The sequence below is a fragment of the Limanda limanda genome, chromosome 11 (assembly GCF_963576545.1).
Source record: "Limanda limanda chromosome 11, fLimLim1.1, whole genome shotgun sequence".
NCBI classification, from domain to species: Eukaryota; Metazoa; Chordata; class Actinopteri; order Pleuronectiformes; family Pleuronectidae; genus Limanda; species Limanda limanda.
In genome coordinates this window covers 20254863-20326951 of record NC_083646.1, presented here as the reverse complement: position 1 = coordinate 20326951, position 72089 = coordinate 20254863, and the positions used below count along the sequence as shown (strand labels likewise).

General features: G+C 41.7%; 4 protein-coding genes across 4 annotated transcripts in view; all 4 read right to left on the bottom strand.

The window, feature by feature from the left end:
- Positions 1–2522, bottom strand: part of lyplal1 (lysophospholipase like 1) — an 8233-nt gene extending 5711 nt beyond the window's left edge. The window contains exons 1-3 of the mRNA XM_061081074.1: positions 2426–2522; positions 1327–1426; positions 698–867 (exon numbers count right to left, since the gene is read on the bottom strand). Coding sequence (XP_060937057.1) covers positions 698–867; positions 1327–1426; positions 2426–2510 — 355 coding nt within the window. The 5' untranslated portion in view covers positions 2511–2522. The remainder of the gene's footprint in view (positions 1–697; positions 868–1326; positions 1427–2425) is intronic.
- Positions 2523–19188: 16666 nt separating this feature from the next.
- Positions 19189–48156, bottom strand: tgfb2 (transforming growth factor, beta 2). The gene is made up of 7 exons (XM_061081917.1): positions 47377–48156; positions 27944–28107; positions 25159–25291; positions 24950–25060; positions 23509–23683; positions 22502–22655; positions 19189–22396 (listed from the first exon to the last, which is right to left on the bottom strand). Exons 1-7 carry the CDS (start codon positions 47720–47722, stop codon positions 22238–22240), a joined length of 1242 nt encoding a protein of 413 aa, XP_060937900.1. The 5' UTR covers positions 47723–48156; the 3' UTR covers positions 19189–22237.
- Positions 48157–50353: 2197 nt separating this feature from the next.
- On the bottom strand, positions 50354–53393 carry rrp15 (ribosomal RNA processing 15 homolog). Its single transcript, XM_061081236.1, has 5 exons — positions 53331–53393; positions 52192–52547; positions 51476–51573; positions 51207–51393; positions 50354–50841 (listed from the first exon to the last, which is right to left on the bottom strand). Exons 1-5 carry the CDS (start codon positions 53368–53370, stop codon positions 50728–50730), a joined length of 795 nt encoding a protein of 264 aa, XP_060937219.1. The 5' UTR covers positions 53371–53393; the 3' UTR covers positions 50354–50727.
- A 2080-nt stretch (positions 53394–55473) lies between these two features.
- On the bottom strand, positions 55474–59732 carry LOC133014118 (serine/threonine-protein kinase/endoribonuclease IRE1-like). Its single transcript, XM_061081263.1, has 7 exons — positions 59518–59732; positions 58284–59036; positions 58005–58168; positions 57696–57919; positions 57170–57299; positions 56935–57038; positions 55474–56481 (listed from the first exon to the last, which is right to left on the bottom strand). The coding sequence occupies exons 2-7, from the start codon at positions 59017–59019 to the stop codon at positions 56334–56336; spliced, it is 1506 nt and encodes a 501-aa protein (XP_060937246.1). The 5' UTR covers positions 59020–59036; positions 59518–59732; the 3' UTR covers positions 55474–56333.
- Positions 59733–72089: the final 12357 nt, after the last annotated feature.

Sequence of the window (72089 nt, the reverse complement as noted above, 5' to 3'; positions counted from 1 at the left end):
TTATTTATATGTGAATTTGATAAGCAGAATATTTGAGACTAAAAGCTTTTGAGGACCTTAGAATTCCTACTGAAAATCCTTCTTTATTCTCTGTTGGCAGCATATGAAAGGACACTGTAACCTGATGAGAGAGATGCATTCTTCATTTTATATCATGACAGAGGGAGTAAGGAACAGCCAGGCTCAGATCGGCTGAGCGTGTATGTGTGTGTGTGTGTGTGTGTAAAAGAAGTGGGAGAATACCGAGGAAAAAGGATTCAGTAAGAGTGAAGGGGTGTGAGAAAACAGAGACAGTGAGGGAGTAAAAGGCTGACAGATGGCATCCTCACTATTCTCTGGTGCACATGCAGTACAGTTAGTCATTGTTGTCCACCACTGATTCAGTGGATATTTTGCATTTATTGTGAAATAACTGTACCGCACCACACTCCTGTGAGGTCATAATAAACAGGCTGGGGGGGGGGGGGACAGGCAGCCTGATAACATGACTACATTTAAATCAAAACGTTGAGTAAAAAAGCTGTTTTCAACGTCGACCGTCATTTTGTGTGTTTCTTTTAAAGATAAATGTACTGGTTCTGGCACCGTTTAGGCACTGGCTCCATTTTTAAAGTATTAAATTAGCATCAGTATCGGAACAAAAAAAAACTACACCCAAACATGCATACCACACATGAAGTGAAAACTAGATCCATACCAATGACCACCCTGTCTTTGTGGATCCCGGCTTTGACCTCGCCCTCGATGATGGACCCTAAGGTGCTGCACATGTCGTCTATGGACTCAAGGTCCTCTGGGCAGTCCCGCGAGATCTTGAGACGGTCAAACCAGACAGTGGTAATAGCCCCTCTCATCGGTGTGTACGGCCTGATGGCATCAACATGAAGGTCAGATGTCAGCCACATTGCTACATCTTCATTTCAGGCTAACTTGACGGGTATATACACCGTCAGGAACTGTGGCAGTAGGCTGTTGCTCGGGAGATATAGACCATAAGGTCAGTGGTTATATACTCCTACAGTCTGCACAGGTCAACAGGGTGTGATAGTGAAATCTAATTTGATTTTGTGCTATGAATGTTTGAAACATACAGAAAGTCAATTTACCATTACATTACAGAAGTGTTCTTACTACTTGGGCTTTCTCCAGAAAAAAACTGAAAAAAATACAACTCATTCATAGCAAAGAGCAATGAAGAAAATTAAATCTGTGTTACAGGTCAGTGACACGGTTTATCCACCTTATCTACAGCTTCTGAGGTTAATGGCAACACAATTGCCCCTCCAACATTTGCTTTACTCAAATGTGGCCCAGCTGAAGACTTACCTAGCTGGGGCTGTGGGGTAAATAACTTTGATGTGGCTGAAGGCCAGATCTGGCTGCATTACATCCCGAACCCAGGCTCTCAGTCCCCTCCCAGTGTCACCTAGACAAGGAGAAAAAACTCAATCAGTAGACTACAAAAAGAAGCAGACAAGGTGCACCACCAGGAATTTGATGATTACATTGGCCATGAATCAAGGATAATGACATAAGCTGTTTTCAGACATGACCTCCGGGGGTGATCCTCTGCTCAAGGTCACAACAACACAGAAACCTCCAGAGCGTTCAGGTGAGGGGGGGGTGCAGCAGGCAGAGGTAGGATAATGTATTTATTCTGCTGCTGAGATCACATGTTTTTGTTTACAGCACATCGCAGGGAATCTTGCAAAGGATCTCATGCTTTGTTCTTACTTAGCAGAGAAACTTTGCAGAAAGCCCAGAGTTCAGTGCCTGTCCTAAAACAGCTATAATAAATCAGACTGTATCATTTGTCCGCATGTTTGACACAAATGTTTGTATTCCAGTTTTAAGGACATAGCCAGGTTTCATGCACCTACAAATTAAAATACAAATATTTAGGATACCGTTTAAGGTTTACATTTCTTGTAGGAAGAGTGGAAATGCTGTGTTGAACAACACATTCAAATAAATAACAGCAGAATAGTGGTAGGAATAACATAATAACAATATCAGTCGATTGGTTGATCATTATCCTGAATGCAGCAAACATTCATTAACCACTTCCACTGGAGTGAACTCTAGTGTCCTTAGAAGTCTGGTCATGTAAACATTTCCCTGCTGGTCTTCCTTCTCTGTGAATAAACAACTAAGGTGCATTTAAAGTATCTGATGCTTTTCGTGGTAAGTAAGATTTCACCCAGATCTCTTCACAATGAGCTGCAGTGTTTCAGCTTATCCCTGAATCTGGCAGAGCTGCACGTCCAGTGTCCACCATAACAAACACACAGTCAGTCGAGTCTGTCAGCTTTAACCACGTTGAACTCTGCCTGAGAGAACAGGTCAGTTTCCCCAGCGGAGTCAACGAGGAGCAGGTCGTCCCTCCGCCATGTTGTGAGTCACAGTAACAACACACTGTCAGCACCTGAGCCGTGCAGGAAGATGACCGAGGCGGAGTGTTTCCCAGCCGGAGAAACCGCACATGTTTTAAGCCTCCGAGCAGCAGCCATGACGGATGGAGAAGATCTCGCCGAAAGAAGGAAACATCGCGAGATTTCTGAAACGCGTTTGTGTGTGTGTGTGTGTATGCGTGTACTTGCACAGGAACCTTTGTGAGGACCATAGTTAGTATAATCATTAAAATAAATACGAATAAAGCTATTTTGGGGAAGTTAGGACATTTTGACCGGTTCCCACTATCTGACACACTGTCAAAAGGCTGTTTGAGGGTTTTTGATTTTAGGATCAGAATTAGGGTTAGGGTACTAGGCATTTAGATGTGATGAATAGAGTTACAGAATCAGAATTATTTTATTTGCCAAGTATATCTGCACATACAGGAAATTGCCTTGGTGTGGTTGGTGCACTGTACATAAAACAAGTCAGGGGCTTGAGAGAAAAAAAATGAAAAACAGATCTCTCAGGATGAAAAAGCAGTGCCATGCACAAAGAAGACAGAGACGTGGGTTTCAAGAGAGCTTCTGATGTTAAAGGTCCATGCCAGTGTCAATGTGCTGTAAACACAAACAATTGATCTCCACAGCAGAATTTAAACATCACTTCCTGCTTTTGCTACTGCACCACCCCTCATTCGAACGCTCTGGGATTCAGAGGTTAACTTCCCGATAGCCGATCAAAACCTGTCAACAGCCCAACTGACAAATTAGATCACTGGAAAACCTGAGTCATCGATCTACAGGACCCTGAGGGCAATAAAATACTTTTTAATAAGGAGAACAATAATAAAGAGCAACTGTTCCCATTATAAATAAGTGAATTTGTTTGACTGTTCCGGGCTTCATATGTCAGCACTGGCTTAAACACAAATAAGAGTTTCACTATGAGTAAGAATACAACAACTAATATAATTCAGACAGGATTCCTGACAGTGTCTGTGCTTTGACTTTTGTTCTATCACTGCAGCACAAAACAATAAAGCTAAAGCTTCTTATGTCTTTATTATTTCTGCCAGTCTGGGCTCACACATACTTCTGTCTTTACTTCATTCTTTTGTCTGGATTAATGTTTATAATAATTTGTTGATCATCAGAAAAAAAGGCTGAATAAATTACTATGCATGTTTACAGCTTGATTGAAGGATTGATAATCATTTCTTATGTTTTTTTCAGTTCTGTAATAATCATTTAAATTTCACGCTGTCAAATTCCCCCTCTGTCTGTCGCTAAAACTGAATTAACTGTCATATGTCATTTTTATACTTAATGCTGACAATGTTGACAGTTTACTTACTTATAGGTAAGTACAGGTTATCATGACGGCCAATGATAGGATCAGTGAAGCCAGATCACTAAACATTATCCTGGTTAGAATGAACTTTCTTTAATTACAGGTCCTTGTCCCAGATGACAGAATTCATGAATACGTGTTGTCCTTTGAGTCTGCTGCCGAAGTAAAAGGTTTCATTCATTCCAGTCAGACAGGATACATGTTCCAAAAGACAGTGTAATACAGGAGCTTCTATTACAACATTGAATGGATATAGAAAAACACAACCCAGTAATCCAGAGCGTGGTGTATTTAAGTGTGTACAGGCATTGGTTGTAAAGCTATACACTCATGAGACGACAAAATAGATGTATGAGCGACTGGGTGACACTAAAAACCAACAAAGACATCTAAACTAAACACTATTTTGCTGCACTTGTGCAAAGACTGTTGGTGTTATCTTAACTTAAGCCTGTTTTCCAGCACTGTTTCATACACAATGAGGTGATATAATGGAATGTCTGGATGTGCATATCAGCTTAAACACATTTGTTGGTTTTATCTTGTATAAACCTTGGCCTCTTTAACTGGGATTCTGGTCATTCTCTTCAGTCTCACACTCAAAGAACAACATGAACAGTGTCCCTGCCCTGAACTCTGCTAATGATGCTGAGATTGGAGTGAGGGAAGTTTGGCTTAATGAGGCCTGAACCAAGTCTAGTTACTGTTGTAATGGCACATGCATTATGTGAAGAGGACTTAGGTCCTGTCTTCAAGAGCTAAAATTCAGTCACAAGTTGATCCCAGGGCAAACATTAACCATTAGAAATGTAATTTTAGTAAACGGTCATATTCTCAACATCAATTAGAAATGTTTTAATTTTGTTATTTCCCCTTATTTCTAATCCATGTCACTTTCCACAGTAACCTATGGGTCCCTAGTGTTATAACTATGGGTAAGACGGCAGACAGAGACTGAAAATCTCAGTTAACACAAAGTCAGAGGGCATCTTTTATGCTCAAGCAGTAAATGAAAAAGTCAATGCAAACAAAAATTGCCTCTAACATTCATTTGACAGAATCTATTCAAAGCAGCTTTTCATTATCCCTTATCAACAACCAAGAGTGTATCAGTGCCACACTGAAGGTTTTTGTTTTAGGAAATGAGACAGGAGAAAGTTCCAGGTTCATGCAGTGTCTTGGTGGAGTGTGCAAAGGTGGTTTACAGGCTTCTCTGAATATGTGTAGTGATGCTGTCTTCATTCATTGGGAGTTCATACCACTCTGGGACCAGAACAGGGATAAAAGAAGGACAAATAGAGTCGAGTGGAGCAGAGCAAGAGTATAGGACTCAACTTTCTTTCTTGCCAGAGTCTTGAAGTGGTTACAAGATTCAACCATGAGCCTGAGCAGTGAAAGTACTGCAAATTAATTCTGACCCCATTAGCTCTTGCGAAAGGTCTTAAGCATCGGCTATTTTAACTTATCGAAGGAAAAGCACAGGGTTTTGATAACATAAGCATTCACTTTTATTTAGTTTCTGTTACATGTCAAAATATCAGAGGCATGTTGAAATGGCAACTTGGCTTCTTTTAATGCATACACTTCATGCTTCACATTTGAAGATCTTACTTGCCTGTTTCTTCCTCCAATACCTTTTCACTCTCGGTGTTTTCCCTGCTTTTTGATCAGCGGTACCTTCACCCTGTTAAACAGTGTATCACCATTGACCTCAGTATCCTGCTTCAGCCTACACTGCAGTATGCAGCCTTGGCTGCTCTCTTCAAGCTTTTATGGCCTCACATCAAAGCCCACAGAACCACATAACTCAACCAACATGAAAGTGCGGCAGAGTGTACATTTTTTCGTGGAGAGAAAAACTATAAACATGCTGAACCTTTAACAGATATGGGGTGACTGTGGCTCAGGAAGTAGAGCGGGTCGTCCACTTACCAGAAGTGGTTTGATCCCCGGCAGCTCCAGTCCGTGTGCCAAAGTGTCTTTGGGATAGACACTGAGCCCCAAATTGCCCATGCCGCAGGTCCGCCAGTGTGTTAGTGAAGGGTGAATGTGTGAATGGCAAAACTGTGCTGTAAAGCATATAAATACAGACTATTTACCATAACAGAGGGGCTGCACCGATGCTGTTAGCCCAATGTGGCAATATGCACTCAGCTGCTTGTTGCTTTACTTTTAACCCTGCTCACTGTATTCTGTATGTAATCTGTGATTTCCTTTACATACAGCATGGGAGCAGAAGTTTTGGATTTGCAGGAATGTTCACAGGAGGCCAAGGAATTTTTATGGCAACACTGTATTATTCTCATGTTTGACTTTGATGTGGATTGATGTAGTCTTCATTATTTCTTCCACAGGGAAAATGTAGAGGCATACATGTCAGCACAGAGGTCAATAGGGAAACGGTTTGATATAGTGCAGTTTCACTTAACAAAATTGGTCTAATGAAACTACTTAATCTGTCCCAAAAGCATGATTGAGAAATAAATGATCCTGTTTATGACCTTGCTTTGGCCACAAGCTGTCTCTTGCCCGCTCTCCAAACTTCTCAGTAATCCCCATGCCTCCGTTCCCTCCCCATGCCTCCCCTCATGAACAGGGCTGCCACTGTGGAAGTCGACGTGCTGCGGGTGCATGGGCGTGGAGGTGGCTTTCACCTCGCAAAACTATTCCAGGGAAGCTTTGGCCCCTCTAGTTCGTGCTGTTGAGGTCAGATCTGGGGTAAATAGAGCTGATCTTAGACCAGCACTCAGGGGGAAATGTGTCTCCTATGGGTGTTGGGGAAGCACCTGCTCAGGCCTTGGATTCAACCCTAACACAGAGCTTCTATAGTGAGCCTGACTTCACATTAGTTTCCATTACATAGTGCAGAAAAGGGAACGCAGTGTTTTCTCAGCTGTGTGCCTCTCCTTCCAACTTCCAATAGTGTCTTCTGGAAAATAAAGGGTGATGGGAGTCCTTCTGCTGCTCTGCACGGTACAGGCTCTGCTCAGGTGGATTTTGGATGGACGCCCTCTGGGATGGATCTTTGCCTTTTGTTTTTTGATGAATCTGTCACAGACAATAACTAGAGGACAGGAACTTGGAAAAGTAGGAAATTTAAAGGAACGGGAATAGGAAAATTTGTTTTTTTATCTGAGAATTGACGATTCTCCGAGTTAATCAACCAATCAACAACTCCAAAGCTTACTGATAAACACATTGTATATCCTTTAGTTGCAAAGTAACAGAAATGTAAACTTCGTTGTTAATCTTGCTTCAATAATATTTTCCATCTGTGAAAGGTGTATATTTTATATATTATATCTGTGTTTCAAGTGAAATGTTACAGGTCAGAAACAGTTAAACTGACATGCAACATGTTGTATTAAGGTGTCTAATTAAAAGGATTTCTAAAAGGCTTTAGAGTTGTTGGTATGTGTGTTTATGACCTCAAATACACAACGAGTTTCATACAGCTTAAGGTTGCTTGTGATATAGTTTGGTGATTGCAACTCTGTGCAAGAATGTCAAACAGTATCACTAATCTAAAGCTTCATTTGCACACATGGAAAAGAATTTGTCCTCTATCGCTTGTTTAAGGAAACTGATATGGAGCTGAGACCTAGTTACAAACGCAGCACACCTAAACAGGCTGGGATCAGAAGGGCTATAAAGCAGAACTGTCCAATCCTTTCTCTCTCTTCCCTCGTGTGTTGACTGACTTTGGCATTTGTGATCGCACTCATACACACACTCTTCCCCAATCACTCACTGAGGCACTGCATAGTACACACTGACCTTCAAACAGACCCTCCCTGTTGTATCTAAGTTATTTACTTCATTAAAACATTCACAGCATCATTATCACTTTGAGCAAGGGCAGTGGCAATTCCAGACACTGATAGCTCCATGTACGATGTTTACTGGATATGTTGCAGAGTAGCAGCAGTGTGCATGACAAATTGCACTGTTATTTTTCTAGTTTTATGTGATAACTGCAGACCACAGGATGTGACTGAAGGGAATGTCGGGGAGTTTACCGTCTTATCGAGGGAAAAGAGGGGAATGAGAGCAGCCCTGTAGGTGGACCTGGTGATTAATGTGCACTCGAGCTGGCAGACACACAACCCACGTTCATACCTCTCACAGGAGCGAAACACACTTTGGCACCGAAAGAAAAACACCATCGCGGTAATTAATAATCCGGTGTGAACACAACTGCAAGTTGAATTTCTACTGCACCATTGTTGTTTTCCATCTGAAAATGTGTCGAAGACATTCCAGTGCTGTGGAAAATGTGTGCACCAGAACATGATCCTAAGAGGGTCTAAGGAGGGGGAATCAGAGGCATGAGTTTGCTCCTGAAACATAGTTCTGTAGTTTCTGTATCATATATCGAACCTATAGTGAAGATTTCATCAGATATTATCCAGCCAACACGTGTAGAGGTTGTTTTGGAGGTTGCTTAAAAATTTATATTTAAGTTACCAGTAGGAGTTGGTAGTGCAACTGTGAAGATTAAACTCTATATCATCTAAAGTTTGTAAGTGGTTTCTCAGAATGGGAATTTCCTGTTTACTGGAGAAGTGACCACTGACGACCTTGATCAGAGTGATCCGGTTGACTTTCAACCAGACAGATGTCGTCCGAAAGGGTCAATATACACATGGACTTGTTTTTTTACAACACAAAGTACCTCAAGTTAAAATTATGTAAATTATTTCGTACAATAAAGGTTTAAAAATAAATAATGATGATGACATTTAGCAATAAGTAAATTTTTCTTTCTTTCTATCCCCCTCTTTTGGCCAGCCCCCGCTGAAAACATCCCCTCATGGTACAGTACAAGCAAGGCATGAGTGGACAGCTTCTTACCTCTTAACAGTGTTCTGTCCCATAAAGGAGCTGCTGTTGCCTGTATTAATTCATCTTCTATCCAGCATTTTGTGGCTGTGTCCCATTGACATGTACTGGGATTGGTGGAGTGGAGGGTTTGGGCAGCAGCATCTCTAAGACGTTGTGCCTGTGTGGATATTCTAGCTTTGAGGCGCTGAATTTATGTTAAAATTTGGACTTTTGAAAAGTAGTTTAGTTCTCTGGTGTTTGCTGTTTTAATCCACAACAACTCAGCTACTGGACTCAGAGGGAGATCTCCACCATATTTAGAATTTTAATTTGTAACTGAGCCTGTACAAGCAGATGGATGTAGCACAGGTAGGATTACTCATTGTATCATAATCTTTTTCTTTCTTGTTTTTGCTTTCCAGGCTGTATTGTCCTTTTTAGAACTCCAAGATGCCCCCATATCCATTTAATAAGGAAATATCAGTGACATATTTAAGCATTTATTTGGTAGTAGCTGTAACACATGGCTGAGGGGAGCAATAGAATATGATCTGTATTATCTGCAATCAAGTGCAAAATAACAGGTTCTGTATTGGCAGTGAAATGGCTCATTTTCTCCACAAATGTGACCTGAAAGGCACCCGGTAATGAGCTATATAGGCTAAGCTGCAAAACCACATATCACATCCGTAATCTTGGTGTGTATGGGAACACTGGCGTCAGTGTCTCCTCACTGCCTGCAGAAAAAGTGCGAAGCCTTAAATTCCAAGCCTCAACCAGCCCTTAAGAGCCCCAACCTATACTAACAAACATGTTATTATCCAATCAGCATAATTAGTGGTGATAAAAAGGTTAATTTCACACTAATGATTGTTTTTATGATTTATGTCAAAGTGGAATTGGAGAAGGCTGTCATGGTGATGATTTCTACATTTTATTGCGTTTCTTTTTTCCACTGAGCATAGTCCCATAATCTGCATTTAAATCCAAAGGCAACATACTGTGGATTGGATATGTGTGTGTGTGTGTTTGTGTGTCTGTAAGTGAGTTGGTGTGTGTGTGACACACTGACCCTCTGTCTTAACATGTAGGTGCAACAGACCTCCTGTGTGGGATTGTTTGGATACTGCAGCATTGAGACCTGCAGGTCTGTGGAGGGGTAGTGGGTTGGATGGTAAATGGGTTGGAGGTCCCTAGACCTCCTGTCAATTTCCCTGAGACCCTGCCCTATCCACCTCACTAAGCCCCAGCATGGGTTCATGAGTGCATGTCTGGTTATACACAGGAACAGGGGTGTTTTGTGTCAATCGGTGACGAAATTGCTGTGCATATTCTTCACACACGGGGGACGTTGTGTAGAAATGAATGGAGCCTAAACTGGGATTGGAGCCCTCTGGCCTCTTCCACCACTGATTTCTTTATGTATCAACAAAAGGTGGAGTTTTTGTTTCACAGAGTACGACAAACTGTGGATCTAAATAGCAGCAGTGTGGGTCATTTGCCCCCCAAAAAAATCAAACACTTATTTAAATAGAAAGTAATTTTATCCATGAAATAGGGGTTTCAAATTCTGATTTCATTTTTTTTCTTTAAAGGGTAAAATGTTCCGGCAACAAACTGGCAGGCCTGACTAAGTTCTCCTTTACGTTGAGGCGGGTATGTAACCTGTGGGCATGGAGGTGGGTCAGAGAGCTAATCCAGGTGAACCAGGGAGAGGGAGGGACCAGTGATAGGCAAAACTAAGAGTAGTTGACCAATTAGCTCTCCCTGTATTCAAAATGCAGCAGGAGAGCTGCCACAGGAAGAGACACATGGCAGAGAGACACGACAAAACACACGCCGGGGACAGGAGAGGACACAGAGACAGAGCTGAGCCGAGAAACCTGAAAAGGTTGTGTGTAATTTAGGTACACCAATAGTGCTCCTGCCACCTCTTTCTTTTTCCATTTATGTTTAATTTCCGTGTGTGTATGTTTAAAGCAGAGAGAATAGGCAATATGCTCAGCCACCTTTTGTTGTGAGGATCTCATAAGTGGTCTTAATCTGGCTGGTAGACAAACTCACTTTCTCCCAAGAACCATGGGACAAGTAAGGGTTGTGTCAGGGCTTTGAGGTGTTTGGGTTGGAGACAAACCTCTTCTTCAAACACCACAAGTGCAGACAGCAAAGTGACTGAAAAGGATCTGTCAGTTTGGCCATACATGTCAAACGTTGATATGTTGATTGAAAGCAATGCTCGAGTTGTTGGAACCTTAGGAGTTCATTAACAGTCATGGTGATGACCCATATGCTATAAGAATGGCATTGGTATGGGTGAAAAGTCCTGCAGGAAATATTGAGGGCTACCAAGTACATGAAAACTGTTGACAATTCTGCATCACATGAAGAGGATCACTATAACCTGAAATTGCCCTTTAAGAAGGACAGTGTATCTCTGCCAAATAACTTCTCTGTGGTGGAGCAAAGGCTACGTGGCCTGAATAGGAAGTTTCAGAGCAGTGAACTGTTTTATCAGGAGTACAAAGCTCACCTCAATGATGTGATTACAAAAAGCTATGCAGAGCAAATACTGTACCTACACAGGTGATGCCCTCAAAGGAAGATGATTGACCCATCAACTCTTGGAAGCTGTCAACCTCACTAGCACATTGCTTGCAGTATACCATAACTATGAAGTATTGTATTTCATCTTCATGAAAATGATCCCTGACTTTGGATTCATTCAAAGGCAAAAAGAACTCTTCCATTCCCAGCTCCTCCTTAAGTCCCAGTAGAAATCCTGTAAGTCCCAAATCCATTCTTGTTTTACATTACAGTATGGGCGCCTAGTTCACCAAAGCTGAGGTCAACGTAATGAGAGAATGGAAAAAATGACTTTTTTCTTTCTCTTATTCATTCTTTCATTTTAACTGTGATGAATTTAACATGTTGAGATCCAATTGTACATGAAAAGCCTCCCTGCAACAGCCATACTTTCCAGGTTTGTTAACTCAGTCGAGTGACTTTCCCATAGAGTTAGAAATGCAGCCATATGTGATAAGTGCAGCTGCACTTCCTTCTGCAATTTGATGACTGCGGCTGCTCTGCCACGCTTCTGCAGTTTCCATCTCCTGTCAGCCTACTTTCCCACCAATAATGAAAACTTCCAGCCTGGATTGGTGAGGCCCTTTCCCAACTGAGACGAATTTAACCATTCATTCTCAGACAAAGTGAATGAAGACACCACTCTCATACAATAGGTGAGTTTGTGATGTGTGTATAGTATTCTGGAAGTTGACTGAGTCATCACTTTTTCACTGCTCTGTCATCCAAGGATGAGCCTGCTGCTGTTTGACGTATGGGTTTGGGGATGATATTCCAGGAATGATGCATGGACTTGACTTTTTTTGACACATTTGTGGCACCTCTGCTGTGTGATACCCTGCTGGCCTACTGGTCTGTAAAGTAAAACAACTGTAGGAGCAAGACTAGGCTTACCATCGTCAGAAACATGGTCTAAATGGATCTGGATGTGAAACATCACACGTAAATCCCCACCACATGCATCTGGATGACAGGGAAACACCCAGAGTTGTTAAACATCAACAAATGCAAAAAAATGGCAAGCAGTGGTAAACAAAAAAACAAAATACATATATTTAAAACAAATGTGGTAGACAACAGCATTGATGATCTGACTGCGGAGGCTCCCACACTCATAAAGGTGGAATTCAATTATTATTTGATAATAATAAAAACCTTATCGTGAATGTATGGATGCCCAAGGCGTCAATAAAAACAGACTCCCATCTGTGACAATTGCAGGACCGGAAGATGAACGGCTTCATACCATAGAGTCCTGGCATTTAGTTTAGTACATAGGCCTGGTTTTATTAGGGGAAATACAGTAGTCATACCAGGGATCTCATGTAGCAGCTCAGCAGGAGGCACACAAAGGACACGCCGCCTGTGTCAACAACACACAGGCAAGAGCTGCCTTCATGTGCTGACCAAGGATTTATAGTATTGGACAAAGTAATAGATATCAAGGTCAAGGTAACCTTAACCTTATATTCAAATATTATGTGCAGTCATTCTTCAATGACTCAATACTTCAATACTTTTGATCTGAATCTTACCCTCCTACCTTGAACCAAATACATAACGTATGGCTGAAGTACCACAGCCTGCTCTCCTCCCTGTGCCTTCCCCGTTCTATACATCAGAACCCTCTGCCCAGTCCCTACCTTACCCAAGCCCATACTTGAGTGCCCCCCTCTGTGAGGTCGTTGGGTTTACCCCTGGCTTGGCCCGTCATGCTGATGGACAGGGACAGTTGGATTTCCTGGCGTCAAATCAAAGCCAGCACTTGGCCTGAAAGACAACGCTCCATTCAATAAGGGGGTCCATCCCAGAGGGAAGATCAAGGAGTTATTCAATCCACTGCTGCCTCTCTCACATAGCCTGAAGAACACACACACACACACACACGCACACACACACACACACACACACACACACACACACACACACACACACACACACAAACACACACACACACACACAGAGAGGAGAGAGTCGTATATACTTTTTTAATGGAGAGGCGCACAGCATCAATGCACGAATGCAAGAAGTTGGCTGCGTGACAAAGATATTATGGTTGAGCATGATCTGAGCTTACATCTGTCTTATTTAGCTGAGTATCAGGATCCTACAACAATAAACAGTAGCTATGTCGGCTTCAGTGAGGAAGCTCCACATCCTCTTACACCCGCATGTATCCCATCCGCTCTGGCAGAGGCACTTAATCTGCATGATGATGCTATCATCTTATTTAAGGCGAATTTCATGCAGAAATACTTTGCATGCATTGCTGTTAAACCAAAGCAATATTTAAAAGGTAATAATCAATATAACGTTTTTTACTTTTATCATGTTAGGCACATGTTAAGTTCAAATTTCATGAAATTGATATTTTGTTCTTTGTCGCGTCAAGGGGTGTGGTGGTACTGCTGAGACCTGGAGAGTAGAGGTCAGCCTTATTGTTGAACATCTGAGGTTGAAAAAGGTAGTAGTAACCCTTAATAATGAACTAGGCAATTTGAATTGGTTTCGCCAACTGTTTATTAATTCCTACGCTGAAGAACAGGAAAAACAATAAAGAACACATCCTCCTCCTTTAGCCAATCCAAGATCCTCTCTCTGACTCTGTTTCATCTCATTGGTTGCTGACATGAGTGACATGCTTCACAGTTTATCACCTAGTGTCACATTCTCAAAGGATCCCGAAGTTTGACTAACGGCAGTAACATTCCCTATGACCCACTGATCTTGAACATAAAGCAACAGCAAGCACAGCAAAATTAAAATTGTAGTGACAATATGCAAGAGGGTAAATACAGTTTCCAGGGGAACAGGCCAGAGCGTTTGTAGAGAATCCAGTAGATAGTGTGGCTGAGGGCGCTGGCAGAGCTCAACAAACTGAACCAGGGAGCCTCTAAAAAGCATAGAAGACAAAAGGCCTCGGACAGGAAGCTCTATACAGCAGGTGATGATTGAGAGATGAGGAATCAGGTGTAGTGAGTAATTGACAGGGAGGAGCAGGAACTCGAAGACATGTCCAGCCATGTGAAAGCTTCTGGGGGAAACAGAAACTAATTCAGAATTTTATTATAATATTTATAGTGTCACTCTATTACCTAAAAATTGCTGTGTTAAACAAATAGGACTTAATATTTAGTGAAACCTTTCCAGAGTTGTAAACCCTGGCTGAGGTATGCACTCTACTGTGTGTTAATCCCTTTGTAAGACATCAAAATATATGACCTTTGACCCCCTACGCAGTGAATACTGTGACCTGTGGTCTGGTGTTGATGATTTCTTTCGATTTCCAGTATTTATGGTGACATGATGACTCCTGAGTCCGCTCCAGTTACTGGATGAACAACATAGTAAGATGTAGTTGAAAACTCAGAAAAGCTGTTGAGTGGACCTCTGATCTTCAATTATTGTAGAGAACAGAACACTCACAGGTATTTACACTTCTCAGAGGTCATCTCCTCAGTGTGGAATCAACTGCCAGCTTGTTGGAATGTGTGGGTTTGTGTGTGTGTGTGTGTGTGTGTGTGTGTGTGTGCGTGTGTGTGTTTGTGTGTGTGTGTGCTCCACATGCACACACCCTGGCCAACTGAACCTGCGTACTGATGTGGTCTGACCGCAGAATGAAAATATGGTCCTCATTTGCGCAGAGCTGAGTGTTGTTCTCTGCAGCTCTGTGCAAACTAAGAGTTAAAAGCTTGCAGTGGTTTGCTTTGGATGTGCTGGCTGGTTTCCCATAATGATAATACCAGATCACTATTACTACAGTGCCTAGTAACCCTCCCCATTATATTCCCATCCAACACACATTACGGATGGGAATCTCCAACTTGATTCCAGTTTATTTCCTTTATTCTTTAATAATTGTTGGTTTTTATACCAAGTACGATTTTACACACAGCTTTGATGTAACACAGGGTCACTGGAATCAAATGTTCTCATCCCTTAAGTCTCACAGACACAACGTCATGAGTCTCTATACCTAGCTCTTAACGTTCCATGTCTTGATTGACACATCTTTGTTGTAGAGCCTCCTTCTGGAACCTCCAGGTGTCGTTGTCCAATCCAGTGTGAGGGTTCACAAATACTGTAGTGTTTACTATGCCTCTTTTATTTTTAACTGTACAATAAATAATTAGTAATTCTTACTTGTTTGTCTGCACAAATGTATTTGCTGTGTAAACAGTAATATGTCTTTGTAAAATTAGATTTCTTATCAGTGTACAGAAGTGGTCTTATGTGTTGGGTTTGATCAATATACCTACATGTGTACTGCTTTAACAATATCTCCAAAAAAACCTTTATCTTTAGAAAAGTAAGATGATAAGTGTTTTAGATTGTTCACAAGTATGTAACTTCAGATCATATTTATCATGTGTTTATGTATTTTTTGGACAAAATGAGCCCTGCATTAAAAAAAGTGCTTTTGCAAATGTAGAGAAACTAACGAGATCCACAGATGAATGCTAATGTAGGTGGCGAGCTGCTGGATTCTGCCCTTTTGCAGCTGGATTGGATCTTTGAGTCTGAGCTGCTTAGCTGTCAAGATTTCATGATATCAAAGGTTTACACTGATTGTTTGAACTTTAAATGTCAGGTTTAAGTTTTGTGCCTGTGAGACAGTGTGCATGTGAGAACACCGTTTTGTCTGTGAATTATTCATCACTTTCCAAAGTATTTTTTCCCCCAAAATAATAGTGTTTGTGTAAGTTTCCATCCACAGCGTAAGATTGACAGATTCAGATCCACAAATGCACAGATGATGATTTCTTTTCACAAACACTGCACATTTGCACAGAAATGCAAGAATATATATATTTATTTAACAACGAGGATGCAAGTCGACTTTTTCACAGCATCCCACATGCCAAAGTGTCTTTGGGCAAAATGCTGATCTCCAACTTGCCTGGCTGTGCTGACAGTGTGTGAGTTTTGTATGACAGTGAAAGTGTTTTGAGTGGTGATCAAGACTAGAAAAGTTCCACATAAATACAGACCATCTACCAATTAACGTGCTTTGTCTTTGTGGTGTTTGCATTTTCTCCCTTGGATTCTTGCCCCACAGTCTAATGACACAGAGCTTGGTTAACTGGGGATTTGTCCATGTATCTGTGATTATCTGACAACTTGTCCAGCATCTCTCCTTATCAGTTTCAACTGGGAGAAACCCCAGCCCCCTCGAAGATAAGCTAGTGAGGATAATGGGTGGACGGACTATTTTTACTTCATGGAGTGGCCATGTCTTATTTGTTTTTTCTGTCATACAAAACCAGACATTTCCATTTTGTTTATTCTTACTCTCCTTTTTTCTTCTCTTTTAAATTTCCAGGCCACTTCATTTCAAAGCTTTTTTGTGTCCAGGCTCAATACAATAAAGTGAACTTGACTTATACGCCAGACAGACAGGCAGTCAGGCAGTCTGGCGCTGGAGGGATTGAATGTCCGGGGCTCCAGGGCGGCCTTCCTGCCTTTTTCTCTTTTGTGATATCTCCAAGATGCCTGTCAAACTTTAGAGGAAGGCAGCATTGAGGAAAGAAAGAAGGGGGATAAAAAAAACTCACTTTGTACTGAGGTTGTCAGCAATACTTCTTTGTGCCCCCCTTTCTGAAGGAAACACAAAGAGAGTCACTAATCCAGAGCTCAAAGAGCGCTGGCCTTCCTGTGTAATTACAGAAGCAACACAATACTCTGTCTTATGAGCTATTACTGCTGCCACACGAGACGCAGGGCGAGCAGAGCCAGAGGTGGGGCGGGCAGGCACAATGAACCAGACCGAGATGGTATCAAGTTCGGTCAAATCACTATTTAAGGAATGCCTTGGCATCCAAACACACAAACACGCTGGCTCACACACATTGTGTAGTTAGACATGCACTTTCTATCCTCAGCCCAATCTCTGAGATTCTTCTCTCTGCTGATGGAAGCCAGTGCATTGCTGAGTGCTGATGTCACAGTCACCTCTCTCTAATTTTGTGTTATTTTGTGCCGGCAGCTGCAGCTGAGTAACCAAAATCTCCAAATTGCTTTTCTCTCCAGGGACAGTGAGCCCTTTCACCCTGGAAATCTGTGCTCGCCCTGTTGCACAGTCACAGGCCTTTCACAGGAGCTGCCTGCTGCATGGCCCAGGACAGAGGGCCAGTTCAGCTGCTGTGCAACATCCAACAGGGCTTCAACGCAACCTCTCACATCACAGTTGTGGTGGCTGTATGTGCAAGTCAGATATTGCCACAGGAATCTGATTAGATTCAAGGTTGGAGCCAAAGACAATCATTTAGAGTCCATGTTCCAGCTCTTCTGTGTCAGCTTGACTCCTTCTGCAAGAAAACTGCACACCTCTGTGCCACAGATGTGAAATTTGAGTTTGGGACATCAACAGTGAGCTGAGGGACATTTGAGGTGATATTTGAGGATGCAATAAAATCAGGGAATGTGTCTCACAGTAAGGTCAACCATAACAACACACCACATTACAAACTGCTCAAGAGAAGATCCTCACGCTATAGATATATTTAATTAAAATCTGATGATATGTGACAATGTGTATTCCTGTCCAACCCAGGACACATTGTCTCTGCTCAGCATGATCAACATTAACCAGGATGATGAAACACCCCAGTCGAGATGCTGAGTTATAATTCGTGGTGGTCCAGATTATGATTAGGGACCAGTGCCAAACTCTCCTCTGGTCTGCTCCCCTGGACAGGAACCACACAGAGCTGGAACCACACGCTCTTTATTTATCATTGGCCAGCCATGCAGGCGGAATCCCTCATACAGAGCGTGGTGGAAAGCCTCATTCCAGAGCTGACAAAACCTTACTGCTCCCACTCCCATTTCTCTCATACTCTCAGCATCATGGTGTAGTCAGGGATTATGTTTTGTTAAATCTATAAAACTGGTATAAGTGGTGTCACTCTCACACAGGTGGAGGAGCAGAGTTGTGGTTTCAGATGTGGCGGGCACACAAACCAGTGTCAAGATTTTGTTGTTCTTCAAATTATATGATGTTCCAGAAAATGTATTAACTTTTTAACTTGTTAAAGAGCCAAAAACCAGCTAAGTCCCGTTTAAATGACTAAAGAAGTACAATATTCCAATACAATATTGAATAATATGCACATTACTGCATCTGTATTATTTACACCTATCAGTTACCATACACAAACTCTTGATTATCTGAGGTGATTGATTCCATGTGTGTTACATAGATAATAAATCCTCGAAGGTAAAAACAAAATCCGATGTTATGGATATAGATCCAGTGCCTGTGCAGCATATAAACATATACATGTGTGCTGCAGCAGTCTGATTAAACATCACAACAAAGAAAACACACAGAACACTGAGTTCCCTTGAAACTTAAATAATTTATTTACCAATGAAACACCACAACAATACTGTGTTACAATACAGCATAGTGGATCACAATAACATCATCATTATCATCATTAAAACAACAACAAATACACATAAAAAATGACAGCTCTATTGTGACAGAGTTGGTGCCTAGCCTTCTTTCCTGCTACTCAGTAAGTCCACTGGCACTAAACACGGCCAGGGTCAGGACACCTACATTAACACTTCTTATTTCATAAGGGGGGGAAGGGGGCAGACTAAATAGGAAAACTAGATATTTTAAAATAGGAAAAATTAAAACAGCATCAGTGCAATAGTTTGTTTTGTAATTAAAGAAACAAAGAATAATGACTGACCGACAGCTCTTGCAGTGTAGAGGGTGAAATCATAGTTTTCTGTTGGCATGACAACACACTGATGACACTACAAAACATTACTAGAGTGACAGGTGGCAGGTTCGTATCATTAAATAGTTCGTTTTGATTCATTAAATAATCCTCCCTTCACAAGTCCCCTCACCCCGACGCTTCCTTGTCACTTTGCACTGTTAATGTATCCTGGAATTAGCACGAGATTGTAGTGATTTGTCGGAGAAATAAAAACAAGCCAGAGATTTATTTGCCACTATGGCAGAATGATAAAGGCTGCAGACAGAATGTCTCCGTGATGTGGAGACAGGGAGACAGGTCTGAATATGCTACAACTTTTTACTTGACATCCAAACTATTGTTTGAACATGGGTCAGATTTAGATATTGAGTCTGAAATTATCAGTTGGCAGTACCTTGTACATTTTGAAAAAAAAATTGGGTTACCAAATTGTTTGAAACTATTGAAAAGGTAAAGGTGCAACTGTTTATTAACTTGTTTCCTGACTGACGCAGGTGTTATGAATGGATTGTGATACCACAAATATTACATACTGTAAAATTAGGTGAGCTGCTTCGAACATGTTACTCGAATTATAACCCAGAAGCAGGGGATTGTTTTTTTACCTCTGTGTGTTTGTGCGTGTGTTTATACTAATTTTATTACCTATTTAGGACCTTTTCCAGCATAATCACTGACCTAGTCAGGACCAGCAGACCTCATTGGGACCAAGGCCCAGTCCTAATGAGGCTAAGTGTTATTTCTGAGGTCCTGGTTAAGGGCAGGGATAAGGTTTTGGTTAGGCTGTCCACCATAAATGGAAGTCAATGGAAAGTCGTATTGAGGATAGCTGCACAAACCTCTATCTGTGTGTGTGTGTGTGTGTGTGTTTGTGTGTGTGTGAGTACAATACAACCAAAACACACATGGACGGATTTTTCAAAACTTGGTGGTTATGCTACATGGGAGGTTACCTCCAAAAGTTAAACTTTTGCAGACCATCAGTCGAAATATAAGATCAACGAAAATAAAAATAAAGAATTTTTCAAGATATTTCCTCAAATAAAAACATTAGAGACAATGAAAAGCTTATATGGATCAAAAGATTATTCCGTCATCATGATGTCACATCATAAGTGATGTCAGAAAACTACTTGATACAGCTCAAAATGCATCTTTCCAAGTATTTCTGCATCCGAATGAAAAATAGACACGACCAAAAGTTTACATCGATCAAAAAATAAATAATGATCAGTGGGTAGGTATGACATCATCATCCCCATGAAGTCCGAAAATGACACCATATAGTGTGGCAATTGTTTTTGTGACCAATAACTTTAGCAAGATGGTCTGCATCTTATTCAGATTAGCCAATCATTCATCAACATATGGTATAAACGACAGTCTCACCTATTCTTTCATTTTCACTTTTGAGGTTTTTATAAACAGCTTAAAAATAATGGAATGGGAGGATGTTGAAAACGATGGATACAAAACAAAGACAAACACAGAGATGAGAATGTGGAGTGACTGCAGATGGTGAATTGGGGGAGAGGGGGGTGAAGTGGTGGGTGGTTGTTGGGGTGGGTCGACGTCTTTTTCAGGACAAATAGACACTTATTATTTATACTTCCAGTGTTAGCCTTACTCTCATGTATCGGTGTGACAAGTTTCTGAGGTGGTGCATGTTGACAGGGCCTTCAAAATGCCAAAGGATATACCAGTACAAAAGCCCTGTCCGTGTTACTGCATGTATGTATGTGTGTATAAATGTGTGTATTTATGTTTGTTGTCACATTTAGTCCATGCCTTTGATACCGCTGCAAAATATAAAGATTGTATCCTAAAATGTGTTTATTAAAGAATTAGGAAATGTGTATTATAACAGCTGAGAAAAATAAACCCTGCATGGAAATAAGGACAGGCCTTCCTTTGAATGACCTAATATGTGAGTTTCTTTTCTGTTTAGTTTGGCTGATGACTATGCTTTGTATCAACTAGTTCATCACACCATCAACTGGTTCCCATTCCATTTAATCGGGTTTAGAAATACTGTGGTTGCTAGAAGGATCTATTTAAACAATAAATCTGAACCCCTGTTATACTTAATGGAAAGCTCCTGATGTCATATGTAAAAATATTTCATAATTCTTTTTAACTTGCTGTTGAATAAAAATGTATTGTTTGATATGTGTGGCCTCATAAAAAAATGTCCTTAATTCACTAATATCCTTGTTCTAAAGAAAGTTAAAAAAAAAGACATTAGATTCACGTGTCCTTAAACTGCAAATTTTGTTCACTCTTGTTCTTACATTGATGAATCCCACTGTCCTCATAAGTTGAGAGCATGAACCAGTTATTCCTAATAAGCTGAGGTAAACGCCTCGTTAATGCCCATAAAAAGGAAGGAAATCAAAGAAATATAAAGGGAAATTTAAGTGATCAAGAATGCCTGAACAAAAATCTAAAGATGTTGGCGCATCGGACGTTAAAAAACGGTTATGTTTTGTAGCATCGGCGATGGATATAAAATAAACTAAATGAGACGCAGTTACACATTGAGTAAAAGCTCTCTTGGGAGAAAGTGGCAAAGCTGATGACGTAAAAAAAAAGTGATTTCATCTTAAATTGAAATTTAAAAGAAATATTGTCAAACACAGAAAAGAGAGGGGGGAAAGGAAAAGGTTAGGGGAAGGGGACAGGATGTCCAGAGTTATCTGAGCTGGACTAGCGCTTGGGGACCATCACTGGAAACACGGCACTCGCGGGTGTACCGTCAGCTGAGCATCTGGACTAGAGCGTGGATACCTGCATAATTGGGTTTGAAAAATAAATGTCTTCTTATGAACGGTTGGTTGGAATGAGGCCCAATGAAATTGAGACTTGTGCAGCACTGAGTGGCTGCTCTGGCTCTCCTCCAGGAGGGCGTTTGTTGGGTGTAAAAAAGCTGCACATGTTGATGTTGGATAGCCAACAGCTCTTGACGATTGGACAGCCAAACATTACACTACAGCCTGCTGCCTCGACCTGGACTCAGCCTGGCTTCAGCCCGACCTGCTTTTATCAATATTAGGCATTGTGAACCTATGCCACCGACATTGTTCAGCGCAACTCTGTTTATTTCAGCCTTAAAGCATTGGTATCAAAGTCAGGTTTCTGGAGAAGCACTGATCATGTGTGTTGTGTACTCAATGAAGTACCACTGACTTGTTCTGTAATTCAAACCCCTCCTGACTTTGCCTCTGTGTAAACACTGTACAGTAGATTCATGGCTTGACTGTGTGTATGTCCCGTGTGTGCGAGTGTGTGTGTTTGTGTGTGTGTTGAGGCAGGGGGATAGTGTTGATGCTGGCCTGTATGTGTTTCTAGCTGCACTTGCAGGACTTGACCTTCATATTAGAGAGCTGTTCTATTTTGGGAGTCTTGCCGATGTAGTAGAGGATGGTGAGGGGCTCCAGGTCCTGGGAGACGCAGCAGGGCGATGCTGAAGCTTCAGGGTTGATGGCGTTATAAAGGCCTAATACCTGGAGAAGAAAGATTACCATCAGGAATATAGAAGTACAAGTTTACATTCAAGTTACTAACTTATCCCACAGACTGATACCTTGACCCTATCCCCTATACACTACCTTGGAATGCTGCGTGTCAGCACTCCATAGATATGGACATGCCCCGGCACAGAAGTTGGCCTCATATCCCTTTGGCTCATGGATCCACCTCCAGCCCAGGTCCTTCTTAAAATCGATGTAGAGTGAGCGCAAGCAGCAGTTGTCCTGCACATTTCTACAAAGAGATGCAGCAGGGAGGTTAATCATGGAGCGGGTTCCTGTTTGTACTTATAGTTTGTACTTCTACTGGTCATCATTTCTATGAGTATAAATCACTGTAGTCCAGGCTAATCCTGCTTTTTGAATTTTCCATATCTGTTAAAGGAGACATATTGTGCTTTTTCACTTTTTCCCTTTCCCTCTAGTGTGTTATGAAGGTTTTTGTGTATATAAAAGTTCTGTGGTGAAGGGAGCTCCTCTCCCCCACAGAAAACACTTCTCCCGAGGCTCCTGCGATGCCTTGTCAGTAGCCTGGCAGAAACCTCTGTGGAGTCATGATGTCATGTCATAAATCTTGAAAATGGATACCTAGCCACGCCCCCTAACAAAGCCAAGTACAGCGAGAGCACAAGACGACATTTCCTATAAACAGTGGAAGTGGTTGTCCAATCACAACAGTGGGTGCCAGTCGGTTCAACCAGAGCCTTTTAGGGAGGGGGGCCTTTACGAGACAGGGACTAAAATCAATGGTTTCAGACAGAGGCTAAAAGGGGAGCTGCAGCAATGGACAGTATGAGGGAATTCTGCATTTTCTGAACAGTCCAAGTAAACTTTTAAACAGGTAATAATCTAACTTCAAACTATGAACCTAAATATATGAGCAGAATGTGTCTCATTGAAATTTTAAAAACACTATATTATGCACAACATGCACTGTCTCCTGACACACACTGTGACATAGACCAGGACTCCAGTCAAATGTGACTCTGTCAGTTGTCTGTTGTTTCTGTTCAGAAAGGTGATTTTGTGTGTGTGTGTGTGTGTGTGTGTGTGTCTAACGACAGTAAGAGTAGGTCCCAGGTTATTACTTGGAGCAGTAGGCGGCATCCAGGGCTCTCTTGGATCTATGGTTCTTGTGCCGGGCCTGGGACTCCAGCCGGTATGAAGGGAGAAGCATGAGGAGAAGGTGTGGAGCTCGAGCACTATGCCGGCGCTTCTTAAACACCTTTAGGTCACCGCCATGAATGAAGCTGTCGTCAATACCTGCAAATATACAGAGTTGTCAATGAGCTGCATCTCACTGCATACAAGGAAACATGTGTTAATCAACAGATCAAAATATCAGATTTGAATGAATCAAGAAAGTGTGTGGTAAAGTATCTAAATGAAGGAATTAATGGATGATATAGAGCAATAATTCATGCCTCCTACTAAATTGTGCAATGCGTTAGTTCTGGCAGGTCAAGCTCAGCTACAATCAAGAACGTCAGCATAGAGCAGCAGATTTCTATGCATTCAATTGGCAAAGCTCATACTGTGCACATGCTCTACTCTTCCTGCTTCCACTTCAAGCCAATTCACTACCCTACATAATCAGCGTTGTGTGTTTTCATTGATGCCTGGTCTGTTTTGTGTCAGGGTCTTTTAGCTGCTGCTCTCCCTGCCTGAATTTCCTTGAAGGCTAATGGCAGGGTAGAGAGGTGTGTTGTCCCTACCTTAAGCTTTCCTACATATGCATGTGGAAGGGCAGGTAGGTCTCAAAATAGTGCTTATTGCGATTATTAAAATCAAACACATTTTCACAGAAGTGATATGATATGAATTAACTAAATAAAACCCTGCAGGCAAATTGCTTTGTTGTAATTGGTCAACAAAGATTTAGAAATGAGAAAAAAAATATTTAAAAAAAAGAAGAAAAACTACTATAAAAAGTAACAATATTGAACACATTATTTGTGAATAGAAAATCACTGGAAATTTGCAGAAACTTTCTGCACATTTGGGTGTGTCAGACCTCTGACATTGTTTACAGCAGGGTCCTGTCACTGTTGTGTAGAGCAATACATCAACTAGAAGATGTTGCTTGTGGTTGCCAGTTTATGGAGATTGGAGATATGGAGATTGGATGGCCAATAACAACCAAGCTGGTGTGTGAAAACTCTGTGGAAATATAGAATGGACATAAGACCATAGCTAACTGGTCAATGTCTGGACAGCTGCAGAATACTGCTATGGGTTATCGCCCTCAACCACACACAAACCCAACTTTCCATATCCGGTCCAACCAATGAGTGATAAGTGTTATCTAAAGATATAAGACCTTAACCCCTCACTGCTGTTCAAATCAAATATAGATGTTACCTAGCCATAGCAGGACAGGAGAGGATATGACAGGAAATTTAGATAGGACATTCTTATGCATTGTTGGCTTTGGTCTATCGATAGGATTTCTTGATAATAACAAAACATAGAATAACACCAGCGTTATAAGACTTGGACAACAATTTGCAATTATTTGAATCATATAACCTGCAAACCGTGCCTCCAATTCTTCACTCTTGTTGGGAATAATGTAGTTATTTGATGGCACAAATGTGCAGCAGGGGCAGTGAAGGCTGATCTTGAATCCATTGTTTCTGTCTTTAGAGAAACAAAAAACACGATGAAATATGTCAGAATGTAACATGTGAGGTGCGTGATGAGGACGAGCGACAGTGATGAAGGAAATATACACTCACCTCTGTGGTTCAACCATTCACTCACTGCCTCTGTGACGTCAAAGGACAGCCACTCTCCCTCTGTCTGTGTCCGCACCACCTTGCTGTCAATATACCGCTGTGTTGGGGAAGTCAGATCTTTGTGTCCTAAAATCTGCGGGCAAACCAGAAGTGTAATAGGTCAACGTTTAAATTCTTTATATTAGTATACTTCACCAGAAATTCCTGAACTTCACTTGGACAGTCCAGAATGATGCCACACAATCAGGTGCAACAAATGTAGAAACTCTTTAATAAGTCTTAGTGGATAAGGAGAACTTGTGAGTGGAAGGCTATCCAGGATATCTAGCCCTCCTGTTTCTTGGCATTCATGCTCCACATAGTTCATTATTTACCTCCATGTTCACCTCTAACCGCTGAACCTTGGTTTCCAGCACTGCAATACTAGTATGTAGAAATTTGTGGTTGTCATCTATGGAAAAGGGAGGGGGTATCTTCACGCTAATTAGCTTCGGCTAAGGACAACATATCCAGTCACTGGAGCAACATCACTGTTGGAAAGCAGGAAGCCTAATATTGGTGAGATGGATATTATTATTATGATGTCATTATTGAGAGAAGAAAATGAATAGTGGACGAGAGGATGAGAACAAAAAGGCCATAGATGCAGCTAAATGTTACTAAATATGCAATATGTCACTCTTGCAGAACTCACCTTTTTATGTTAGAAATGTGCTGAAAACATTTAAACTATTCTGTTATTTTGGCGCTACAACCCCCCCTGAGGCTGTAGATTAACAAAGCCTCATGTGGTTCGCCCCCCCCCCAATCATATGCTTGCTCTTTCTATCCTTGTACACCTCCCAAGTTTTTTAACTCAGCATGCACAGCGTGGATAGCACAACATGAGCTGGAGGCAAAAGTCTGTTAACTGCTCTGTCTCTACAAAAATCTCTATGACCCCCTCATTAATGAGGCAGCATAGGGATTCCCAGATGGCGACTACAGAGACTGTTGGTAAAGAAGAGGCATTCTTCAGGAAACTATGGAAAAACTTCTGTGACCACAGAAGCGTGCACAAGTCTGGGGTGTTCCTGGAAGAAACAAGCCAGTGCCAAAACTATTCTGTGTTTCCTTCTTTTTGCCTTTTTCTGGTGGTGTGGTTGTATTATTCTGGCAAGTCACTATGCCTCAAGTGAGAAAGGGGAAAGCACCACAGTTGGCATGCACAATAATCAATCTGTCAAGCGTAACTGCAGCTTTAGTCAATGCCAGACCAACAGGCAGAACTTTAGCACGAGAAAACAGAATTCACCTGGATCCTTGTTTGGCGGCTTGTCAGTTGATCACTGGGAACTGAACTGGAACACTTTTAGATTCCCAGCCTGCTTCTCACATTTTCATTATCATTACCACTATTTTTTTTTTTTTTTTTTTGAATACTTTAAACTGCTTATGTGTCTTGAGTCTTGGTTTCAGCACATACTGTCCAGCCCAACACCTGTATCCTAACTGTCAACGGCATGATCCCGGCTCACAGTTGCAAAGCTTGTCAGGCCCCAAAAGTGCAACCGTGCCACTGGGAAAAAGCTGCCTCATCTCACTTCTCCCCCCCACTGCACCAGCATGTACCATGCTCACCCATAAAATCATTGAGCTGGAAAAAAGAATCTATCAACTTCATGAAAGACAAGAGGAGGGATTGTTGACACTTGCAAAGCATCACTAAGATTTAATGAGCCCCTTAGTGACACAAACCTGCTTGAAACTAACAGCACCATGGATCTGGATATATGCCATTGGCTTAACAAGGGTGTAAGACTAAAGACCTCCTCGACAACACAGAGCTCTAGAAAGACATTTTCTGGGATGAGGGAAGAGTCAGAGAGCCGACCCCCAGATAACTCAAACCAAATCCCCTGCCCAGTTCAACTAAGACAATACCACTGATCCTTTCCAGCACTCTCATTCCTCCTTGCCTGTCAGGGATATCTCACACTAGCTCAGGATGCAGACAAAAAGGCATCGACAAGCTGTTACAATGTGGCACCGAAGGTTCGTGAAAAGCGAGGAACACCTCCCGGCAGTCAGCATTCCAGGGCATGTTCACATCTAGGTCTTACCCACGCCACCCCCCACCCTGTCTCATGCCTCCCTCTGATTTCTGGGTATGGACCCACCACTGCTGATGTGGCACTCCCCGCACACCAAGAAGCAGCCCCGATGTCTGCCATTCCTTTCTTTACCAGAATAAGGAAGAAGAAAGTGTTCTCAAAGCTCTTTTTCATACACAAGTGATTCTGTTTCATCTGAAAACCCTGTCTTTATGTTCTTTACTGACACCTGGTTCAAAGCAGATGGGCACAGCTTGTCTGATTATGATTTTATCAGCTCCTCCAGACCATGTGGTCTTGGTTGTGGGCTAGGTGTTATTTTCCAAAAGACCTTTAAGTGTGTTCAGTTATACGTTTAGACGATCTCTCTTGTTTTGAGACCCTTTTCTTTAAAGTACAATTCACTAAAGATAGCATTGCTCCTCTTTACTGTTCACTTAAATCCCATTCTCCTCCTGTATTGCCTTGGAATACTGAAACAATCCATTGTATGACAATGAAATAAAGGAAGTCTGAGAGACAACAAAAGAAATCAGAGCTCTCTGTGCACTACAAGCATATGGATTTTTGTTATTACGTTATTATAACAGTGCAGTCAAGGTTGCAAGAGAAAGATATATTTCCTGTGAAATGTTTTTTAAAACTTTTTTATTTGTATGATTCAGGACATGGGATCGAACCGGTGTCTGTACCTGGTAGAGCTCGATGCGCTGCTCAGACACTCGGGCCACAGGGTTTTGAAGACGGAAGATCCTGAGCTCAGCCTTCACAAGGTTGGATGCATTCTTCTCCATAGAGGAAACATCAAATGTCAGCCGTCTGAAGTAAGGGTTGAAGTGAGTTGCAGAGATGACATCTACAAAAAAGGAGAGAGAATGGGTGACTGAGTGTAGGTGTGTGTATGACAAACACAGAGGTGGAGGTGTTAAGAATTTAGAATACTTTGATACCGAAGCGTTTATTTGATGAGGTCAGTCTGTGGGGTACAACAAGGGTTCAATCATACCTTTTAAGCTGAATGTTAATTCAATTTATTGAAATGACTAAATATAGTTAAACTGGCAAGTTAGTTGAGGTGGGAATTAACAAAATTCTCTATACCTTTGACCACCAAGTTCTAATACGTTAAAATGCAGCAGTCCCAGCACACATTTATACCAAATTTGAAGAGATTTCCTCAAGATGTTCTTGAGTAATTGTGTTCACAAGAATGGCACAGACGGACAATCTGAAAATCTAATGCCTCTGGCCAATGGCTTTTGATAGCACAGAGTCACGAAACCAAATCAGAAGAACCCTTACCCCCATAACCAAATAGCATACTCCCTCAGTACCACAGCAGCCTTGCACAGTAGCAGCAGCACAATCCCCCTCACAGAGAACTTCGAAACATGGGTTTGGAAATGTTTGACAGATGCTTACACAGGACCGTGGTGACACCAGAAGCACTGACAACCATATGTGTTGCCATTTCTGACAGATGCTACAGAACACATGCATGTACAGTGCAACACTGGAAACCATGTGTGCAGTGCATGGGCGTTTGACAGTCTCCCCAAGCACTTGGAGTTAGGAGGCCAGGGGGTCTGAAATAGATGGCTGTAATGTAAGGCAGACGCCTTGGATTAACAATACACATTGAGTTTATTTACACAAAGTAGACAACCACAGCAACAGACATGGACTGGGAACAGCTGACACACACACACACACACACACACACACACACACACACACAGAAAAGAGAGGTTCACTAAACTATTTTTCAACATAGTTAAATAAGGAATCTTGATTAAAGAAAATTGAACATGGACATTTTGTTGCTGGTAATAATGTTTCTGATTAACAACAGTAAATGCCTCTATGGGAAGCAAACAAAATACAGACACACACAAAGATTAATATACAACATTTTAGAAATCTATTAGATCATCATCCACATTGTCAAAGAAAGTTTATTAACTTAACTCTATTTACTCCTTATTACTGTTAGTTATTATTATTATTATCTGTAGTTCCTGCAGATCTGACAAATGACCAGTAAAAAACTTATTGACAGTATATTTCAGCTGTATTTGACTATATCGGACTGAGTTGTCCAAATTTGAGCAAGATAGTCTTCATTACTACAAGACAATGGATGTTAAAAGACACTGACTCTGATAGCAGCGATATCGCTGCACCAACAAACAAATGTAGTTGCTTAAATGGTCTGTATTACTGTATATAGAGCCTTTCTGGTTTGATGACCACTCAAAGCACTTAAGAGTACAGTTTGTTTTGCTATTCACCCATTCACACACATATTCATAGAGTGCATGTATGGGACACACTTTTTTCCTATAATGTTTTTCTATAGCCTTCCCCATCTGCAAGATATTGAACCTCATAGATTAAAAGTATAGAACTGCCGACCTTCTGGTTAGAGGACGAGTGCTCTACCCTCTCAGGCCACAGCCGCCCCATTTATCCATTTACAAATGTAAGCTACACGGATGGAACAGTGAGATCGCAAGGAGAGCTGGAACAGTCTTCACAAAACAATGGCAAAGAGTCAATAGTCAAATTGCTTGTGCATGGATCAGTGGTGACAGCCATGAATCTGGAGCATTCAGGGGCATTCTTAGGTTGACTGGATTGAGTCGTAGACTGCTAAGGTGGAACCAGCAAGTTGGTTAAGGTCAATCAATTTTATGACTTTATGCATAAAGGAACAATTTCATGCTTTTTTAACCAATAAGTGTAACGGATAGTAACCGTAGCAACACAATTACAGAGTATTACAGAGCAGACTTGTTATCCTGAGCTGATATCAGTTTCTCTTTTCATCACCTGTCTGTTCTCTATGTCATCCACTTGTTTTCGTGTGATCTGACCAAGCCAGTGAGAATTTTCCTTGATGAGAAAAACGTACATCCTGGGCGGATTTGGAGTATGTGTGTAAGTGAGTAGAAGGTGGAAACACACAACAGAGAGCAGGCAGTAGAAAAATGAACCCTCCAGAGGAATTTACTGTCTGATTCAGCCACTGGCTGTTTCCTGACTGATTCAGCCAACAGTCAGGATTCTCACAGCCACCTGTGAAAAACCTCTGCTGCCGTGGTGCCTCCGTTTCTATCATCTTATCAATAGCCACACTTTAAACATGTATGTAGTTGTGTATGTTCACTTTTTAAACAGTGATTTACATCAATTTACCTATTCAAGCATACATTGAGTGACTAACACACTCGACCACAGTCTCACATAAACACAATTTAAAGTATTTAGCACACACTAATGTGATCCGGTGGTGTTTCTGAAACTTTGGCTAACTTTGCTTTAGCTGCCTAATTTTTTGCTTCCACTGCAAGCCACTTTGTTAGCTTTCCCACATGAGATTGGGTCTACGTTTCAATTTACCCATTTGGTTGCCATGTCACCAAGTCCTTGATGAAGATCCTGGTCAGATCCTTGGCAGGTCAACAGATTGATTCGCAGTATCAGCAATGTACAGCTGACAAATACATTCATGCGCTGCAATACAATTCCAGTTAGAGGTTCTCTTGAGCAACGTACTGCTTTATACTGGACAACGTCCAAGCCTGAGCAGGATACTCACCCAGATGGGAGCGGACACTGGCGTGTTATGTCATCGCTTCTCGATGCAAAACTTGCAAGCGTTTTTGTGTAATTTGTGCTTTTTACTGCAAGTATGGATCAGACTGTCTCTGCCACTTCTTATCTTGCCTCAACAAATTTTAAGCCCCAGTACTGCTAACAGTTAACTAAAGCCAACCTGTCTGACTTCCCTACTTGCGTTCTACGCCAAGCTGTTAACTTCACCGATCAGTACCAGTGTACTCAGCAAACTGAAATGGTGGATGGATCTGAGCTAGATAGTAATGAGTTAGGTAGTGAAGGGATCTTTATGTCTGATCACATCACACAAGAGAAGGAATGGATGATATAATAGTCATCAAACCCTTCAGTGACTAAATCTACTGTGGGATGAATAGGCAGGTCAACAGGAACTGTTGCAAACAGCACAAACCTGATCAGAAACTGATCATAACTTGATTTAATAATCACACATCAACACGTCTGTGGTTAATCCCTGTGCTACTGATCAGTGGCCAACATTAAACAGCATGCAGCGTGAGGCAGATGAGCCAAGACTAACGATGCTCTTTCTCATTTCCTTCCTGTGCCTCAGCAGAGAAAGTCACACTTACAGCTCCCGGAAGAGCGAGACTGTTTACACACACCACTGCAGAGCCTCATGAATGAGCCCGCTGTGCTGCAGCACAACACTGGACGCATTGAGCAGAGGTTCAGGGGAGGGCCACATTTACGCTGACACATGCTGTGGATGGCTGACAAACACACACAGTCCTGATGGACATTCACAAAGAGAGCTCAGTGCCTTGGCTGCACTGATCGGATCTGCCTTCGTCTAGAGTGATACCAATATTTTGATACCCAATTCATTTCTTGCCCAACAGAAATTCCTTCTCAATGTCATTGAATGCATCACCTGTGGAAGCCTGGCAGGATTCACAGATTCTCCACTCAAACAGAAAAAGAATGGTTCTGGTGGGTTATCAGCCCAGTCCAGTTCACTCATCCAATTGCAATAACCGTGTGATCAAGTATGAGATGTATCGTTGGTTGATCATGGCGGAGCCTCTACCATATTGAGACTGGACTGCCTGATAGCTATCAGCAGAACGTCAATGTGCTATAAAGAAATGTGTTGTCCAGCCATGAGTAACAGGAACCTTTTGAAACCTGTCCACTCAGAGCAGTTTCCAAGAACTATGTCTTTACAGCCGCATTATAATGAATCATACAGATGGGGATAACAAAGCACATTTTGAAAAAGTCTCTCCTCCAAAGCCTTTCAGCTGAACTTGATTTCTCACACGAAAGCATCAGAAATAGCTCAAAGCGACCCTTGAGAGATAACTTCAAACCTTGCCTGCCTGCACAGCTCCACACATTTTGACCATCACTGTGTGAACCAGGCGTAATTGGCAGTTATTGCCTAATTTTAATAAGCTACAGGAGATACAGCTGTTTGACCGTAAAGGGAGTTTCAGATGTTATAGATGAACTGACAAAGACTATGCTTGTTTTGTTTTCTAAGAATGGGCTGTTCAGATGGATTTCAGTCTGATGGTGTTTAACATGAAGCTTGAGATGTCGTGGTTTTGGGGTGTTGTCCTGGAGCTATATCTGGACGCTGGTGCTGTCACTTGGTGCAGCTTCCTGAAGTGTTGTTGACAAGGTGTTACCTGGAGGGCCCAAAATGAACTTTTTGGTCCATCTGCCAATGGCTGGTGAGCGGAAAATATTTACCACCCAAAATATTTTTTAACCGGCCATAGAACTGTAATGTAAATACAGATTTTAATCTACCTACTACGGCTTAAATTTCATCCCTGAATCAAGTTTTCCCTCAGACCGGCGCTCCATGAAATGAGGACTCCAGATTCTGAGGAAGTCAGAGTACCACAGTTCGACTGCAGGGTCGGGAACATGCTCTGGAATGTCTGGGGATGTACATGTAGACACAATGTGTCCACACCCAACCTTGATCTCCTGTTTCTCTGAATCCCCTGTCGCAGTCTCCTGTTGTATCTGGTATTGTCTGAATTAGAGTTCATCACGGTCAAAATGTATGCCCGAATAATCCATCCTCCAAGAAAGTTTGTAAAAGCATCCAGTTTTACTGGAAAAAAACTGTTATTTCTCTGTTGCTGAATGAAATAGAAGCAATAATCCATTCATGATTTTAGATTATAAATCCATTTATGGTCACGTTGATGGATGACAAACGTGACTCATTTATAATCAGACTTGCAGTTTGATACAGTATAATAAGGAGAGCATGGACTATTTTCACTTTTACAATTATACAATGAGGAAAGTGTGCAGTGAAGTAGCAACCGGCCAATGGGAAGTGCTCTTTTTATTTTATTTGCCATCATTTGAGTGACAGGGTAAAACTAGATACAATCAGCAAGCACCTCTGTACTTTCACTGTAGCCAGACACACTGCACAGACCGGGTGCATGAATAACCTCTTTATAAAGAAATACAGTGAATATAGCTCCCCTAAAACAAACAAGCCATTCTGTTTTAACCTGTTTTTTTGTGACATATTTGCTGTTTCTCTCTGCTCCCAGTCACTAAGCCAGGCTAACCACATCCTAACTCCAGCTCTGGGCTGAACACACAGACAGAAGAATAATATTGATTGTCTCACGGTGGAGGTTTGACATAAATTGATGAATAAAATTGTTGGTATTTTCTTTGTGCACTTCCTTTATCTGGAGTGAGAAATTGGAAGGATTGGTTAAGGGTGTGGGATGTAAGCAAATCACCACCACCAGAGCCTGCAGGGAACAGAATCAGCCCACATTACCACTGATTTATCCAAACCTGACATGAAAATGACCCACCACAACTGGCGCCGCTGTACTTCTCCCTCGCTCTCTCTCCCTTTGCATGTGTGTGTTTGTGTGTGTGTGTGTGTGTGTGTGTGTGTGTGTGTGTGTGTGTGTGTGTGTGTGTGTGTGTGTGCATCGCCCTGTCACATTTATGACAAAGACAGCAGTGAGATGAGTGATGTCACATCCTCCACACAGGCAAACACACTCACACACAGTGATATGGATGCCGTTCTTTCACGCAGTCACTCCCTCTGAGAGAAGCTGATGTCACATGAGAGCTGTCACACAGAGCCGACACCGGGCCCGAACCCTTTAATCAGTCACTCGGTTACTCATCACTCCCATTACCTCACATACCACTGGCAGAACATTAAAGCATGTGCTCACAAAAGACATGTCAAAGAAGTACAGAGAGTTCATGAGCGATTGATTTGAGGTTATACTGTATAGTGAGAACATTGACATCAATACATCCAACCATCCATGCTCCACTGCAAGCTCTGAGGTTTCATCTTACTGCTTTTGGCCTATAGTTACCAGCATTTTATGACTTGTGGCCAGATGTACCTGTGATCTGACTCCAGAGCTAAATGTTCCAAATCTGATCCTACTCAACTATATTATTATTATTATTATAAATCGAGGCTGGTTCTGCCTTCTCCCCCTTTTAAAACTGAGCTCTCGCCTCTCCACAGTCGCCAAATGGAGCCTTAGAATGTAGTGTTATGTGGCAGGTTTAATCAGATGCATACGTTCAACTGGAAGCTATGTGTCGTGTCAGACAAGTGAATGAAAAACAGTGAAGGTTGCAAATATTTCTGGCTATTTCGAAGAAAAAACTGCCTTCAAAAAATGAAAAACAAGTCCTGTCTGTGGTTTGACTGGAGAACTTGTCACAGTGATATAATAAACACTACAACAGAAGTCGGCAAGTAAGTTTGGCTGCATGCATATTTTTATGGCAGCCATTAAATGGGGGGCCGGAACATAATCAGTTGCTGAAACTCATTTAATTTTCATGCTGGACGTTGTGCAGAATGAAGTTAGAGCACTTCGTATTCATCTTACCTGGATTCATGAATGTAAGAACAGTATCTTATAATATTTTGTGTCCATTCTTTGTAATCAGTGTTTCAATAAATGAACTTGGATTTGCTTTGTTACTGTGTGTGATGCATATATAAGTTTAATAATTTACTTAACTGGTGTTATTTTTTCTTGCCTCACCTTGCCTGTGAGCTACTACTGAGGTCTGTTAAGCAAGCAACACAATCTTCAGACTGAAGCTAACAACTTTTCAGATTAAAAGATCTGTAATTCAGTTAAAAAATAAAGTGTTACAGCATCATCATAATAATCAGATTTTGTGAAATATTGTGAAAATATTATAATATTTGTAAGGTAAACTAAACTATACTAAAAGTTAGGCAGTGTTGGGACACTTGTAATTTTTTTTTCTACTGAACCAAATTTCTAAAGCTCAATGTTCGGAAGTTCCAAGCTCTTCTGTTCTTTATATATTCAGGTATCCTTCACATGATGCTGACATGGTACGATATTAGACAGAAAGCCCAAAAGTACAGTTTGGATATTGAGCAAGAAGTAAAATATTCCAAATCTGTCAATGACCTATCTATTTCAAATAATGAAGCTCTGACTGTTTTCCTGACTGAAGGACCTTGGAGCTCATGGGAAGCCTGTGTGAGGCTCTGTCAAACACACACTTCCTTCCTGAGTGGAGAGGGTTGCGAGCGCTGGCTGCTCTCTTCTCCCCTCTGACTGGAGGCTTTGTCAGCAGAAACCAGTTTCTTCTCACGCCTCTCGCTATTACCACTATGAGTGCCGGACCTCTGGCGTCACATTGGTTCTACAATGTGAAAATAACATTAGGCTGAAGAGCAACTGGAGAAATGGTATTGGGAGAAAGAAACCTTTGATTAGAGCGGAGTGAAATAATCTGTAATGATCTCTGGGTTCATTTTGAGTAATAAGAATTACAGTCTGCTTTAATCTAGTCTTCATCATTTTGCATTATATCATGGAGTGAGAGCAACGGCCCCCTGAGTTTTGCCAGTACTCAGCTAAAGGAATATTGATCCAAACAGCTGCTTTAGCTTTATTCACTGCTAATGTATAACACCTTAATACAGGTGAACTAGAGTGTATACAAAGTGGTCAAATCAAAGTAGTATTTCAAAGTGGTTATGTACTTTGGAATTTGAGAAAATTCAAGGAGCTAAACTTAATTCAGTCCCCCACACCACTAATCGCCAGTCACCGACATGTGAGTGCACAAGTCAAAAGGCAAAGTAAGGGGTGTTATGTTTTTAATAAAGCAATATTTAAGTAGTTCACAAATAATTATATTGTACCTGGAAAATAACCATGGGTAACAATCTTGATTATAATAATTAACTGGAGGTTTAAATTGCTGGGGTCATAATGACTCCAAGGATAAATTATGTTTTGAGGATAACAGGAGGGTTAAAGTTGAAAAATAAAGAAATACCTTCTAAAAAAACAGTCAGGATTCCACTGTAATGCATTTTCTTTGAATATGGTCCTCACCACTTTCTCATGAGGTGCTTCTTGCTCTGTCTCGGCTGATTCCATCCTGCTCCCTCTTCTGCTTTCCCTGTCTATCCACCTCTCTCCTTCTTTGTGCTGTCAACAAAATGTATAATTTAATGTTGATATATATGTTTTTTTTTAACATTACATACCCCCAGGTAACTTGTGTCATACACCTGTTAGGGTGTAATCTCCAGATACCTTAAGAGGTACCTGTAGCTTTGCTCAGGAGCAGATGTCATCAGGTGGTACCCAACTATTATTTAGTGTTTCAACCCTTAAAACTCTCCAGTTGGTGTGTCGGCAGTGATGGCCAAATCACTGCCCATCTGCTCCTGGTTTCCAGCTTCCTTCCGTCCGCCTAATCCATATCCAGCAGGAGGGCCGTTCTGCCTCCTACTCCATGCCCCCCTTGTCCACGCACTCCTGAACCACGGTTGGTATTTCAAGGCCTTTCTCTCATGTGCCTCTTTGTATCCCTCCCTCCTATTGTTCTAGTTGAATAGTAGCTGCTGTGGGTGCAATAACTTTACTGTTAATAAACCATAAAGCCCAACTTCAACTAAATTAATAGTGTTCAGTTAGTAATCCATTATAGGTTCCGCTTATCATTTTGTGGGTGGTGCCAATCCCAGTTAACATTGGGCGAGAGGCGGGGTCCACCCTGAACAGGTCGCCAGCCAGCCTATCACAGGGCCACAAGACAAATGACCATACATACTTAAAAATGTAAACTCTATAGACTCTATAGACACTGAGGGTACACAGGTATTTCCTGGTAATCGGTGACACTAGTGTTTTATTATCCGGTGGGTACATTTCCACACCATGATATCGCTATCAGGGAGTTGAAGGTCACTTTAGTCTCTGCCTGGCCTGAGCAGGAAGATGTTTACCCACTTGTGCAGTGGGTAAACATCTGACCCTGATGACAGGAAGAAATAATCTGAGCTAAAACTGTTTTATTTGAAGGCAACTAACAGGGATTTAGGCAGCTTCAACACTCCACCTCAGCTCTTATTACTAATTCCGGTCATGAAAGTTTTTTTTTTTGCAGTCTCCATTTCATTTTCCAAACCTCAGTTCTCTTTCATGACCTGAACAGGTGGCATCCACATTATTCAGCTCTCTCCGTAAGCTAAACAATAACAGATCCAGAGTGTGGGAATACATAAATGAAAACATTTGCTGTGAAATAATTACGCTGTGATCCTGAGCTGTTAGGAATTCAGCTGTGACTGCTTTTGCAGATGTGTTGGCATGAAGAAATTCACATGTGCACATGTGTCTCCTGAGCACTAGTAGTGAGTTCTGGCAGGTACATCATCATTATCTTTCACTCTCACACACACACCTGCACACACACACATACACACTATCATATTATTGGGTGTCCGGTATCTTATTTTTAACTTTTCAATTCCCATGGAGACATTTAACACAATGCATGGAGATTTATTTAAACATTACAATGCAGGGGCTATTTTATTTTGTGCAAGTTCCATCAGATTTATGACTGGAAGCAACTGTTTACTACCTCGGAATCACTTACCATTCGAGGATGGAAACAGGGACTAAGTATCGGTCTTCAGGGTCCAAATATTGGGACTGACTTGAGGGAAAACTATTTGACCTACTTTTGATATTGCTGAAATCTCATGCTCAGGAAAGAAAGATAAATGTTTAGAACAACAGAAAGAATATTGATGCAAAATCTGAATCAGAAGTAGTTCAAACAACTAACTTGGTGTCAGTTCAAATAATTCGTTTTTCCTACATGTAAGAGGAAAACACAGGTTTCCCTAAAAAGCTTTTATCTTTGGATTAATGAGATTGCTCTCTGTGTGCACATGTAGAGAGTCATGTCAGGCCTGGATAAGCGGATGCACAAGGAGTTAAGTAGCAGTAGTTGTAGTTTGACAGAACCTGTATAATGCGTTCCAACAACTGAACTTTTAAATTCCCATATTTCATATCTATAAAGCAAAATACATTTTAATAGATGCAAATATGAGTTTGATTCCACTTCACCTGTATCTGTTATCCAAATCACAAATGGGACAGCATCCCTATTTTATTGTCCCGGCTCAGTGATGAGTATTTCAGCTTGATCGTTATTTGGTGGAGGAAGTTCCCAGACAGCCAAGCTGTAGTTAAACAATGATCCAGATTTAGAACACCAGTGGATCTCCAGATAAATCTGGACATCATCAGGATAACCATGGAAACTTAATTTCAGTGCACGTTGCCAAATCAGAACTTGTACAATGAAAACAGCTGTGAAACAAACCCAGACTCTAACATGAGTTCACTCATATGATACACCTGACACATACAGCAAATAGCAGGTGTGAAGACCTTTCACAACCAGACAACTTGATCAGAGCATCTCCGCTACATCAAGGCTCACGCCATGCTGCTGGTCAGCTGTGGTGAGCCCCTACTAACAGTGAACAGAGGAGGGACATGAATAGGAGCAATCAGCTACTGTCAGAGAAGGGGATTTAGAAAAATGAAAACAGCAAGAGGACAGGGGGAGAGAAGCATCAGAAATGAGAGATTTAAAGAAAAGTCAGAGTAAGATAACAGGCTTAGGGGAGAGCAAGAGAGGAAAGGAAAAGGATCTACAGTGAGGGAATTTGAGCTCTCGTCTGTCTGGTTCCCTGCAGTCGCCTACACCCAGCCGCTCACCTGCCAAAAGCAAATTGAAAACAAAAAACAACTGTGCACATAAGCCCTGGGAACTAAAAATACCCATTACTTTGAAGGCCTATTCACAGTGACCTGTCAGTCTCCATAGGCCCAGTGCCCAGCAACAGATAAACAGACACAGGCACGACAAAAAAACACAAATCAAAACAGCCAGACAGAAGCACACGAATGCAGTGACATGATCCCATACAGCATGTGCACACGGGTCAGACACTGATAGAGGCAGGGGGTTGGAACTTTGGTCACTGGCTGTGCAAATCCAAAAATACAACTAATAATCCCAGCTGACATTGCGTGTGAGGCAGGGTACATCTTAGACAGGTTGCCGCAGCACATTGCAACATACAACCCTTCACACCCACACCTACAATTTAGTGTTCCAAACCAACCTAACCCCCCTTCCCTCCGGCCTGAGGGAGAAACCCACGCAGACACATGAGCCGTTTTCAGACATGACCTCCAGGGGAACCCCGCAGAATTGGGTCCGGACTTTCTCCATAGGTTTCCTAACACTCCTGAACAACGCAGAGGGAGATTCTTTGCTCAGATCATTCACAACAGAAACAAAATCCTCTGGAGCGATCAGGTGTGGGGTGGTGCAGCAGGCAGAGACAGGAAGCAACGTCTGCTTTTCCATCCAGAGATATTTGTATTATTTTGGTTTAATTTTTTATTTTTGCGTCTGTCACATGTTAGAAGCATCATCAACAAGTCCACCTGCTCTTAAGGATGATCTGATCTCCTGCTGTGTTTTCACATTGGCACCTCAGGACTTTCTGCAAACTTTATACTAAGGGCCCAGGTGCAAAAGATCCATAGAAACTCTATGGAGGCTCTCACTCAGATATTTGCATACGAGAGAAACTCCAGAGGATCTCCAGAGTTCAATGCATGTTTAAAAGCAGCTATTGAGAACATGCAAACTCAGGGATTCAAACACACACCTAAGGTTACAGCGCTAATTACTGCATCACCATTTTTCAACTATTTATCTTTACATAACAGTTTCTTCATGGTGAAACCTTAATTCTTCTAAAATATGTTTACAGGATGTGACTTTTTATTATTTACACTAAAGCTTAATTTTTCTACAGATCCCATCATATTGTATAAGATTAGCTTTAAATAATGAATTAACTTGTTTCTACAGACCCAAGGTACATCAAAGTAAATATATAAAACAAGTTTCTCTAAATATAAGGACAAATGATTTTGCAATCCTTTGTTTTCAACGTTCTCTAGGAAAAGGCAAATTGGCATTGCAAGTCTGTGACAGGAGGTAATCCCTGCTATCCTGCATGGAAGTTCATTGTGCTAAACCTCTATCATCCACCCTGACCCCCCCCCCCCCCCCCCCTATCTTTGCAAAAACCACAACTGAACTCTGACAGCCCACTGAGAGTTTGGTGCTCATTTGGGTTGAACTTGGCCTCCTCCTGCACAGTGACTGTTGCTGGCTCACCATTATATGGCAACAGAGCATTGAGAATTGATGGCAGAGATGCACAGACTCACTATGGAGGGGGGTGTAGACGCAGAGTGGCAACCGGGCAGCAAAACGTTGCCTCCTCACTCAGTGAATGACACACAGTTGTGACCACAGCTCCAACAGGCTCTACTCAAGCAACCTGAGACTGAGCCACAAACACTGTCCCATCCAGCATGTTGGCCGCACCACAGCCCAGCCCCAACCAGTGCAACAACCCCCACCACCAATTCCTCTTCTGCCCTCCTGTTAACACTGTCATCTTAGACAGTACTTGTGCCGTTCCTGTAAACAATAAAGAAAGTTCTGGAGGAGAACTTGTTATTCTTTTAACTCTCTCGCTCAGTCACTCTCTGTCTCTCCCCTCTGTTATGCAATGCAGCTTGGCCACAGTGGCTGAGCAGTTCAAGCGGCAGCAGCGTCCAGGTCTTGCGTAAGTGAACAGAAAACGGGCTCTCAACAACAAACTTGTGGTGAGTTCTGTCACTCAGGCAAATACCTGAGGTTTTAAAGTTTTCATCTTCCCCTACAGCTGCCTTCTCTCCCTCTCTGATCACTCCATCAGGTTGCTGATATAAAATAATAAGCCTAGACTGCAGTCATCACAGCTGATGACTGTGTGTCAGTTACCATCCAGACTTTTTGCCGAAATATGGCACTCACACTATGACTGTGAATTCTATTAGTATAAAGGTGGGAGAATATCCTCAATAGGGCATTAGCTGAAGAAAAATGGCTACGAAAGCGGTTCAGATCCTGGATGGAAGAGGACACTCACTTAAAGTCTGCTTGGACATGGAATTGGCACAAAATGTTAAAAATGAACTGGTCTAAGTACCTACTGAACACTTCAGTAAGGTGTCAGTATGCTTACCAAATATAATGGCAGTCTGGCAAGTAGTCGACCTCAGTATTCAATTGTACACCTTCTTATGCAGTGATTGGGTTGCTGTGTGTGTTAGTTAAGGTTTGAACATCTCTGCCTCTCTGTATGTGTTGTCTGTCTTCATTTCAAAAATCAAGTGTGATAATCCAAGTGCAAAGCTATAATGTCTCGCTGCTAAAAAGACTGTTAACCCCATTAGTGTGACTGTGTCGGATTGTTTGAAAACTTTGTTTAAATACAACACAAGTCCAGGAAAAGCTACATTCTGCACACCGTTGCCCCATTCCTTCAAGTTGACTGGTGACCAAATCCCTCCTTTCTCTCTGCGTTCTCTGACTTTCTGACCCATCTCACCCTCAGTTCTCACTCCTGGGGGGTTTCAATACATCACAGATTTCAAAACCACAACTAAATTCCTTCAACTGCTCCAATTTTTACACAACATCTCTACTTCCCCACCCACAGCCGTGGCCACATCTTGGACTTGGTCTTCTCCACTGGTCTCACCCTACACCACCTCTCCAGTCTCATCCTTAATATCTCCGACAACCTGGCAGTAACTGTGGAAATGTGAGATGCCAGGGCGAAAGGTTTGTTGTGTGGTTTATTCACAGCCAGCTTCAGCAGCAACATGACAGCGTCAACGTGAGGTTTAACCAGCAGGAAAGACAGATGGTAACTAGCTCCTTATATGCTTTGTGACCACTGCACCATATTGAATTCCAGCACTTGCAGGTGCTCACAAATTATTACTACCTGGCTTAAGTATCACAAACAATTTTAAAAATTGTACCAATTAATTACTGCTGGTATACTACCAACATATACCTCTCTCCTGTCCTCCAACTTGGTCCCTCCTGAAACTTCCTGAAATCCGATTATTCCCTATTCTCTCAATCTGATTGGATCTAATTCTGCTGACCTGATTGGTCTGACCAGGTTATATCCAGTGAGCAAGTCAGACATTTATTGTGAAGTGAAACCATTAAGTGCTTTGAAAACTACCAAACAGGATTTTAAAGTTGATTGTGTGTTGGACTGGCAGCCAACAGAGAGATTTTATTACAGGAGTGATATATTTCAATTTTAATGTGCATGTATGAACTCTGGCTGCTGTTAATTCATTTTATTTCCACATCTGCAGGAGACTCAATGGGAGTCTAAGAAAACAAAAATAATACCAAGATTGGATATTACAGTGTCAAGTGTTATTATTTTAATCAACTCTTATAATAAGAAGAATCATAAAGGCATCAGCAAGTAATCCAAGAAGCTTTGAGACATTTTACTGAAATCCTCTCTGTTTTAACCACAAATACAGATTCGTTTGGTGATGATTTCAAGTGGCATACTATACAGGACACTGATTCAAACGTAAGTTTGACTCTATGAGTACCTGCGAACAGCCACAACAGTCAACCCAGTTACTTGTATTATGTCATGGCTTGTCTAAAGTGCTATTCTTATGCTGAGTAAAATGCTAAAAAAACTGTAATAGACTTGTAATAGACAATTTTAAAATAAAAGATATCTTGATTTAGTCCGGTCTGGACCAACGCCCAACACATAAATTATACCTGATCTCAGTGTGTGTTTGTGTTCGTGTGTAGGCTGTTTTTACAACCCTCCCGCCACAAACCAACTGCCGCCACACGACTGGGTTTATTTAGAGAAATGCAGGGGAGATTAGCCAGAGATTTCCGACTATCATCATTCATCACACTCAAGCTCAACAACACGCAAACGGGGCTCTATACATCTCAACACACAAACACAAGTCTCAGCAAGGCAAACTAATAAAAAGCCACATTCCCATATCTACATCTTCACTTCAAAACATGAACACACAACCTCCATTTTCTCTCACTCCAAGTACACACACCAGTGGAAAAGAACCTGCAGGAGCCCAGTCTCAGAGAGGCGGCCAACACCGAAACCTTTTTAGTGAACAGACGAGTCTGATCAGTTTTGCTACGACAACCAAAAGAAGCTAAGCAAGTTGATATTGAAAATAAAAACATAGGGCGTCTAAATAAGATAATAATTTCTACCTGTGGAAAGTCCTAAAAGAAGCTCACAAAGGCAGGGGCCACTCTGAACCAGGTAACCCCATTTTTCTCAACAAAACTGTGAAATGGAAACAGGCACTGTTACAATGTCTGCACAAAAAGTAAGACCTGAACGACACGTCCTGCAAAATGATTGTGGAAGACACTAGACAGTTATATTATGTTATGTTTGTAATTGGATCGAAACTGATCAATGACCTGTCTTGGGCAGACAGACAGACAAATGCAGTTTGAAATGTTTGCCAAGTTTATTAGTGTTCTGACAGGATATTTATAGCAGTGGGCAACCTGTCACTGTCACATGGACTGACGCTGGATCATGCTATAATGTGTGTGTGTTTCCGGACAGAGTACTTCCAAAGCAAACAGTGGAGTATACCAGTTATCTACTTATCATTAAGGACACACATTGGCTGTGAAAGAATAGTTTTAATCAGAGACTGAGGGAAACATTTGGAATGGGCTGATGTAATGCATTGCCAAACTGTATTGTGGGTATTGTATTGCTCGCACCAAGCATCTAGCATGCCCACCACCAAACATTAACCCAACAACCTGAACCTTAATTTAGTCTGGTCACTGCTTGTCCACCACAGGAACCAGTGTGCATGTAAAAGTTAACATTTTTGTCGTAGACCAAACGTGACTGACAGAGGTCAGACGGGTTTGAAATTTGGAAGTGGTGACTGAGTTTAGTAGCTGATGAATCCTGAGCAACCTAACTGTCTTCTTCAGTGTGACCTTTGTAGCATCTATGGTCATTGAACATGAGCTGCTCAAATTGCTACTTTCAAGCCAAACAGGAAATATGACTATGCAGCCTCGCCGTATAATGCCCTTCATTGCACCTAATACCACTACATCACAACTTCATCATATTGACCCCAGAATTAACCTGGTCCCCTCAAGATAAATACCAATAGACTGACAAAGCTGTAGGAAAGGAAATTATCTGAGTAGAGGGACGTGGTGGTTTGTGTGGAGTGGTCTTCTCGACCCTCCTCTACTACCGGAATTTTCCATGGAGCAAATGGCAGACGGGGTATACACACAATGCCTCATAGTGAACTCGGTTTAAATAGATGTCTCTGAGACCAGGGACAGTATCTCCAACCTGCCTTATAAACCCTCGACCTGCTTCCCAACATGTTTGTAAAGGCCCAGGTCTGTTTGGCCACACGTCGCTGCCCCTTGGGACTTCCTGGTGCCCAACCAAATAAGGTTGATACTGTGTGTGTGTGACTTTCAAAGCAACTCACGCTGGCACGTCAAGTGAAGGAGCTTCTCAGCTTGAAGGTTAACTGCTTTATCTCTCTCCTGTCAACATTTTTCTCCAGGACCTGGCCAGTGTTACCAGTTCACATGAATGGGAATCAGTTCCGACCTCCTTCCTCTCTGCCTGTTGAGTCAATATTATTTATACCCTGTAAATACTTTCCTGACGTACTGCACTTGAGGTATCAGGCCCGATCTATTAATATTCATGGTATTAACCGAGGATATCATTTAAGGCTAAATACACCTCAAGGCAAACAGAACAACGTGCTAATTTATTTTTGCATAAGCAAAAATAATTGACGGCCTAGAGTTGAGCCCAGGAGGCAGAGTTGCAGTCATGCACGCTTCTCTCTCCTTTCTATTAGAGCAGTCGCCCCCCAAATACCCTTTAGAAACTGGATGCGATTGAACAGGAGAGCAGTAAAACATACAGACCTAATCAAAAATCAATACAACTATGATAACAGAACCAAACTTTAGAACCATTAAGTATTGATTATCGCATGTTAGGTCACCGAGATCGACTCTCTACTAGTCAATGATCCGATAACTATTCAACACATTGATTTACACTGTATGACTGAAACCTGCAGCTGCAACATGAAGAAGAATATGTGAATTTAATTGAGTCAACATCACCATATTCATATTAATACTCTGTGTCCTCAAATTGAGAAGTGAAAGGTCAGCACAACTGAAACTGGTAATTTCAACACAGAGGCTGTCAGCAGAGATTATTACTCCAACAGGGCTTCCTCAGCTCTGTGTTGTAAATTCCCCAGTGTGATGACTGGACCAAGAACAGAGACTAACATGCAGGAATCAGGCAAAGTTCAAATCAACAGTCTAAGTTTGAATGCAGGCAGAGTTCATACACTGGAAGGCAAAGGATATCAAAAAATCTCCAAACAATAACAGGCAGTCTCAGAAAGAAAAACAGGCGATGATCATACAGAGGAGGGCTACACGAGGAATGAACGGTGGTAAGATCGTCATGAAGTACAGAGAGGGGTGAGCAGGTGAATGATTGCTGGGTAACTGAGTAGTGATGAGGTGAGTGCAGTGGCTGGAAACGGAACAATAGAAGGAAGTGAGGCTGGAGTCCATGCACACAGTGAAAGACTAAATAAAACAGAAAGTGAGAATAGTCACAATTTGGTTTAATCATCTATTCAGGTTGACACTCATGGATATAAATATTAGAGTACTCCACCGATTCCACACTTCCACACTGAAAATGCATTATGGGAAAACTAAATATCAACAGGCTTCAAAATCTACTCATAACACCAATAGTAATGTGGGGAATCCAAATTAGACACAGTTAACAGGAACAAATGGGGCATGATAAATGCTTCTCCGTGATAATAATGCCAAAGAGCTCCTACATCTAGCACTTTGTCTTCATGGATGCATTCTTCTCACACTGCCAGGGTTCAGTGTCTAGCCCAAGGGCAGGTTGACAGTTTAAAGAGAATTTAACTGCCAACCCTCCAATTAGTGGACGACCCGTCGTGTGAAATGAACTCATGGACAAAGCAACAGTTTGCTCAGCTCAATGACAGCTGGGATGATGGTGCACTGGGTTCTCTTTGCAGCCGCATAATGTGGCATTACATGAGCAGCTGCAATGTAACCAGTAGGTTGGTGGTTTGATCCCCAGTTTCTCCAGTCTGAGTTTCAAAGTGTTTTAAAAGAAAAAGCCCGACACATAGAGGTGTTGCGTGAATAGATAACTCATGGTGAACAGCACTTTGAGGGGAAAACGCTGTATAAATAAAGTCCATTTACATTACAGTGGAGATTTTTCAGGTGAGCAAATGTTTTTATTGTGGAACCCGATGAACTGAAGGGGGGGGGGGGGGGGAGTAAGAACAAATGTGCCTTCACAGCAAATCGTGTCCCTGTTATTCTGGATAATCCACAAACCTCATAGTCAGTTGTTTATGGGATTACAATTCTGGCAGAAAGTTGATCCAGTGAGTCGGGTTGAGACAGAAAACTCAAAAACTCAGAGATATCTAAATCAAAACCCTGTGTGAACAAAACCAAGAACTTCGACTTAAGTTAATCCTCTGCTATTAAGAATGTATGTTGACATGATTTTAAACTGATTATATTTACACCTGGGGGAGGGGACACAGTGGTGCAGAGGTTAGAAGTATACCCATATTTAGAACTGCAAGGCTAAGCTAATCGCGAAGAAGTACAATATTATTAATAAATATAATCTAAATATATTAATATATTAACCAAATTCTTCTTTAAATTTGATGTGTGTTTAATGATGTTACATTTTCTATTTTAATACCCAAACAAAATTGTTATCGGAACTGAACATGAAATAGAAAGATGTTCAATAGTTTTAGGGAATACCTTCAAACCCATATCTATTGATGCTAGAGAGAGAGAGAGTGTGAAGGTACAGTAGAGGGACTGACTGCTGGCTCTGCGGTCTGAGTTTCAGAACTTGTTTCCACATTCCCTCCAGGAGAGCATGGGCCGGGTTTTCCAAAACAAACACACGCACACGTGACCACGCACGAACGCAATTTGGAACTTCACTCTCAGGTAATGATCCAGAGGTGGGCTGCACATGGGACCCGCAGGTGTTGGCACACGCGCACACACACACACACATAGATACATTTTGCGCATGCACACACTCTTTTTGTGTCACACTTACTCTCTGACGGGTAGAAGGGATACATGTCGATCTTGTGCACCTCCTTGGCGTAGTACTCCTCCTCGCTGCGCTGCCGCTCGCACGTCGCCGCCCGCTCGTTGGCTTTCTCCTGCAGCAGGTCCCGGGTGCTGTTGTATATGGCGACGATGTCCCGGGACACCTCCTCGGGCTCGGGGAAGTCTTCCGGGGGGTTGGTGAGCTTCAGCTTGCTCAGGATCTGCCCTCGAATGGCCTCGATGCGCTTCTTCTTGAACTGGTCCATGTCCAGCGTGCTGCATGTGGACAAGCTGAGCGCCACAGTGGCTAAATCCAAGGTGAGCAGAAGACTGACGATGCACAGGTTCATCTTCTCCACGTGGACGCGTCTTCCAATTTCAAACGAATAAAAAGACAGATCCTTGAGGGAGTTTACCGTGGCGATTTAAATATCGCCATGCAGACGCGTTTCTTGCGCAAAAATCAAAGTGGATAGCATTTACGCGGAGTGGCCGAGTTGCCACAAAGTTGAAGTTGAAAACTTTTTTGGCTCCAATACCAAAGTTTCAGTTAAGTGTGCCTGACAATCCATTAAACTTTCCCCAGAGGAGAAGAGATCCAGGGATTGAGGTGATCTACTCCTGACCACACAGCGGGCGCGGTAAAGCCTGAGTTATAGATCTAAACTCTCTGGATGAACACAGGGGAGTTCCACCAGCTGAGGGTGACCGTCAGAGGGGCGCACGGCCGCGAGCACACCTCCGCACCGGAGCTCCCACCGCTCCTCATCTCAGGGTTCTCCGCTAAACTGCAGCGATTAGATGTCGTGATGCAAGGTGCGATCTGAGAAGGAACCTTTCTTCAGAGGCAGCTCGCTGACCAAAGAGCTCGGAGTGTGCGTTCGGTTCCTTGCGCGTCCTCCCCAGCCCCATCTAGCTGGGCTCCACTCGTCTCTTTACGCGTGCCAAGCGCACAGCGGCGGACGCTGGCAGGAGGAGATGCGGCGAATGGTCCGAGGTGTTTCCCCTCCTCGCACTTCAGACTGTGGTCATGTGGAAGCAGGGCACCGCTGCAGCTCCACGTTACGAGGCGGTTTGGTAAATAGGAGTGCTTGCTATGTGCCCATTGGGACCGCGCTGCAACGGGTAATGGCCCATTGGCCTGCGGTGCGTCGTGACGCAGGGTCCTAAAGCCGACCACTGGGAGTTTGGCGGAAGTTTGAACGATTCTACAGAAACACCTCTCCAGTTTTCTGTACGTGACACTGTTTCCCTCCATGTTAGTCTTTCAATTATTGTTATAACCTGTTGTTTACCAGTCATGTGATTGTAGTGGTTAATGCGCTTCTAGTGAGTCCTCTAATTGTGCAGGTAACAAACTGACACTGTGGAATATATTGTTAACATCTAGCTGTTCTTTTTGCAGGGATACTCGTATCACAACACCATTTAAGAAGACAATGTGTAAAACAACAGTGCCCACCATGCAAAATATGCATTTTTCCTCGGATGTTCACCATCTGGTCCAAGACCTGCTATGTGGTAATTCACATCAAGGAATTATAGCTACATGCCATCTGTTTCTTTCATACACTGAGGGACGATGGCTTTAAAAGTTACAATTTTGATTTTAAATCAGCACAAAGGAGCAAACTGACAGTCATTCAGGCTGGGAATTTGACTCCATCTGATAATTCTGTTGGCGGACTATATTTTTTAAAGTAACAGCAACAGTTACACACTCTGTTCCCCTAAGGAAAGTTATCCCCATTAAAACACATTTGTGAGCCCTCCTCAAACTCTTATGAGGTTTCTAAAAGTGCACTTCCTGAAGGGCTTTGGTTCCACTTTTAAAGGGTCCTTTATAAGACTTAGGATTTCATTAAAAAACATTTTCACTTCAAAGAAACTTAAAAAATATATATATATATATATATAAATGTCAATCTAACATTTGCTTGATATTTGTTGTAGCTGTGTTGCTCTGACAGATAAATCTCAGGGATTAAATAAACCCAGCAGACTTGTTTGACCAGCCCATAGAAATCAATGACAGGTGCCAATATGCTATGAACCAGGATGTCTGCACCATTCACCTGTCCACTGACCGGATGGCTTTACCGGTTCCACTGTGCGCTTCTCTAGCCATGTCTCCTCTGTGCACTCACACGGGAGCTGCTGTTTGTCAGTTGGATTTATGTTCACAACCCCTCAGAAAATCCAGCTTTTCTCATTATTTGCCATGCACTATTGTCAGCCCTCCATGGTGTGCCATACCTAAGCCGGACATCCATCAGACATGACAGTCCCACTCCACTGCAAACCAGATGGCGTCACTAAATCAGTAGCCACACTGACAGATGTGAGACATGGAATGATGCGTCTCTCAGGCTGTGTAACATACACAAACAGCCTTTGTTATTAAAAGGGCTCTACACACCAGCACAATGTACTCTCTGCCAACCTAATCCGTACGAAGGTTTGAAAACAATGTTATAGAACAGGTTTATGAAAACACAAATCTCTCAGTCTTTAGCTCGCAAATGAACTTTTATTTTTTTCGTCTCAATATCAAAACAGATATTGGGCTTGTTTGGCAGAGACACTTCAGACAAACTATTTCAGCTCAAAGTCCACCTGCTCACTTGTTTGAGTTTTTTAACCAGAGTTTAGAGTTTGCTCCACTGTGATGCAGGTGTGTGTATATTTGTATAGATTATCATTTCCATTAAAAGGATCAGTATGGTGACATATTATATTTCATTTCTTCTGTCAGATTACCATTAACACACATGCTTAAGTTAATTTGGTTTAGTCCTAAATACTCACTACAGCATCAAATATGCATGAATCCACAGCAGGAAATAGTACCCAACACTTGCACTCTTTTCTCTGGATTGGTTGATAAAAATGAAAAGGGAGCAGCTGTTCGAGTAAATTACAGAGACTCCTGTAGTACCATGAGCAGACTGCAGTCCCGTCGACAATAAGAGCACAGAGCATTGTGGGTGACACACAACATGGCTGTTTATTCAACCAGCACTATAAAACATTAATATTTACAGAGTTTCCAGGTCATAACACAAGCCGATTGATGCTGACTCTGTGATGAAAGGCCACACAGAGGAGCTCCTTTGACTTCTTCCAGTCCCCATCCTCTCTTCAGGGCATAGACTGCCCCATCCCTGGACATTTATTCATCAACTTATATCAGAGTGTAACCTGCTATAAAAAGTTATTCAAAAAACATTTTTTTCGTCTGAGTTCCTTTCCCGAGACTTTTCCCGCAGAAGGCACCTGAGCCTGCTCAACGCAGTCCCTTCAGTCTGTGTGGATGGGGTCAGTCTGAATCACTCTCCTCTAACCCCTCTGCTGTCTAAGGCTGAGTCTCCTCCTTGTCACTGTCTTTGTCCCAGTCCTTCATGGTGGCCCCCATCATGAAGTCATCTCTGAGTGCGCTCCATGCAGGCTTCTCCTCGGCTGCAGCAGCCTACACTCACAGAGACAACACAAAAGTTCAGTGAGGGCTTTAATGAGGCGGCAGTGACACCATGTGAGCACTCAGCGGTATTACATGTTATTAATTTGTGAGGAAAGGTCACGTGTTAGGCCTGGGTGATATGACGTCAAATCAATATCACAATTATTTCAAGCTTTTACCTCAATTAGGATTAATGAACGATTACTTTATTCCACCCCTCCAGACTCTAGAAACGGTGCAGCTATCCAAATGAAACCCAAACGGTAATTGGGATTTTCTTCTCATTTACCAGAATAATTGTTGTTAAGAGGGTAGTGCCGTAAAGTATCAGTTTTGGAGGCAACAAACAGAGGATTAGATCTGACTGAACTCACAGTGTCGGTCGATGTGCCGGTCCCTCTGGGGCCTTCCTCAGTCCTCCTCAGCACATCGATGAAATCCCTCTTAGACACAGTCCCAAGAATCTTGGCTTTCTTCCTCTCCGAGCCACCCACTTCCTTCACCTTGTCATCCACATTCTTCTGGTGTTTCTTCACAGCATTGAACAGCTGCACCACCCCTCTGAGCAGAAGAACACACGGTCACATCTGGAAGGAATTGCAGGTCTAACAATGTCAAACACAGCCTAAAAAAAGATAGATACCTGGTAGCTATCCTCTGAAGAGCTCTCTCAGTTTCTCGGTCCACCACTATGTCAGGTTTCTCCCTGGACATCATCTCCCATGATCGCTTCTCGTCAACCTGTTAGACACAAGCACAAATACAGTATGTAGACATATACGGTATAATAAATATATGGTTAGGTTAACAACCCCGCTTTTATATGTTTGTTCCTCCGGAAGAGGCTTCAGTCTACTCACCCAGGGGTCTCATTTATCAAACAATTAAAGATTCATACTAATAATGTACGTGCGCACAAAAGCTGAAAATGGCATACACCAAAAAATCTGATTTATAAAACCGTGCTCATGCACATCTGAAGGCAATGTTCCCTTTATAAATCAGTGGACCTTGAAATGTTTGATGCGCATTGTTGCCTATGGAAAGGAGGAGCCTTGCTTTCCTTCGTGCTGCGTCCCGTGGCGCTTCCGCGTCCTGTGTAAACCCGGCGTAACATGTTGCTGCTGCGGTTAATGCAGTAATTAAGACAGAAAGGACAGTTCACACTGTTAGAATCTGAGGGAGCTTGTTGTATTGCAAACACATTGTAGTATTACCATGCAAAACTGCAGGTATTATTAAAGCTTCAGGGAAGGCTGCGATTTCCCCGGCAGACTTGTTTTTTCCAAAAGGGGCTTCAGGGAGACAGGTTAATATTGTAGTGTCTCGCATAACACACAGACACACACAGCTCCTTACCTGTTTCTTTCTCTCCTGCTGCTCCTGCCTCTCTCTCTCCTTCATCTTGTCCAACTCTTTGTTCTTCACCAAGATGATGCTTTTGCTCGGAGCAGTTTTCTTCCCCAGGATCTTTGCCATGGCTTCTGCCCATCCAGCATTGGTGTTACCTTCCCCTTCCACTTTTCCTTCCTCCTTGTCCCCATCATCCCCATCATCATCAGCATCATCTCCCTCCTCTCCAGTGCTCCCTCCATCATCTGAACCTTCTTCCTCATTTCCTCCTTCGGAACCACTCTGGTCATCGTTGTCCTCATTCCCTTCTTCGGAACCACTCTGTTCATCGTTGTCTTCTAACTCAGGCTCAGCATCGTCCCCTGTGTGGCACAAATAGAAATACTTATAAATGTATGAGTTCCCAGCTCTCTCCACAGTACCACTACATATGGTCAATCACTGAGGAATAGTTCTCATACATTTTTTACTTCCTTTACATCTCCATGGAAACATTGATATAAAAAATAAGAGCATTACGAGTGTAAAATTTAAGGTTAACTTGAAAAAAGGAGACTATGAAAAGACAACACTGGATCATTTAAATTGTGTACTCATAAATCACCTTCATCTCCCATACCTACGAATATTCTCCATATAAATACAGTTTATTACTCACGTTATATAATTTTTTAACATTTAACATAACCGGCCTGTTGGTATTATTCTCATTCGCAATCAAATCTATGGAGTTGTTTGTGATGAATGAACTGAAATCATCTGTTCTCACAACTTTACTGTAACTGTCAGCTCACAGCACAGAGCAGCGGCCGATTAGAAATACTTGGTTTCTAAGAAAAACACTAAATGTTAGTGGAGTGGGATGATCTCTGCTCTTTGTTTATCCCTCCTTAACTCCTTTAGGTTTCTCCTTAACACCTTCCCTTGACCTCGTGCTGTTTACCTTTAGGATCAAGGAGTAGTGGTTAGGAAAGGAGATTGCTTGGACTTTTTACCGATCGCAGCCATAGTCTTCGTCACAAGCAACTTTTTTTGTACACACAGCCACAGCAGCAGGTGAGATAAAGAGCAGCAGCAGCAGCAGAACATAGGAAGCAGCTCACTCATCGACACGTCGTGAACTTTTACAGAAAACCAGAACTCACCTGGGATCTCCACATGTTTTTCCATCACCGCTGCCATCATGGAGTTACACTAACTATGCTCCGTGTACGAAAAACTACCAAGTGGCGGGGGTTCCGCCACAAGAACGGTCCGTTTCCGGTGCATGCGTAAACACGTCATTGGCCCACGCTGTACGTCGTTGCGATGGGGCGGTCCATCTCTCGACACATAAATATGTTTTTTAAATCATATACAACTACGGATAAACAAGGAACAGTCATATTTTCTTGATCAAATAATACAGTCTCAGGTTGAGCAAATAAATAAATAAATAATTACAGCTAATATGAAAGCACATCAGGGCTAACTTATATTAAATGGACTGTCCTTTTATTAGGGCCCGAGCACTGATAGACGTGAGGCCCTATTGAAATTGCAAGGATTATTCTGAGCGTAGTGAATGGGCACTTTGAGGGCTTTAACGTGCTCAAAAAAATATTTTCAGTAGTATAAAGAACTATCTGTTTGATAGTTACTTTTTTCTTTCTTTACCAGCCTTGGTATGACAAATTTGAATTAGTATTCTTGTTAACTCTGCATATGTACTTTTGGTGTTTTATGCTTTAATGCGCTCTGTACTTGTCAAATACAAAAATTAATACAAAAATATGAGCAAATTTTATTCGACTGAAGCAAATGTAAAGCAAGTTACACTAACTAGCTCATTATCTCACCAATACGAAACATGGCTCATGATGAACAAAGCTAAGTTCCCGATCACATACATCCTAACAGCCACATGACTGTTATTTTTTTTCTACGTTGGATTGTAACTTGAGCAGCCGCTCAGTTAAATTATGTAGTCTTGTCTTTAAATCTTTCTGTGTTGGAATGCTGTTTGAATAACTATTGCACAACTTGAAAGACAGTTCAAAGACGGGTTAGTTCCTTTGTTTGACCTAGAAAACATGAGAAACTTTAGATACCACTCCTAAAAAAATGTAAAACCATAAAATACACAGCAGATCTACAGATAAAAGTTTGTAGGATCCAAACAAAGTTTTTATAGTTCTTTACACTCATCTGAAATATTAAGTTTATCGCTGTTGTAGTAGGTTCTTTTCCACATTAAAACAAAATCCCTGTGTTTTTTCTGTACACGTATAAACATATGTTGACTGAAAACCTGTATCATAACTGTTAAAAATAACTCCCACCCAACTCATACTCCTGTTTCTGACCATCCCTCAAACATAATCCCTGTTGACCCATCCACAGCTGGTTAGGAGCCCGTCAACAACGACCTTCGACCCTTCACCCAACATGGCTTCCATTTGCAGATCAGAGCGCGGAGAGGTGTGCACACTCACACATGTGGGTAACAGCCTCACACATGCATCCATTTGTAGAAAGAGTCCTGACTTGTCCACCATATTGTAAATCCCAAGTTGCCAGGGATCATATTGAAATAGCTAGAAATTGCCTTCAAAGAAAAAACACATTTCTGTGGGAACGTGTCACCCAATATTTCTGTCCAGTGAAAGTAGCAGATTTAAAAGATGTGAACTGAAGTAGAGTAGCAGACTGCAGCCCAATTAAATCCTGATACACACTTTCCATCATCGGCTCCAGAATTATGACCCTTTCCAGTTTCCAAACAATATGGATCCTCCAACACAAGATTGATTTAGCACTGCTATTAAACTGTGATTCCTGAGAGTGAGGAAAAAGCTGGGACGGACAGAATGGAAGTAACTTTAATAGAGCCATGGAGTCTGAGATGGGGGATATTCAGTGACTTACCTTTGTGATTGCTGGCCGTGGTGCAACAATAGCACTTAAGCTTCAGACCCCTCATCCAGGGATGGACTGCAGCACAGGCAGCGCTAAGTACACAGGTCGGTGTGAAGCTACCTTACGCTACTGAATATTCTGGATGAGCGATTTGTGATACAGTGAACTGGGGATGTTAAGGTTTGTTGACGTGTGACTGGAGTATGTGAGCTTTTGGGCCTGGTGTTGTGATTTAAGTAGCAAACGCTTCTGAATAAACAACAAATGGAGTGTTTTATTAATAATAAGGATGCCTTTTCTTCTCAGTTTCTCCATTTAACCTCAAAGAGTAAAATGTTAAATATATCTACACCAATGGTATTTGAGGCATATTTTGCAGCTCTAGTCAACTCAGAATCAGAATTATTTTTATTTGCCAAGTGTATTTGCACATACAGGAAATTGCCTTGGTGTGGTTGGTGCACTGTACATAAATAACAATCAGACATTAAACAACAATATACAACAGTATATACAGTCTCATTAAGAGTAACTATGAATGAATTACAGGCATAAATATATATATATATAATCTGCGTTTTCCCTAAACAGACATTCAAAATTCGAATCAAAGCGACTCTGGAGCCGCGTTCACGTTTGCACCCACACTCTCTCTCTCACAAGGGTCACGCAGGGTGGGCAGTAGCATCACATGAACACAACAAAACAAGATGAAACATTTCTTACAATCATTACAAGAAGCTTAAATTACTCAAAACTAATTCTTATATTTTTCGTTTGAGTGGTTTAATCAAGGTGATGGAAATTCATCTTGAGATTTGAAATAATGAAATTTCCAGACTGGAGTTGCCTTTGAGTGTTTTTTAATAGTAAGCTCTGAAGAGTTAACACAACAAACACGGGTACTCAAAATGGAACTGGCCCAGAGTAAAAAAAAGTCATAACTTATACAAAGAGGCGTTTCATAAAACAATATGAAAAAAAGACATGAAACCATCATCTGTGTCTATCTGCTGTAGCAAACTCCCTGTTTGCACAGCTCTACTTAAATTGCAGCCTAAAAATATGAAAATGTTTTCAAACTGCCTGTTCAAATACACTCTATTCATGGTGCAGTTTCATTATCCATTCGGAGTCTGTCCAGGTTGGTTCTACTGGACTAGATACCGCTAGTTGGCGCAGTAAAAGTGTTGAGATTCTGTAACTGCAAGGCCGACGTGTTCTTCATAGTCAACGGGTTCCAATTCTTGTCAGTAGTACCGTTGCTCCTCGTCGGGTATGAACATCGTCTTCAGGGGATGCTCTAAATTCCATCCTTGCCTTATTGTGAATTGATAAACGCATCCAAAGAGGTGAGGAAACAGTGACAGCAGATCAACGTTGGCTTCTTCATCGTGACTGCAAACAGAGAAATGGAATAATATTATGAACAAAATTCAAATGTACACCAGACCAGTAACTTCAAACAGTGGCAACGAACCAGTATATGTGCAGAAATATAGTCAACAACAACGTGCAATGTTAAGGTTAAAGTTAGTTCAACTAATACCAATAAATTAATAAAACAGTGGGTAAAAAGTCATTAAATAAATGCACTCAATAAATAATTGTTTTTTTCCATTAAATGAAATCTATCACTAAATAAATCCTTGTTTGGATGATTGAACTCCTTAAATGTTTGCAAATACTTTTTTTTCAAAATCACAATCTTATGAACATATTTTACTCATCTGTAAATTCCCCTTAAAAGTGGAGGTGAATGGAGTTGTGGTGCTCAGGGAGGGGATGGAACATTTTCTAATAAAATATCTTAATATCGCTGTTTTGAGTTTATTCATGCTTTTAACTTACCAGTTCTCAAATACGTTTCGCATGAAGCGGAGTAATCCCATGACGTTGTCTGGGTATGGTTCCTTTATCCATTTTTCCATCCTCCGTACCAACTTGGGTGAAAACTACAGTGGCAAACAAATAATATTCACAGTTATAATAAGGTGACAAAGGCACTTTGTTAGACCAAAGAGGTGGGGCTTCAAAAATGAATTTCTGAAGCCTAACCCACATATGAATTTCAAGTTGTAATCACCTCATTTTTCCACTTTGTGTAGGAAACACCCTCAGCATACTCATCCAGAATCGAAAGCAACTCCTTGTTAATGCTTTGTCGGCTTGCCACCTCCTTCTTGTTTGCAACCTTCCTCAAGTATTCTACCTTCCTGAGAAAAAAAGAGAAGCTTGCAAAGTTAGACTGGATGCTTAACAAAATGTGATGTGCCTGCATGTGATGAACAGCCATTTTCCAATACTCTCATTTAGCCTATTGCCCAAAAATGTCAATCAAAAGACATTCACATCATTTTCGGAGAGATAGTATGTATTACATTTCCTTATTATTAGAAAATATTGACATGCTAATATGTTAAACTAAGATGGTGGCCATGGTACAGATTTTACCTGCTTGGAATCACCATGTTAACATTAAACTGGAAACCACAGTGTCTGAAAACAGCTACTGTATGTAAGCCTTTAAGTCAACACTGTGCCAGCTCTAAAACATTAATCTGCAGCATCTGAATAATCTGAGATAACTTGCTATGACAAAGGAGACTTACTTGGTGCTGGTCCAGAAGAAGGGATGGTTCAAGCATTCTTCGACAGTGGGTCTTGTCTGTGGTTCTTTTTCAAGCATCCTCTTGATCAGATCCTTTGCTACGGCATCTTTAACGTGGTCCAAGGTGTACTCCCCCTCTCGAATGTTTGAGGTAAGCATCGAGCTTTCCTCACCAAAAGGATGGTGTCCACCGGACAGGATGAAATAAGTCATCATTCCTGCCACCTGAAAAGTCATCAAAGCAGTTTAATCAACAAAACATTTTGTTTCACTTAATCATGAAGAGATAACATGCAACACAAATACTAACCTGTACATCTGTGCTCGTGGTGTATTGAATATCATCATCTTCTTTTAAACACTCGGTGGCCATCCAGCAATCTGTTTCTGTCCTGTGTGACTGGTAGGTGGTTTGGTCTTTTGGCAAAAGTCTGCTCATGCCAAACCCAGCTAACCTTGCCCTTCCTTCCACATCTGTGAGATAAATAGAGTAGATTGATGCAGTGAAAATAAATATCTTAAATCACATGAATTCAAATAGCAGCTTAAGTGAATTACATTGTTCTATATATTTGTCTCCTTTACTTACCGATCAAAACATTTTGTGGTGTGAGATGTCGATGGAGAATTCGCGGCTCTTCACAATGCAGTGCCCTCAGACTGTGGAGGACGTCACAGACAAGATCCTCTGGACACAGACTGCCATCATTGCCTCTGATGTGTTCCTCCAAGGTGTATTCACACAGTTGAAGAAAAAGATATCCAAAGTCTTTATCCTCTGCTGAGTCCACACATTTCACAACACAGCGATGGTGGAGCTTGGGAATTCGCCGAAGTAATTGCTCCTTCTTTAGCACTTGGAAGTTGCTTTTATGCATTCTCTTGACAGCAATTTCACAGCCATCCTCTCTCAGCCCCACGAAGACTTCCGTGCCATCGCTCCCTTCTGCTATGCGAAAGTCAACATCATCGATGTAGGCAACGCTTCCGATCCTGATGACTTTACTGTCATAAGTATTTAAGCAGTGTACCAGTCGCTCAAATTTGTCCTTCCACCTTTTGCTGTTGGAATCCCAGTCGTGCTTTCCTGTCTTTAGATCGCCCTTCTCCTTCAGGAGGTATATGGCAATATCCATCTTGTCATAGACAACAGCTGCCGCCAGTGGGGTTAAACAACCCATCTCGGTGCAGGGGTAGAGTCCATCGATGTCGTTGTCCTTCAGTAATGTTTGGAGACCCTTGAGGTCATCTTGAAGTACACACTGTATAACAGGATGTGTAGAGGTTGGAGGGATTCTCGGTGTCATCTCTGGTAGACCAGCCATTTCTCCGCTTCAGATTTCTTTTGGGCAGACAAATATCAATATTATTAGAGTCTGGGCTCCTCTGTCTCCTACTGTTCTGTGCTCGGGCATGAAATCAAAGCATCAATGTGTACAATAGTAATCTTCATGAATTTATACAAAAATACATCAAAGGAAGGCTCCTTTGATGACATCAAAGGAGCATTCCTTTGATGCCTATGATGTCATCATCAAAGGCGCCTTTGATGACATCTTCGATGTCATTGTAGCGAGGTGGTAAAGAGGGGTAATTATGGTTGCCACAACGCCAACTCAGGAGTTTCACCTCAGGAATATTAACATGTATAATGTGTGCGACAGCACAGGTTCTTTAGAATCTCTGGGGCAAGAGACGTGTTTAAATCAATAAAGGATTACTTTAATAAACAAACTGCATAGAATCAAAAACACAACAAACACACAGAACAAACCAAACATTTGAGTTAAAATGAGTAACTACTGGACAGGGCTGGGACTTACCGTGGCGACGAGAACCAAACAAAAAGTGGGGAGGGCTCCCTCCCAGCGTCAGCCGAGTCTCGTAGCTAGCTTTAGTAGCTTAGCCTCTGGCGCTACTGCTCTCGTCGGTCTCCGGCGGAGCGATTCCGTGCCGTGCCCCAATTCAGCAACTGCAAGGGATACGATTTCCAGGCTGATGTGCAAACACGACCACGCTACCTTTCTCTCTAACCAGAGTCCAGAATAGAAGCAAGGCGCCAGAGACTGGGCGAGTAAACATCCGCTGCTTCCTTAAATAGTGGCGATAGCATCCCACTTGGCGGGGAGGGCGCCTGCAGGTAGAGCGCCCCCAAGCGGCAGGGAGGGCGCACGCATCTGGCCACATCATGATCTTCGATGTCATCTAAGGAGCCTTCGATGACTTATGAGTCTCCTTTGATGACATGAGGCTACATGGTATATCTTAGCACAGTGGCTACATGGGTATTTCAAATGTATCCACAATAAAGTGGAATGAACACTCCTCTACCAATTTTCATCTACATAATTTTCATTTCTTTTGATTTGCTCCACTGTTTAAAACAGGTTTCACAGCATTTTGTCACAGCCTACCGATGCAAGGATATGCACTCTGAGTAAAGAGAAAGAGTGAAGAAAGAACCAATCCTGAAAAGCTTAGGCGGATTCAATGTGATTTATAATATCTATTTATGCTGCCTATTCAGCTGGCTACACCCAAGTGTTCAGTTGGCTCGGTGCAATTTTTGCAGTGATTGATGAAAGTTAGTGATTCAGAATCAGAAGTAACTGAGAACGTGTTTCTGTATATCTGACAATGATCACAGTTTCTGTATAGCCGCTCAAACATGACCTCCGCAGGCTCAATGGATCCTGTTTAACAGTATATTCATCTTGCTTTTACATTAATGGATATCGACCTGTCAGTAAAACAACTCTTGATATTGTTGTTATGTTTTGGCGGGGTTAGATGTAAGTGTGTGCACTTCTTTATAAGTCCATCCTCCTTATTTGTATAGACTGTCTGCAGTCTGAAATTGATTGGTATGATACCAGAGTGAAAAGAAAAGGGATGTGTCACTAGTTAACAAGCTATAAACAATTACTTACACATATGATGCACATGGCCACATAACAAGAGGTTTTTGTTCCCATTAGTTGACAAATATTCTTTGTGTCATTTTCCTTATTTGGCCCACGTGCTATTGAGGTTGAGAAGCCCTGATGTAGATCTTCTACGCTGCTGGGTTGAAGATATGTGAAGTATCCTCATTGAAATTGTAGCTTCGCTGCAGCAACATTCAAATTAGAACCACACAAGACAAGACAACAAAGCTTAAAGTCTAGTCAAATCAGTTGGACCCTTATGTAAGAATTAGCTTCAAGGACTTTAACAAACAGGTCTGTCCCCCGACCCTCGACATAAGGAACGCCTGGTGAATGTTTATCTGATCTTTTCATGTTTTTATTGGGGGTATATGTTAATATTTCTATTGACTCTTCCTTGTATAGTTTACTTGTTGGAATAATCTGTTTACTATGAACAACTTTTAGAAAAATGGCTTATAGAATAAATGACAAGGTGATGAGTTTTACAGGGTTAAAGGGCAACTTCACTGTATCATCATAATATTCTACAAATGCAAATCTTTTAAAAATTGTTTATTTCATCAAGGTCTCCACTACATATATCACATGAGTGTGGATTTACATGAAGGTAAACTGCAACTTAACTGGTGGAGGACGACATTTTGCTTTTAATAACCCTTGCAGGTACATGAATGTGAGTTTAGCTCTCAAAGACACTTTGATTCTCAACAATACTCATTTTTCAAACGCAGTATGTAATGTAAAAAAAACACTGGTTAGTTTGGCACAATCCATGTGACAAGAACAATAGGTAGAATATCATCATCCTTTCAGGCAGGTACTTCAACAGTAATCTAGTTTTAAATCAGGGCACTGACAACATTTTTCACAGTACAAGTGCTATGTTAAAATGAGTTAGTCATAGCGAATACATAAGCCACAGGCAACTGCAGTCCAATGTTGACTAAGTGCCATTTACCCATTCCTAATGCCCCAATCAATAACCCTGCAATTGTTCCCAAAGTTCCCGGCCATGAGGACCACCTTCCAGCCAAAGCTGATGCTCCACCCACCGACACCCCCGCTGCCGCCACCACACCAAGGAGTGCCCCAGCTCTCCCTCCTTCTCCCAGGGCCGGAGCCAAACCCTCCACCCCGGCCAGCAAGCCACCCGCCACTATAGCGGCCCCCACTATGACTTTCACCTCTCCAGCTGCACGCCTCACTAGCGGACCCCCCACTGCAGCCCCTAAACCCACCTGACACATTTTTGCCACGAAGAAACCTGAATTCAGTGCTTCCAAGGAGGATTGGTAGCTCATACGAGTGCTAATGTTTTCTCTGGACTGCTCCTGCCCTGCTGCATGCATCCTCATGGCAGATGTAACGACCAACTGGCCAGCGTGTAGGGTGAGCATGGCGATGACAAACGTTGCTAGCATTCCCATACATCCCACCAACATCCAGAACTTAAAGTCAGCAGACTTTATAAGCAAATAGGCCATGACTGCAACCAAAGCCAGAAGCACTATGAGCACAGACTGGTGGCCTCCATAACCTAACACCCCAAAGCCTGATGTAACTATGGCAACAACTGTCATTGGTATCCCTGAGAAAGCCAAGAAGTCCACGTGTTTGACCACCATGATGTTGATCCAGTCTTGGACGGTTCTTTGGTCAAACTCTGCTTCTTCACTCTCCTTCTTCTTCCTCTCTATCTCCTCTCTCTGCCTTCGCTCAGCGGCCCATGTTGTCTCGTGCTCTGCCCCGCCGGAGTGGTCTCCGTTCTCCAGCGTCAGGATCCTCTGCTCTATCTGCACAGCCACTCTGTGTTTCTGCAGAGACTCTTCAAGTTCAATCTGTTCCCTTTTTTGGGCCAAGACCACAGAGCCCAGAGTGCGACAGGCCTCTCCCTGCTTCCAGAGGATCTTCAGTACAAGGTGCAGGGGTGGTTTCAGTAGGGTGAATATGCTCAGCGCCCACAGAAGGCCCACCATGCCGTAATTCTTCACAATCCATTCAACAACAATCCCGAACGTGGCTCCACTGAGAGTTGTCCCGAAGGCTCCAGCCAGTCCCGCTGATAACCAAACGCCACGAGAGTGTGTTGGGGAGGCAACGCAGCTCCTCGTGACCACGGACATCGACGCTACAGATGCAGCCAGAATCACACCAGCTACTACTGAAGTCATGGCTGTGGTTAGTGCTGTGGCTCCTATGAGGCTCCCCAGCCCCAGAGCACCCACTGTCCTGACTTCCTCCATCAGTGGTTTCAGTGGTTCCGCTGCAGTCATCATTGACAGGGTCCGGTCCACTGGGTCCTCTGTGGCTCCCATTATGCAGCCTCCCACAGCTCCCAGTGCAAACCCCATAGCTACCTCAGTAAGAGGGCTCCTAGCAGCTGAGATATAAAAAAAAAACATCAAGTTAGGTACGATTTCTTGACTGCAGGGAAGGACATTTTATTTTGTGCAGATGGTTTTCAGGACTAAATGAAATTTGAATGCTTTTCGCTTTAGTGTTAAATGATGAACAATGGCTGTGTTCTTCATTCAGATGTAGCAGTTAATGGCTTATCTGACTCCCTGTCGGCATGTGCAACTGCATCACCCCATGCTAGTAACGCATGACAACCCTGCAGTCACACACTCACCAGACTGGCTGATCTGGTTTCACCAGCAGAGCCACCATGCTGCCTTGCTTTCTATCTCTAAACACTCCTGACTCCAACAATGACATGAAACTATGACTACTGCTCGTCAAGGCAGAGAAAAAGGAGAAATAGAAAAAAGAAAGTTTGAATATTGTGACCCTCTCAAAGTAAGGAACAATTATTTGCCTTCTTAACAAGCAGAAAATAAAAGCAATGGAATTATGATCACAAAATAAGCACTTAAGCTGATTCGAGTAGTTCTGTTCTACAGTGGTAACAAGCACACACACCTTCAGCCATTATCGATGAAACTCAGCTTTAGAAATAGGACATTTACCCAGTTTGGTCCATTCCATGTTGTTCTGAGATGGCAGTCGACTGGAGAATCCCCCTGGAGTTATGTCAGGTCTTTTCGGTTGTAGGTTGTTAGCACTTCACTTTCCCTGCTTTTGTGACAGCAGCCTACACAGGATACTCCCACTACTGGTGTGTCCTTTCTGTGTCCTCGCCCCAAACCATCCTGTCCTGATCTGCAGGATCTCTGTACCACGCTGGTGTTCACTGTCACATGTGCGACACTCTTCTCATGTGAGTCATGGTTTACCCTCATGCACCTGCACACTGCACTGCATCAAGCAGTGTCTATCAGAGAGCATAGTCAGGCAAATACACATCTCAAGAAGAAACAAGCTAACCCTTAGAAAATGTGCCTGATTAAATGTGGCTTTGTGATTTATGTTTTTGAGTAATCCCACATGGTAAATATGTGAAATATTTAGAATTCTAACAGAACATGTCTGAGGAATGAATGTTTTCCTGGATCCTTCTCTACCAGTTTCCCATGATTTCCACTCCCAAATCCTCTTTTCATAACTTTTTCATTAAGGCAGCACAGTGTAATTTTATGTAAATGTTACGATTTGTAAATACTTTGTATTGGGTATTGAAAAAAGATCCTGTTATTGATTAAATGTTTGGAAGATTCAATAAATACATGAGTTAGAAAGACAAATGGAGTGAATCTGTGGTTGTCTACTAACACCAGTACTGAGTGTTCCGCCAACCAAAGTGTATCAATGTGTGAGAGAATATGAGATTATTGGATTCACTAACTTCAGGTAAGGAGTGGGTAGAGGTGAGTAAATCATCGCTGACCATGAAGAAGGGAGGCAACTTTGTGTGTCCATCCTTGCCCAATCATCCCTTTCTATGTGACATCAGAATGACATTTATTGCAAAACCAGTAGTTTTGCTATAAATGTCAATATGTCAAATACAATTGCTTGAGTGCACAGATACAGGAATACAAACTATATTGATTCGCCCAACACAAAAGATCGGAAGATTTGCTCTCATCAAAATTCTGCATTGTTTGAATAAAGGTAGTGTAAATATATCCAAAAACCTTTGATTAGCATTGATTAGAAACTGCAAATGGTAAGAAGTAGGTGGTAAATGGTCTATATTTATATTTTACAACAGTTTTGCCATTCACCTATACACACACTCATAATGTGTTCGACAGATTAAGTATCTTAACTTGATTATACTCCAAATGATTGTCAGCATATTCAAGCTAATGCTCCACTTCTGATGCATGGCTTCGTGTGCGAGTCAGTAATTTGAAGACTGCAGCAGCGCCTCAGGCATTCATTTTAAAAAGTGTTTTGGTTTTCCCTTAGGAGTCTGCTGTGGAATGCAAATCTTAGATACGTTTTGCATACTGTTCACATGGAGTCAGCAGGGTTACAGGTCCAGTGGTTGTGGGGATTCACCCTTGTTGTCCTATAGAGAGCATTAGCTTCATATTGGGCAATGATTTGGTCAAGAGTAAAGTTTTGGTGAAAAATAAAAAGTATCCTGAGGTGTTAATTGTGCTGTGACCCGTGCAATTCTTGAGTGATCATAATTATGCCGATTTTTCCTGATAGCTTTATTGCAACTGAGAGATACCATTGGGATGTGGGCTACTTCACGCAGTGATGCAGCACTTCTGGCCTTCAGTGATCTAGGCAAGGTGTTATCTGGGTGAGAATCTACTTTTGCCTCAATGTGAACCACCTGACGATCTGCATTGACCCCAACCCCCTCGTGTTCCTGCAGATTGAGGCATGAACAACCTGCAGCTGATGCAGTGGAGTATTTTTCGGCAAGCCTTCTATGTCTCATCCAACATGTCAGTGGCAGATAATGTGTGCATGTGTGTGTGTGTGTGTGTGTGTGTGTGTGTGTGTGTGTGTGTGTGTGTATTGTGATTAAAAAAAAAGAGAATCACTACAAGTGGGGGTAACATAATTCCTTTTTTTCCCCTGTTGATAAAACCTTTACGATTTAACTGTAACGTTGGTGTGGCGTCCCCCTTGTGTGTTGCAGTTTCGGGGTGGAGCCAGGTAAACTTTTGAGGTTGAGGCCATAACAAAGGTGATTGGTGATTTGCATCAAACACTGTGCCATAGCACGCCACACCTCCCCAGTAGAGGACGGTATTTAGCTCCTGAAGAACCACTGCACACAAAGCTCAGCAGTCACTCATGCTCCCTGCAGTACACAGTCTGTTGCAGTAGAAGGCAGTTTCATTCTGTACTTTTGTAAGGTTTTTTCACTCCTCTCTGATCCATTGAAGCTTAAAGCCTGAATTACATTTCTACATTTTACACACTGTCATTATGAATTGAATATCAAATAATATCAAAATCCTCCTTAATTTTGGCAACACTCTTAACTGGCACCTTCACAACTGTTGAAATTATCACATTGCCAAACTGTTGATTCAACCTGAATGTGCTATAACACCATCTGTCTTTAATTTGTGGGTATGAACTCCCCCTTAAGAGCAGCAAGCACTAGTTTCATAATGGTTTCACAATGTTTTATGTTTGTTTCTCCACACAAAGTACGTGGCTTTGCTGAACAGTTTCTAATTGTTTCTAATTGTACTAATTGTAACTAGTTTTGAATCTAACTGGCTCTCATGTGTTTCTCACTCTTCAACCCTGGTTTGTAACATAGAATTTCACATTTTGCAAATTGGTCTATAAATCCAAGTAGATTTTTTCTTCTTAGTGTAAGACAGTGATGCAAAGTACAACACTAGATATGAACTCTGTAGACAGGCTGATGAGACACATTGTTATAGATTGTCTTAGAGGAGCATGAATGTTCAGGCTGATTGCCCTATCCCCAAATCTGTGCACATTGTGCCACATCAGCTAATCTTTTTAATATCAGCTGTGTTTGGTTAAATATTAATTTATCAATGTTGGATTCTACACATAGACATGACTCATTTCTTGTCCTGTAAATGTAGTGTAACACTTTGGTCTAAATTAAATATTTAAATAGTTTCACTGAAATGCATGAAAAACCACAAACTGCCAATGATTCTATACAAATGTCCAACCTAAGGACAATGATCCAGGTTGAACTTCAGTGCAGGATAAGTGGGTCAGCAAATGTGGAACCATGATGACACTGTTTCATAATTAGTTTTACACTAACATTCTTTAACTGTGATAAGAGTTTATGAGTTTGGACAGAGAATGAGATATACCACGTGCATGCAAGCTCTGCTAACTTAAAGCCATCTCTGTGGTTAGACCAAAAGTAGATCATTGTCACTTTTATCTTCCCTTTAAAAACTAGAATCGCACTATGTAGAATGCATATCTCCAACACGGCCCAACAGTCCCCCGATAAATTAATCTTTATCAAGATCCATAATATGTTAAAAGTCGCCCTATCTCACAATGTTAAAGAATGTACAAGGCCTGAGATGTCTCAGTAAAAGCTCATATTGACGTGTTATATCCATCACATGCATTCCCCTAATGAATCACCACTTATAATCAAGTAATATCAAATTCATTATTGTAAAATGGATATTATGACATAATGAGCTATTTCAGGCTTTGGTTCATAAGATATCATTTATTTTAATAAGTATTCTAATAATTCTATTCAAGTGGAATTTTGAATATATACCCTTTCACATTTTTTAACATTGTGAATAGCTATTTTTACTTTTTCTCATCCTGCATGAGGTCCTTGTCAGGCTGCTCTGCAGCGGCGTCACAGGAGCTGGTGGAGCGAAGTGTCTGCTGGGTACCAGACAAAGACCCATGCTCAGCGGGAGGGGTCACAGGAGATGGTGGAGGCAACGCCCCCGCAGAGTCTGGTGCTGTGGTGAGCTCCTCTTATATGACCTGAGTTCACTCGTTGCAGACTCCATCACATGTGCTGGCTGAGTGCAGTGCATGTCTGTGCTTACAGGTACATGCTTGGATATTTGTGGCTTAGACAGCTCACAGATCCTCTCAGCAGCAACATACGCAATGTTTTTTAAGAACTCAGCTGCAAAGCAGTTAATCCCACCATCGGAACAGGTGGAGAGTAGCCCTGTCTCACAGTTTCCTGGATGGACAGGAAGACTTTGTCCGCCATGGAGCAGGAGAAGGTGATTTGGCCGAGCAGGGACGGCAGACAGACAGTTCTCAACTGCTTTGTACACAGTAACCAAAATGCATAGGCTATCTGCCTTTTACTTTTTTAATGTCTTCTAGAGCTAAAACAAACAGAGTTCCAGGGGGAGCTTGACATTATCACAAGAAATGTCTGTCTTCCCTCCACATTTACCCAGGTTTAGGCAGATACAGGCACCTGCTGGTCTCTGAAAGGTCATCGGGGAATCTCTAAACAGTGAAAGAGTAAAACAGCAGAGGGGTGATTCTATATGGTGCAACACAAGGAACAGAGGCCATTCAGAGGTCAGAGGGTGCCTTGACACAGACACAAGATCTGCACCTGAAAGCACAAGCTATGTCACAAAATAATCTAAAAATAAACAAATTAGAATCAATAGATCAAAAGAGGGGTTGGAGGGTCTTTAGATTATAAAGGGTAGTGAGCTGCCATTTCAATGACTGAGGTTATGCTAGCTCTAGATATAAGAGGCCCTTGATCTAATTTTCCAAGTTGAGGAAGCAGATAGGGATTTGGAGGAGGTTGTGTCAGAGCAGGAAGACCACATGGCGGGAAAACTCTTAATACAGCCACTGAAAATGACTCAGAGGTAGATGAGCCGGCAGCAAGGGAGACCTTTATGGTCCTCACTTCCACATCAAGTTGCAAGCAGGATGGCAGCGAAAAATGTCAATCGACTGACTCAGTCTTGATGGTTTTAATGGTTATACATGGTTATATAATAAATCCCAAAAGTTACAAGATATTCTTGCCCTTCTCACTTTCAATAAAATATATTGAACTCTTTATGGCTGTTATGTTTTAATGTCTTAAGTGAAATAAAGACCTGACATTGTGTGATAGTAGATTCTCCAAAAACGATTGATATAAAACGGTGTGAAGCATTAATTAGGGATTTATCCTCCATTCGTTACGTCAAATAACATTTTTATACATTCTAAATAGATCTGTAGTTCAAAATTAACTTAACTAAAAAGGAGGTACCAGATGTCAGCACTGGTTGGACAATCACACTTTTCCAGGGTGAGAAAAACCCATTAAAGGATGTTGTGGCCTCAACCAGACCACACTCAGACAGAAATAAATGCATACATTTTAAAATCTCCTATGGTGTATTGACTGAATAACTTGTGAGAGTGACAAAAAGAATTGCTTTGTTCACTTGTAAGAAAAAGTTTAACGTTTACCCTGAACATAAGTTAACAATGTGAACTGAAGCAATATTTTACTAGACAAAAACCCATCTAGTTTTATGGCAGTTGACTCTGCAGACTGCGCAGCTTTCGCATGAATGGACATTGAGCATAACGCTGACATTGGCTATTGCTCTGTCTGGTCTAAAGTGCAGAGGTGACTACTGGTCAGTTTGCTTAGAGTCAGGTTGGTTTTGGCAGGCAACCAGAATCAATTAATCTGACACGATTGCAAAAAGTAACGCATACTGACTCGAACTTTTATTGTAATGCGAACAGCAGTCAGAGAGAGAAGTTTGCATTGGTTTTGCAGCGAGAGGTTCTCTGAGAATATTTAGAAAAATAGTTTTCAAAAGTCTGCAAAGATCCTGCAATTTCTCATTGATCTATTATCTGAGCAAATTGAATAAATGAATAACAATGATATATGTCAACTGTTCTGAAAATTACATTAAAAACCTTGGTTAACTTACTCTCAGTAGAGCACATACCTTCGCTGAGGCCAACAGTTCCCTTACATTAAATCAAGCTGGGATACACTCATAGACAATGTCAGTCTCCAAAACATGCTTGATTTTATTATTTTTTTAATGTTTAAAGAAAATCCTGGATTTGTCCCCTGATCCAGATCTACACCAGAATCTAATGAGTTATTTCCTTACCTATACCACATCCTTCCACCAAGTTTCATGGTAAACCGTAATGCGTAATGTTGCCTACAAACAAAACAAACAAACTGTAGGTCACATTCATTTTCCTATATGACCTTTTCAGATCATGATACATAACACTTAAAACCTACAGTGGAATTTATCCAATGGATTATCACCTTAACAGCTCAAGTTGGCTGCCTGAACTATTTTGACGGCGTTGCTCCATTTAATGACGCATTTCCTTGACTCAACCCTAGTCTGACACGTACCCACAAATAACCTGAGAAGCAAGGCTGCATGCAGTTGCAGGGGAAATCCTGCTTAACCTCTTCTTGCAAATTTCTGAAAGTGCTTGTGGTCTGCACTTGTGGTCACTTCTCCACGATGTGGAGTATAGAGAGAAATAGTCTCTCGCTCTCTCGCTCTCTCTCTCACACACATATACATACGAACACACACAGTATGAAATCAGTGCTGTATCCAGTCATAACCAGATCTTTGATCTCCGCTATTTAGCTTCTCAGCATGCAGGCAAAAATAGAACAAAAGCCTAACAGCACTGACATGCTTTTGTTCACTAATACTTCTCAAGGACCTGCCACTTGCGAAAAATTCAATGATTATACAAAACCTATTGGAGAAAAGAAAGGAACGCATTGAATTAAAGGAGGTGATAGAATTAGGGAAACATTTATCAGCCCGTATATTGAAATATCAAGAACCAAACAGATCAGAGATGTCCGTAGACTCCAGAGCAGCTGGAGTTGTCTTGAGCTAAAGGTAGGGTTGGTAATTTGATTCATGAACACATTTTTATCATATTTGGGGAAATCCTCTTCACCTCCCGATGGAAATCAATTAATATCGTCATCTGAAAAAACAAGGATAAGGGGCTCGAGTCTATGGCCCCCTGTCTGTGAGACTGTTATAAACTCAACAATGTATGTACCCACTGTACGTGACTGGAGTCTTAGGCAGAGAGACACACAACGCTGAGCCACAGCCCATAACCAGAAGTGAGCCTGCTCTTGCTAGCTTTTCCAGGATTACCAACCCTAGCTTTACATCTTAATGTGTTTTTCAAAACTTCTGTTTGAAACTGTCCTGTTTCCATCAATTTGCTGGAAGGATATGGAAGTGAAATAGTTTTTAACACCTTCAATTCTACAAGTGTAGAATGATGAGTTTGAAATCAAGGTCAACAGAAATCTGTACAAGGCATGTGTTTATTCTCTCAGTGAAAAATATACTGATTCAAACTGATTGCATTGTTTTGGTTGATCCATCTTAATCATCATTAGGTCAGGTGACCGTTTGTACAACATGTATATTCACATGTAAACCTGATGCAGCTGATACACTTTCACCTGTTACCTCTTTGTGAACTGTGGCCCTGCTCTCTGAATTGATTGACAAATCTTCACTTGTGTTTTATTATCATTCAGACACGTATGATGTTGACTTGAATGCATGTACACCCATACACAACAAACAGATGAGAATATCTAGCACATACGCATACATTTATAAAAAGGGATCTGAGCCGGTAAGACCTGGCAGCACACATTGATATGATTTTATGTTGTAAAAATATCTTCCTGAAACAATGGCGTCAGTTTTATTATTTATCTTTTAGTGTCTGTTCCCCCATGGCCAACTGAAAAGACTCCATGCTCTCTCAGCTTCCTCATTTCAACTGTCTGTGCTGTACAGGCACACACACACACACACAAACACACACACACACACACACACACACACACACACACACACACACACACACACACACACACATCCTGTGTATACACATTTGCATATAAATCGTTGCAATTATGACCTTTGGCTGGAAATCAATGTCCCTGCAGGGTTGAACTCGTGGTCATGTTACTTTAAATGAACCCTGCACTGCTTCATTGCTGCTGCATATTCACTCCAGAGACACACACATTTTTATTTATATAATACCTGTATTATTAAATGTGACTATCGCGTAACTATTCTTTGTTTGACCTGTTGCCACCGCGACCATACCTAAACGCATAGATGGTAAAAAAAACATACGTCATAATGTCCACTACTTCCTCACATCCAATGTTATCCAGTTTTAAAACCTCAACCTGAAATAGTTTGATAAACGATACCACCATTTACTGTTTTGGCTGTTTCTTTTTGAAATTTGCAAAATCTACAAATTCCTATTTTCCCATCTTGTTCAGATTCATTTGGTAACTGTTCCAACTCAAAAAAGGACATTGCCTTGCGATTAAGACATTGTTTCATTACACGAATAAGGTGGGAATACTCATGCATTAATTTGATAATAGTTTATTCTGAGTGTGACCTTATTAGAGTTAAGGTCACCAGAATAAGATATTTACTTGGCAGTGTCTTATTCAGACTATTGTCTTTATTTAGTGAACATCAGGATATCCATGACAAGACAATCAATGTTTGTTCTGCTCTGTGAAGTTAACATTCAGTGGGAGAAAAGCCTTTCTTTAGATCTCT

Coding starts and splice junctions, on each gene's coding strand:
- rrp15 (XM_061081236.1), bottom strand. CDS start 53,370: ATGATGGCAGCGGTGATGGAAAAACATGTGGAGATCCCAG. Junction 52,548..53,330: donor AAAACATGTGGAGATCCCAG/GTGAGTTCTGGT, acceptor TGTGCCACACAG/GGGACGATGCTGAGCCTGAG. Junction 51,394..51,475: donor CTTCAGAGGATAGCTACCAG/GTATCTATCTTT, acceptor TCTTCTGCTCAG/AGGGGTGGTGCAGCTGTTCA.
- LOC133014118 (XM_061081263.1), bottom strand. CDS start 59,019: ATGGCTGGTCTACCAGAGATGACACCGAGAATCCCTCCAACCTCTACA. Junction 57,920..58,004: donor CCACGAGCACAGATGTACAG/GTTAGTATTTGT, acceptor ATGACTTTTCAG/GTGGCAGGAATGATGACTTA. Junction 57,039..57,169: donor ACACAAAGTGGAAAAATGAG/GTGATTACAACT, acceptor TTGCCACTGTAG/TTTTCACCCAAGTTGGTACG.
- tgfb2 (XM_061081917.1), bottom strand. CDS start 47,722: ATGAACCTGTGCATCGTCAGTCTTCTGCTCACCTTGGATTTAGCCACT. Junction 25,292..27,943: donor AGCGCATCGAGCTCTACCAG/GTACAGACACCG, acceptor GTTTGCCCGCAG/ATTTTAGGACACAAAGATCT. Junction 22,397..22,501: donor CTGACACGCAGCATTCCAAG/GTAGTGTATAGG, acceptor TTTCTTCTCCAG/GTATTAGGCCTTTATAACGC.